Raw genomic sequence first — 72089 nt, forward strand, 5'->3', positions numbered from 1 at the left:
GTAGTTCTAAGTGATTTTTCCTGTAAAAACTCACCTTATGAGATAGTTATAGTATTAGTTTTACTTTATAAATGAGGAGCCAGATACAGAGAAGTTAAATAGTAAGAATTGCTAAATGATTTGCAATGAGGATGTCTCATGTTTCAGTACCACATACAAAATAGATTATTAACTAAAACTTAGAGAATACAATTGCAATCGTCGTCGGCAGCCGTCCGTCTCGAGAGACGATGGTGTAGCTTCTTAAGTGTCTATCTGCACCGCCGAGAATGGCTGTGCAGTCCGACTCGGGAGTGACACGGTATCTGTCTCCTCCCGTGTTGAATTGACATCTTGCGATGACGCTGGAGTGTCCTCTCCAGTGGAGCTGAAGCTACAGAGCCTGGGCAGGGTGATATGGAGGGTCTGCTGTTGCCCATGCAGCAGACCCCCCCTCTCTTCGCAGCTGAAGGGTCCAAGGGAAAGACGGAGTCGATACAGCTTGGCTTCAGGTGCGCCGCAGGAGTTGCCGGTGTTGACTACAACGTCAAACCGCCTTAGGGACTCCGGCTCCGGATTTTCTGTCGGGGTTTACTCCCTTAGCCTTTCCCCTGAAGAGGTATGCCGCAAGGCAGCGGAGGTTTTTTGGAGTCAGAGTTTTCCTTCTCTGATGTACCCTGACTGGAAGATCGAACCAGCGACACTTAGCTCGCAGGCCGACGCTCAATCCACTGAGCTAAACCAGCCAGGGCAAGCAATTGCAATAGAAGTCAGGATAACTCAGATATTTATATCTTTCTGTTTCTAGTCATTCGTCAGGTGTCCACCAAAGAAAATCTTTTAAAAAGCAAGAAAATCAATTAAATGTAATTGTGCCAACTTCTTTCTAATCAGTTCCCAAGACATTTTTCCCCTCTCACACTAAGAATTTTGAAAATAACCTCAGGCTTATTAAACAATTCAGTTTTGAAGCCTTACACCAGTTTCCAAACCTGCTTATGGGTTTCCCTTTGTGTCTTATGTCTGTCTCATACTTAATCTCATGTTAAAGGAGAGTCTATAGGCCTATTGACAAGACAAACTAAAAATCGAAGCGAGCATATAAAACCAGGATAGATAGGTAGAAAAGTAAGCTAAACAGTATTAAAAGGTCCCCGAACAAACCATGGAACCTGGGAGCCATTGAGGCCAACAACTAGGTTCAGCGGAGGTGGAAGGGAAATGGCTGAAGACGATGGGATCAAGAGAGGAGAGTCTTTTCTGATGCCATCGGAAAAAGAAGAGCAACTCAGTGTCGTGGTGTGAGCCTGGCCCTTGCAGCTCAGACACCTGTGACCCCCGCTTTCCATAGCATAGCACCCCTCCTTGCACTGAATTATAAGGGGAAATGACACACGCATACATATGTTTGCCGAAGAAAAAGTAAAAATTTTGGAAAAATAAGAATAAATTATAGTATAGTAAGTAAAGCTCACTCAGTGTCTGTAAACCCTTAACAATTTCAACAGAGTAACACCCGTCAGAGTCATGCTGGTTTCATGACAATTACACAGAGTATTTCAGTGTGAGCTGAAATCCTAAGAGGGGTTTTCTTTAAGAGGTTGACATTTTTTTTCCCCTTTTTACTTTCAATCATCATGAATAAGATTAAAAAGATTTTTCTTCTATGCGCGTAAGCTTCACCACTTCACGGGATCAAGAATCCTAACTATGTTGGAATGTTCACAAAAATAACGATGTAACTTTGAGTTAACCACCAATTTAAAAGGTCCCCTGAGCAGGTTTGTGATGATCGTTGAAAATCATATTTATTAGCTTTTAAATGTGAAGTTTCTTTGGTCATGCCACATTCCCAAACTGGCTCTCCAAATGGTCACATATGTTCCCGTGAGTTAATGGGAAGTATCAGCGAAGAGAAGAAAATGCCGGAACACGCTGAACTTCCGCCTGGGACAGCAAGTTGGGTCCCGAGAATCCAATCCCTTTGCAGAGGAGATCAAAGCCACGCAGCTCAACACATGTTTGCGATATCTAATTTATATCAGCACCAGATGAATCCAGATGTGCGTTGGGCCCAGCCTCTTGAACTCTTTGCCAAATGTTTGAGACTTAATAAAATCTAAACTCCACCTGGCACCTTTAGGTTAATTCTAAAGCAATTATTATTCCCCGGGAAATTGAAAACATGTGTTTCTGATTTGTTCACACTTAACTCACCAAAATATTATTTCACAAAGTGGTGTGATACCCAAGAAACCTTGGGGACCTTTTTCCTGAAGAGGGAAATTTGATTTTGTCTAAGGAATTGGGTTAATTTCTCTGTTAGGATCTGCTTTTGTCGTCAGAATGAGGCAGACAGACGCTTTCAGGTTCATCAGCCAAGAGCCTGGCTAGCGGTGGGTGGTGTATCCATCCCCCTGCCCTTCCTGCCCCGAACTCCTCAACTCGGCATCCGCCTCTCAGCTTTCCGGCATTTGGCGTCACCCACGAGGGCAGATTTCTAGGAGCCGGCGGAGAGAGGCCCACGCACATCGCTGTGGTCGCGCGTCTTCTACTCAGTGGCTCTGGGGCTTCGGAAAGGATGCTTCGCCGCTTTGAGCCTTGTCTGCGAAACTCCGGCGAGAAAGGTTATCCCTTAATGCAGGAGTTGCACTAAAGACTTTCTGCGCAACTTTTTCCTAGAAAGCATTTATTAAAAACATCGGAGCGCTTGGAAAGCACCATTCCAGGTGTAGTGAGAAGCAGCACAAGGGACAGGGGCTATGCCTGGTTTTAATTCAAATTAACACATCACAACAGAAAACCCCTTATAAATCAACCAGAACATCGACAGTATTTAAAACACAGGTTCCCAAGAACTCTGATTTCTAACGTATCCCTGGGCGATGGTCCCCATGAGCCTGCATCTGCCCGTGCCCTGATCCCTCTACAGTCTAGGCTCCAGGTAGCAGCGTGTGAGAAAGAAATCACATTATGTCTCTCCCATGCATTAACAATGGCTTCTCATTATACTCAGGGAAGGAGCCGGCTTGCTTACCTCAGCCTAGGACAGGAGCCTTCCCCACCTGGGTCCTGGCCACCTGTCCAGCCTCAATCCTGCCACTGTGCCCTGAACATGTGATACACAGGCTTCCTGTCCTTGCTGCTCCCTGTGCTTGCGGTGTTCTTCTTCCAAACGGCCCCGTGGCTCCACGGTACTGACCCATGGGACGCGCCGCAGCGCCGCAGGTCAGGGACAGTGCTAATGTCCTGTCGGTTCTCTGATTCTGTTATACTTTCCTTTAAGCATTTCTCACTCCTTGGCATTATATCTCTTTGGTATTTTGTGGACCGTTCCGTACAAACAATGCCTGATGAGCAATAGATGTCTGTTGAATAAATGAACAAAAAGGTATGCTTTTTAAATTCTATGTTAATAAGTTACTTCAGGTAAATTCTACCAATTTATATATCCTCTGGGGGCATATATACAAATCGCACTTACTTCACCCTCTGCAACATGGGGTTGTAGATATAATTTCATATGTATGTCTATAAAATGTTTGATAGAAAGCCAATGTTCGCGGTTGTCTAAACGGCTGTCCTTGGAACGTTAGCTGTTCTTCTTTTATTAGCAATATGTTCATGCTATTAGTTTATTTTTAGTAAGGCATACATCTTTTCATAAGGTATATATCTTTAAACATTAATTTATAACTACTTTTCTGCATCAAAAATATTAACTTGTCATCTATGTTACATTGTTTTTCAGTTTGTTTTGGTGGATACACTGGTACTTTTTTTTTTTAATTTGTATTTGATGCAATTTAGCAATCTTATTTATGATTTTTCCCTTGCTAGTAAATGAATGCTCACCTATATTTGCTTCTCTGTCTTTACAGTTACGAAGTCAAATGTTTTTAAGCAATGAATTGTTTTTATTTTTCTAGTTTGGCGGTTGAATGTTAACTGCTACTTTTGTGTACCAGGAGGAACTACGGCAAGCGGTCATGACGTGACTAAAGGACAAGTTACTCCTAATGTAAGGGGCTTACCCCAAAGGGTCTTTTAACTGAGAAAAGCGTATTTCTCAAACCTTACTAAATATTTCACTTCAGGGACTGCAACTGCTTCTCCTAGTCCAGCTCCATCATCTATCGGTTATAGGAGGGTATTTTGAGAACCTAAATTTTCCCAAATTTACTTTAATTTACTTTGTAATATTTCATAGTCTAAGATTTTCTACAGTTATGCTTTTACTCCTTTGCTATGCATAAAACATTTACAGAACATCTACCAGAGGCAAAGTGCTATCCTTCTGAAGCATCTCTAGAGGGTTCGAAAGAAATTGGATGCTGTTTCTATCCACACGGAATTTACAACAGCTATCATTTCATTCATCCTGACGGTGCTATGGGATAGCTACTATTCTCTCCATTTTACCAGTGTGGAAACTGAGGCACGGAAAGGCTAAGTAATTTGCCCAGGTTTACTCAACCAGTAAGCAGTAGAGCCAGAATTCAAACCCAGGAAAGCTGGCTTCAAAGGTCATGCCCTTTGTCATTATACCAAAAGGGCCTCCATGCAGGTGAATGACAAGAAGCAGAGAAAGCATCAAAAACAAAGAATTGTTGAATGATATTGACCAAACCTGGAGGATAAGAAATTTATTCAAAAGTAGAGTCTAGGAAAGTTGAGAGAAGGGGGACGATTAAGAACACGGAAGCCAGTCCCAAGGCCAGGAGCAGAGGGTGGAGGGGCTGGGGCAAGCGCCCGGAGGGCGGGCCAGAGAGCTGGGGGTGGGGGGGCAGCGCCAGGGCGGTGCCTGTGAGTGCCTCTGGAGAGAAGGAAGGGGACCCTTTCGTTTTAGCGTTATTTTTATTTCACTCAACAAACAGAATAGCAACCAATATCGAGAGTGAAAGTGACAGCCCATATTTAATTGGTAGGGTTTGAGTTTTAGTTCACACTCCACCACAACGGCTGTATAATGAATAAATGTGTGTGATGGGGGGCTGTATTTTGAAAATAACACAACAAAACATTTAAACCATAATACTAAGAGGTTGCTTATGAAAAGTAAAATCCTTTAATGGCCCTAATTTTATCTTAAAAAGTAATTTCTGATAATGATTTTATGTATTCTTTACAAATGTATGCAAATGTCAGTGATCCGTGTGCATATTTCTATATCTTGACTTTTTTTAACTGAAATGTTTTAGAGACTATTCCACATCACTACCTACTTTTCTGAATAGCTTCATAGTATTTTCTTGTATGTATGATGATCATACATTTAGTTAATCTCTTATTACTCAACATGTACTTTTTGATAACTATTTTCTTATTACAAACCATGACGATGAACTTTTAGTCTAATAGTATGTATTTTTGTGAGGAAAACTCCTAGACCTGTAATTATATTTTAAATTTATACAGACATTTGCAAGTTTCTATCCACAGAGGCTGTCCTGATTTCCATTTTCCATTCCTACTGTGAGACAGTCTGTTAACCCATCCCTGGCCAAATCAATGTGTTGCCAAACTTAATTTTTTTTATTTTGCTCATTTATTTTTTAAGTTAAATTTATTGGGGTGGGATTGGTTAATAAGATTACACGTATGTAGGTTTCAAGTGCACAGTTCCATGATGTGTCATCTGTATATTGCACTGTGTGCCCACCACCCAAAGTCAAGTCTTCTGAGAACTTGAATGTTTGATGCTCTGACATACATAAAATTGTATCATTTTTGTTTTCATTTATAAAATCATGAGAACAGTTGAACATTTTTCATGCATTTAGGAGAACTGTTGGATTTTATTTTTAACTGCAGTAACAAAGATATAAATTAACTGGCCAAAGAGAGACGGGGGAAGCTTTAATGAGTTAAAAGAGGCCTGGTATAAAGAATGACCAAAGGAATGACCTACGAGGGAAACGAACATGAACCTGTTGAGGTAAAAGCAGAGGAACTGGCGTGGGAGAGGAAACGTTTATTTTTCTGAGATGAGAGGAAAGGACGAGAAGACGCAGTGAAACAGAAGGCAGTTGTGAGGTGGCCAAGTGCACAAGTTGGAATTATTTTTAATGGTTCTTCACTTCCTTGGGAAGGGTTCTCCCAACTCTTATAAAGGCCTCCCAACTGGTGTCAAGTCAGATTCTTTATTCTCGTCCGTTCTTTGTCACTCCTTCACAGCTGGGCCGCACTCCTGAGTTCAATCTTTGTGCATATGTCTGAAAAATAGTAATTGCTTTTCTCTATTAATAAATATTCAGAGGTGTGAAAGCATGATGCCTAGGTGACACACACACACACACACACACACACACACACACACTCCTTGGCTGAAATTTAATAAACTCCTCTGTTTAAACATTAGCTCTTTTAATAATAATTTTATTTGTTCCCAAATATTGCAAAAGCCTCTGGGAAATGTAGTCACCAGGCTATTCTAGGGATAATTGCAGTCATGTATAATTTGTAACTTGATAATTGTAATTCCCATTCGAGTAATAATGTGCCCATTAACATATCATATCCTTAACCCAAGAGACATGGGTACAACATGATCTCGATTTATTGCACAATTATCACTTTCCAGCCCCTCTGCAGGTCATCGAGAATTCAACAGTGAATCAGTCCCAGCTCCATTGTGATCAGAACAAATAAATGTTTAATCAACACTAAATGAGAATTGTAAGGACAAACCTTATAGGTGTGTGACTCTCCCAGTATCAGGAAAACAAAGATTCCTGTAGATCTGAAGCTGAACTAGAACCAAAGGATAATAAATCATCTTTTTAGCACGAAAAGCCCAATTCTCTTCTCATATAAGTCAGAGTGTGTGGCAGCTGCAACAAACCTGCTCTTCTACAAGATATGAAGTCACAAGATCCTTGAATTTTTGAATTTTCTGAGTCTTTGAAATGCTAAAACCAAAAGAGGAGGCGTAGAATACATAGGAAATGAGTCAGGTGTAAATATTATATTCTTCCTCTCTATATTATGCCTCATTTGTAACTTATATTGATGTCATCAACTTCTAACAATTCTAAGAAGGTTGATTTCTAAAACTCTAAATTCAAATGTTTTGTTTATTACTGACATGTGCAGAATGATGTTATCACTGTCATTATGATGGGGTAAGCTCATTTATCTTGCCAAGTAGTAGTATGAGAAGATATTCTATATTCTGTATTCTCATCCAATCCACTCCCTAAACCTGACATTCTTGTGTTCACTTTGAACTACAGACATTTCCCTGATAAAGGAATACATATTATCACTCCCTGTTGGTAAGAACTTTCAGAGTGTGCATTTGATCAAAGCCATTTTTAAATACCAGGCCTCAAAGCCAAAGTCAAGTTAGAAAGGTAAAACCATAGTGATAAAAATAACCATAAAAAACTTGCAGAAACAACAAATCAAAAATCTAATTAATTAAGGTGCAATTGAAGCTAATTGCCTTTATTTTTAGTAACATTGGAAATGGTTAAAGGATGCGTTTTTGTGAAAAAGAAATACCAGAACAAGGGAGGGATAGGGAGTTGCAGCTTTTTCTCTAAAATATATATATCTCACTAAAACCACAGGTTTGGATCCTAGAGGAATGTTCCAGCTTTTGTCGCTAGCCACAGGTAACAAGAGCACGGAAGAGCCTTCCGGAGGAGTCATTTTTAAGGTCTGTACCCTGGCTTCTGTGAGCAGCTGCCGTCAACCACGGTACTGCTAGAACCACGTTTCATTTATAATTAATGATCTTGGCTGGAACCCACTTCGTTTCACCGAAACTGATGGGAGGTGTATTTATTCAGACGCTCTCTGCAGCCATGAATCCCTTCGTTTCAGGCTTTGGATTATGGGCTTCTTTGAATATATGTTGACATTACAACAAAGCCGTTCAGATCTTGGTTTTCCTTCTGAGGTCTTCTGACCGTCTCATCACAGCCCCCAATGACCTTTCCAGCCCCCTCCTCCTCACTACCCAACCCTGAGCCAAACTGGAGCACTCACTCCTTCCCAAATAAACCTCTACTTTCTTCTCTGTAGAAACCTCTTTCCCCTGTTCACACCTCAACTGCTCTCTCTGTGCCTTCTCTTAAGGCTCAGATTCGCCAGGGTCAGAACCTGAAACAAGGACCCAGTGGCAAAGGATTTATTGAGCAAATGTTCTGCTCCCAAGAGAAACCACTAAGGGACAAGGAGAGCTTAGGGAAGGGGATGGAGTTAGGAAAGCGTGTGACTTCAGACAAAGTCAGCCTCAGCCTGATCCCAAGGGGGAGCTACGGAATGTCGATGACACACCAGAGTTTGTCCTGATTTTAGAGCTTTTCTCCTCTGTCCGTCCTCGGCAAGGCACTGGGCAAGGTGGTGGCTGGGGACAAACGTAAATCCTGTGGGCTTGCCCAGTTCAAAGAAGCCAGAGAACACGGAAACCGAGGGGGAGGGGGAGCAGTGCGGCACAGACGGTCACTCATCTTTGGGGACCTGGGCGGAACACCAACAGTGTCAACCATAAGCACCACACACATGCCAGGTTTTCACGTGACCTCTGAAGGTGCCCTCAGACGAGACAGTCAGGATCCCTATAGGGTGTTGGGTTACTTTTATGGCGCATTTCTCATGCCCTCCTGCGTCTGCTGATCTGGGCACTTGTCATTCAACCCCCTGAAGGGCCATGTCTGTCTTATTCATCATTGCAGTCCCTTGAAGACTCGCCCTAGTGACTCACATGATTAGCTATGTGAGGAAAGGCCACGGATTTGAAAGGAGAAAACTAACACCTTTGAATGGGGACCCCAATGGACCCTCCTTGTTACCAAATTCTTCAATGTAACGAATATTCTTAGGATGAAGTTCTGTTGTTATTTTTATTTTTTAACATTATTCTCTTAATTACAGTCTACATTCAATATTATTTTGTGTTGGTGTCACGTGTACAGAGTAGTAAACTGTACATTTTACAAAGTGTCCCCTCAATATTCCAAGTCCCCACTTGGCCCCATGCATAATTATTACAATACTATTAATTACATTCTTACGCTGTACTTTACATCCCCATGATGATTTTGTAGCTACCAATTTGTGGAATTTAAAGAACAAGATAAACGAACAAACAAAGTAGAGAGAGACTCATAGATACAGTGTCAGAAGGGAGAAGTAGGGGAGCTGGGGGCAAAGGGGGAAAGGATGAAGACATACAAATTGGTGGCCTATTGTTATTTTTAGATAAAGGAATCAACTACAAACAAAAAATAAAGAAAAGGATCCTTTATTCCATCAAGGATGAAAATAAAAAGTTCAGAAGCGAAACCCTCAGAAAAAAGCAAGCTCTAAATTGTCAGAGCTCAAAGAAGCGGGGGCCGGCCTTTGGGGAGCTCTCTGTCTTGGCAGTCCTGCCCTCCGAAGTTTACGCAGGGCCGGCAGAGGGGGAGCTGAGCAGAAGGGATTGGGCCACAGAACCAAGGCCTGCAGGGCTTCCGCCCCATTCCCCGGGGGACCCACTGGCATGTCTTCGCTCTAATACCCTAATCACCGGTGCCTGGACTCCTGTTTATGACGGTTTTTTCCCTTGAGGAACGACCCTGTGTTTAATTGCTATGAGTAACAAATTTGCACGCTGATACTTCTGATCTACAGAAGGAAAAAAAAAAGGTTTAACATGAGATAACTCAAAAATGTCATGCAGCTAACACTGATCAAAGCGTGGGTTGAGTGCCCATATTATGCAAACTTTGGCTCCGAGCAGAGTGTGCTGATAGTGGTTTGGAAGAAGCCTCCCTTTGTTTTTCAGATCAGAGAACTCTAGGCTCACAGAAAAGGCCGACCACCTGTTTCACAGGCTATTTACCCTGGCACTCGCTTCATTTCTAAACCCTGCTCCCAAGGCGGGCAAAGCCAGCAAGCACAGATTGAAACCTCCCTTTCTCAGGATGTCTCCATGACCTCCTCTGCTAATGGGAGTGATGAACTTAACTTACGCTTCATAGAACCAATGGATTTATATACGATTAAAATCCACATACTGTTAGAATTCATGGAGCTATAGGTGACCTAGTTACCTAGTCTAATCTCACAATTTTCCACTTAAAGAAAATGGACGTCTCCACAATCGTAATCATACGTATGCTGACTCTCAGTACAATATTCTCTCTAGTAAGACAGACTATCTTCTAAGTCACTTTAAGAATTTAGGAATAGTTTGATTAAATTATATCTTCAACATACTCGTATAATTGCAAATAGTAAAGGTTCTCAGTAAAACAGTCCCCAGTGATAGGGGCAAACAGATAATGAATAATTAATGATTCTTATTTAGGCAGGGAACTAAATTTTACGATAAGATTATATCTCAGATTATACCTGTTTCTGACATGCTAATGCTGTATTTTATTGAGACAAGGATGTTATTATTGAAAAGATATACCATTAGTTCAGTCAATGCTGAGAAAAAACTGCTAATTAAACTATGCTTCACCATTTCAGTTGCAACAATGTTAAAAATAGTTTATCTTGGAATCAACTAAATATATATTATATATACATAAATTCATTAAACCATTCTGTATTTGAAATAGATCCATTTGCAAATAAATGTCCAATAAAAGTTTTTAAAGAGATAGTTTAGAATTGTGAGCATATTTATAATATGTACAGATTAATTTCATTGCTTTACTATTCAGGACCAAAAATAATTTAACGTTGGAGTCATAAAATTAGGCTTCAAATTCTACTTTAAAAAGTGTGCTGACAATGTATTCATACCAGAAAAAGCACATGGAGTATTTAAAGGGAATAGATTTGCAATAATCTGGTGATAGAAAAAAACAAGAGAAACCACAAATACACTGAGACAAAAGTATGACTGGGGAGGTAGCAGATTAAAAATTAGATACAATTGTAAGTTCAGCTGCAAAGGACAATTAAATTTAAAGTAAAAGTAAAGAAATTAATTAACATGAATAAAAATATACATTCAAAATTTAAAATTTACTCTATGCAAATGAATGATTTTCTATGAAAATGTAAGTGAAAGAAATAACAACAAATCAAACAAAACAATTAAAACAGAAGAAAGAGAAAATCACAAGTCGCTCTCACACCACAAAAATCAAGTCTTAGTTGGTATCACAGATCAGCTCAGTTCTTCCAAACCTACAAAGAACATGCAGGCTATTTTGAAACTTTAGATCAGACATAGAAGAGGAAATTTCCAGTGTTCCAAAGACAATGCCAAAAGCTAACAGAGTACGAGAAAGGAAAACTACAGAATATCAGTATTTATGGACAGTGTTGCTAGCATACTGATGATAATATTGGACATGCAAAAACAGTAAAATGTGGTTGAGTTGAGTCCACCCCAGGGATGGAAAGGTGGGCTGACCGCAGAAGTTCTGCAAGTCAGAGGAGAAGAGACATGATCACTCTAATAGGTGATCTTCTTCACTGGGGACTCTTCCATATATGCTTGGGTTCAGCCCTAAGGGACTGTCCAGGGCAGCCAGGAGAGGACAGGGTGTTTACCTTCCACTTCTGCAAATCCCTCAGCTTCTCTCTAGGTGTCCTCTCTACATTATTGTCCCTTTCAGTGTCATTAAACATTCCTCTGTGCAACTTCAAGTATAAGGGGTGCAGCCCAAGGTCTGTATGATGCTAGTCACCATGATCCACACTTTTGAAGCTAACCTTTTATTAAGCCTTCTTGACTTACCTTGAATTGTAAAACTCAATACTGTGAAGATATCAGTTCTCCCCAGATTGATCTATTAGATTCCAAGTCATCCCAATTTAAATCTCAGGAACTCTTTGTACTAATTGACAAAATACTTCTAAAATTCATATGGTAATACAAAGGACCCAAAATATGTGCACCACTTTGAAAAAGAATAGAAAGTGAAGAGCTAACACTACTCCTCACAAAGCTTATTATAAGACAGTGTGGTGTTGAGGAGAAGATAGAAAAAAGCAGTGAAACGGTATAAAAATAGATCCATGCAAAAAAAGGCAACTTATTTCTGATAATAGAGCAAAACTGCTTCTGTGGAGAGGGAGTAATCTTTTCAAAAATTGAGCTGGAATAACTGAACATCTATATATATAAAGCACAGACTTTGATCCATAGAAAAAAATTAACTCAAAATGAATCATAGACCTAAATATAAAACCTAAAACTAAAATTTCTCCAATAAAACGGTGCGGGAGGAGGGAATCTTTGTGGCCTTGGGTTAGGCAGATCTTTCTTAGCTAAAATACCAAAAGCATGATCCTTAAACAAATTGACACATTGGACCGTATCATAATTTTAGAAACAGATTGCAAGAAAATATTTCAAAGCCTCTATCTTGATAAAGACTTATATCCAGAATATATAGAGGACGCACAAAACTCTATGATAAGAAAATATTCTAATAGAAACTATGCAAAAAATGTAGACAGACATTTTACCGAAGTTAAACAGATGGCAAACGCACGGAAAACTGTTCACTATCATCCGTCATTAGGAAAATGCAACTTAACGCTGCGATGAGGTATTTTTATGCACCGATTAAAAAGGCGAACACACGGACATTGGCCCTGCTTGTCGGTGAGAGTGTGGACAATGGCCCCAGGAGTGTTGCTGGCGGGCACACACTCTAACAACCACTTCGACAGCTTCACTGAATGAGTTCCCATGTACCTACCACACTGAGCGGCCCACTCCTCGGGGTACAACCATGGGAAAGGAAGGCGTGTGTCCCTGCAAACATGCGCACAAAGCTCCGCCAGAGCTCTACTCGTTACGGCCAGGACCCTGAGAAAACGCACGTGGCCGTCACCAGGCAAGAGGACAAGCAAGTGGCCCTGCATTCACACAATGGACCACTGCTCAGCGGTACAGAGGAAGGAACTATGGATGGATGCCCGCAACCACGTGGATGGGATTCTCTTTCTGTAACACTGTAGGAAACGCAAGCCCAGCGAAAGCAACGAACAGTGACTGTCTGCGGGTGGTGAGGGCACAGGCAGGGCAGGAGGGAGAAATAAAAAGGAGACAGAGAAATTTCTTGCAAAGATGAATATGTCCACCATCTTGATTGTGGCAATAATTTGATGGGTGGCTACATATGTCAACTTATCAAATCGTACACTTTAAAATATGTGCAGCTTATTATGCCAGTTATACCCCGATAAACCTGTTAAAATTGGTTTCAAATTGATCGAATATTTAAGAAAAAAAAAAAATAGCATGAAAACACTAAATGGAATTATGGGAAATTTCATTATATCTCTGGAGTATGAAAGCAGCAAACAAATGAATAAATTTAATATATAAATTATTAAAATTTCCTATGTAGCAGAATATCCCACCAGGTAAAACCTTAAATTATAAATCAGCAAAGCATGTTCCCTATATATGAATATATTCTGAATCACTTCAACTCAACCAGAGGAGGGAGAATCAGTTCAGAAAGCGAGGCAAAGCTCTGAACCAGCTCTGCTGCCCCGTCGCAGACGCGAGACTGGGGCGCGGGCAAGTATCCTGCTCCTGCCACGCTTGCTGTGTAGGGTCAGAGGGCAGTTGGGATACAGGGTCGTCGGACCCCAAAGGCTCGGCTGTTCCTTCTGCCTCCAAAGCTTTCTGCTTACAGAGCATTTCACTTCTTGCTTCGTCTTTGGTCTTTGATTCTCTGGTGCTTCTTGCCCTGAACCCAGAATTTCAGGAAGGGCAGGACAGACCCTGGCTCAGGAGGGCTGGGGGCCCCAGGGGGCAGAAGCGGGGCTCAGGGGCCCCAGCCTCTCCCAGTGAGCCAGGAATGTGTGTGTGTGTCTGTGTGTGTGTGTGTGTGTGTGTGTGTGTGTGAGAGAGAGAGAGAGAGAGAGAAAGAGAGAGAGAGAGAGAGAGAGATACACCAAACATCCCCCTAGCCTTGCCCCAGAAGGGTACTCACTAATTATGTGTAGGTTGCATAATTGAAAATTAAATGAATGAAGCCCAAAAGACACATTAAAATGCTCCTTTTCATTTAAGTTTCTAATTCCTGCACCGATGGGGGGACCGCGCAGGTGTAGTGGGGCTGTCTCCTTTCCCCACTGTCTTTCAGGTCACTCACTTTAAAAACGAGGTGAAACATTATCCGTAATTATAACTGCAATCTGCCTCTCAAGGCCATGGAGTACCGCTCCTGAAAACACCAGACTGAGTCCCTCCAGTGACCGTATTCCTTTCTCCATCCCTCAGATTTTTTTCCAAGGCCATCAGATCCCTGGGTAATTGAGTGCATTTTTACATCCATCATCTCCACCATGTTTGCTTGCCTCTGACACGTGGACTCCATGCAAGTGTTTCTCCGTTCAGGTTTAAACTGCTCGTGCATTGGAACAAACCTCACCGGAGTGTCTGAATCTGCCCTGTACATACCGATTCTCAGCCTCACCGCGTGCCTTGCTCTTTGCCAGTGAGAAATACAGACCACGTAGGTACAGCTAGAGTCACACGTGGACTCTGGTCTAGGAGTACTTTGCGCCGTGACTCTCCATGGCTCTCCTCCATTCCACGCCAAGCAGGAAACGGCAGCAGACAACGACCACCAAATGCGCATCTGCCGTTGGCAAAGGGAACTCCCCATGCAGCGTGTTCTTGTTTCCGGCTCGAGGAACCATGACGCTCAGGCAGCGCCTCCTGGGCTTTTTTAGGATCACAGGAACCCAGGATGGAAATCCCGGCAGTGGGAACGGGCCTCGGTTTCCCAGCGGCTGACCGTGGGTGCTGTGCAGGGTTCTTCCCGTTGCTTCTTCCTGTTGCTAAAGAGGGACGGGCCTCGTTCCTTGGGAGCTGGCTGGGCGCTCTGTTTGAAGGCCGAGTTTCACACAGGGCACCCTGGAGGCGGTGCCCGTTTTGCCATTGTCTCTCTGATGCACAAAGACAAGGTGTAGCAATTGCCAAGATTTTCTTCTTCGTCATCTAAACATTTTACATTCGTATTGTCCTGTGTCATTGTGTACTTATTACGCGCAATACACGATCTCATTTGTACTCGTTATAACTCATCTGATCATCACAATCTGCCGAGGAAGGCAAGTCAGGGACGGCTGTTTCCTCTTTTGCTCCGAAGAAGTCACCAAATAGTCAGGTGACCAGCTGAAGGTTCCATGGCTCCTAACGGCATGAGGTACCAAAATTCAGATTATCTGACTTTTTATAACGTATGAATTCATTCATATTAATTAATAATCCAAGTAATTTTAAAGTATCTTGACAAATGTAAAATTTACTTTTATGGAATACTGGCTTTTAGGAGCCGACAGGTATCATTTGCTCTAAACAAGTTTTTGTAACATAAATGAGCTCATGTGATTATAAAAAGGAAAGGATGGTGGAATGTGGACTTTGTATTGGTTCATAAAGTATTGGCTTTATCTCTAAAATTAGGTGCTTTAAGCTTTATTTACATTTCCTTTTAAGTTACATTCCCTTCTTTAAGGTAAATAAATCTTACATTAACTCTAATCTTCCTTTATTAGGAAATTTAGCATGTCTGCTTAAGTGTGTTAGTATTTTTATAAGGATTGTTGCTGGTTGGTTAAACCGTAGTTACAAGTTTAATAGCACCTAAGTGACGGGTAGTAGTTTAACTGAAAGTGATGGAAGGGAAGGAGAGAATGGATCAGCAAGAATGGGTTCGTGACAGAGCACCCACGGGATGGGAGGATGGGTTATTTGGGGACCAGGAAGGTTGGAGCGTAGAGGAAATCAAAGGTGCTGCCCAGTTTCCAAAGACTGGGATATCCAAAATCCAGATTCAAATTTTGTGGCTGTTTTGATTGTAGTCTATAATTTAGAGGATCAACAAGGGAGTAGGCAGCTGAGAGAGGTCATCGGCGAGGAGGAAATTAAGGCAGGAAGGGATACTGAAGCCGAGGAGGATGAAGACAGATGTAGAGACTGAGAAGGGGACTGTGAGTCAGGAGCTAATAAGGTCTTCGGTTGTCAACTGTTAGAAGAGGAACCAAAGTTGCCCATAGCAGTGGAAAGCCTCCTGGTAGTCGGAAAGCCGGGGTTGGTCTTTAGGGAACACAAAGACCTTGTTCATCCATTTACATGGCACAGAGTAATATTACCAAAGATTTAAAACTGTCAGTGCACTACCCACATGTGAATGCTTGGAACCATTGCTGCAATCAAAAAGATTTGTTTCAGGCACTCACTAATTTGGGGGTCAGTGGAGCACCAACTGGGGACCACGTGCCTGACTCCAAATGACTCTAACCCAGCAACGTATTTCCTCAAAGAGATTTCACATTTATTTTTCATTGTTCCCAAGGCCGGACAGAAGATGTCTTGTCCTGTCAGCTACTGGCCCTGTCTGGAATATTCTAACCTCTACTGGAACCAGCCTCTCATCTCTGCGTTCTTGCAATCTACTCCGTCGCTTGAGTGTGCACAGCCTTGTGTGGTTCCCCAGGTGCTTTACAGAGAAGTTGCCAGGCTGATCTAGGCTGAGCAAGGTGACCTGTCCTTGAGTCTTCCACGGCACTTGTCCATGCTTTTGTCTGTCACTTGCCACATTGTATCCTACTCATCTTATCTTTCTACATGTAAACCTTGCTCTGGGCTGTTGGTTTGAAATAACAATGGTCTAGTTGTCAGGTGCCAGAGGGCCCGTCATATATTAGCTTCTCAATGAACGTCTGAGGAAGGGAAGCAGGGAGTGAAGGGACTCCGTCTGACGTTTCACTGTGTCCCTGAATACAGCACACACGATGCTGGTCGTTTCTTTGGAGCTGGACACTGGGCTAGGACGGGACGCAGAGACAGACCCAGCCTCTGCTCCCATCAAGCTTTTTGTCTCGTTCAAGGTTTATCATAAGTGCTTAATGAATACATTTAGTTCCTGTGAATGATTGGTAAACACAAATTGATTCGCTTAAATGCAATCGCATAAAGTTATTTGAAGAAGTCACCGTTCCTTCTTCATCGTTTAATGTCCTTCGATCTTGTTTGTGTATCAGAACCTCAGACCCTCTGGTTACTTTGCACGATCCTGCGGACCCTCATTCAGTACCATCTTCTGACAGTGACACAGATAATGAGGCACGTGCACATCCCCTCGGCCACGTACAGGGCGCTCGCCGGGTTGTCGCTGCCTGTCACAGTCACGGGGTTTCTGCCCGGTCACAGACGAGGGAGCCGAGGTGGGGAGAACAAGAAAGTGCTTTCTGTTCTGTATAACGCTCCCTCGCTCTGCAAGGCCCTGCCTGAGCCTACCCGGAGCCTCGGCGTTTCCCCACGGCTTCCGGTCCTGAGCAGTGGGCGCTTCTCTTCCCCAAACGCTGCTTCTCCGGGATCTCCACATACTAGGCGCCGGGGCCCACACTAGTCACTTTCCACACACCATCAGTTGCTCACATGCCCACTATAAGGAAAACATCTGCTCTGGATGAAAGAAAAACACAACAACCCTCTTCCCCAAATGACCAGATGGAGAGAATTGGGCCCTGAGGGTGAGCTTGCGTGTCATCCCACCTGCAGCGTGGACTTGCTGGCCCAGGCTCCCGTCCTCAGCGACGGGTGTGCCGCAAATAGGGGCCCTAAGTCTCTCCATAACACCCCCTGTTCTCCAGCGCAGAGGGCCCCGCAGGGCACGCGCTGTGCTGGAATTCACTGTCACCCGCAGATGCACGCAGCTGTGTACGAAACCTTTCAACCCTCCGCACCCTTTCCTTCCAAGAAATCTTATCCGGGGCCACCATGGGGAACCAGGCACGTTATCCCAAACTCGGAATCTCAGGGTGGCCAGTGTCTTATTGGGGTTCCTTTTTCCAGAAACCCCCAATAAACCCCACGCTCACCCTGCCATTCTACAAGCGAACGTGATAAGCAGTATCTCTAACTTACAGAAAACGGCAAAAATAAGATCTGTTTTCCTGCCTTTTCCAAAGGACAAGTGAAACTTACGTTAAACTTACATCGATGTCACAAAGCGGGTGACGGAAGTGGCTCTTCCTACAGCAGAAACGATCCCTCAGAGACTTTTCAGCTCTCACTGAAGAGTCCTTTTCAAATCATGGAAGGATTTAAAAACACAGTTATTATACTACAAACCCATCACTCTCTTACGCGTGAGAGCCACCGCTCTCCTCCAAGGGTCTGCCAGTCGCTCCAGTTGTCCGGGGGCTTCTATCCGGTTCCGCCCTTCACGTCTCCCCCGTCAACGGTTAAGAGCCTCGGCCCAAAGAGCTCTGGGAATATTGAGTTTGGCCAGATTAATGTCACTGAAATAACATGCCAATGCTGGCAGGGCATCTCATTTTTTACAACTACTCTGCGTTTTTGCTAAAGCAAGCCATAGATGTGTCCTTGATCTGCATGCGTGCACCCTTGATGTTTTGCAACGTGTGTGTGTATAATTTTATTTAATCCATCAAAAGGGTTTTGTGAAAGTCTAAGTGAACAGCTGCTTTCCGCTGAGACATATTTAACTTTCTGACAGGTACAAGGATTCCAGGCCCCAGGGACTGGTACTTTTCTTTTCAGAGCCGCCTCCCATCTTTATTACTCTTGGGAGGAAATTGGCAGTATCCATGCGTTTGTTGCCGATAACGTAACCCAGACATGTCTCCTCCTTTGCTTCCTAATAGGGCAGAGACAGGAATGAAAGAAATCTGCTTCTCTTTTCTGGAAGAGTAAAGAACCTTGGTAAGAGATCTGAGAAGTATTTGAGGGTGTCCCTTATAAACTAGAGAAAAAGGATTTGATAAGCAATTGTAGGAGGAAAATACATTTTTCACTTTTTTGTTTGCCATATAAGGGATGTTTTCCTTGAAAGGTGTTAAAACATCATTTGTAAGTAAGTGTGCTTATTTCTAATCCTGACTAGGAACTAAATAGCAAGTAATACAATAAGTATTACATGAATTGCATGTATATTAAGAACTGTAACTATTTAGTTCTTTGGTAGATGCTATAGCATAGTTTCCTGCGCTCCATCCATGCCTTTATCTAAAATCGACAATATTGCATAGAACAGCCACTGAGTAAGCAGGTCTTCTGCTAATTATGCTGCTTTTGCTGATAGAATTCTGCCTAAGATCAAACTACTTAGAATTTAACTTCTTCGGTGATTTTGCCATCACTAATAATAAAGGGAAACCACTTGGTCACTCCTAAAGTGTTTTGTTTTTTCTTTCTCCAGAGAGGTAATAAAGTTTTTACTTTAGAAAATATAGTTTGATATTTAATTCCTTTTTTATAATTCATAATTTTAAAAAATGATATAGTAATTTTTATATTTTATAATTTTTTCTTAATCCAGAAGGGAATATTGAATTAAATGCTAGCATATATCAGGATTAAATAGTATTCCTGACCCTCTATCTCAGGGCATGAGTTTTGAGGTTTTCCCCCTCAGTCCTTAGAAGCAGGTTGGCTGGTTGTTGGCATACCAACTTGCTCCTGCTCTCCAGACCTAAATCGATTAGATTATTTTAATTAGGAACAATAAATTCATCAAAAATTTTAACATCAGCATGCATGACAAAGAAGTCATATATTCAATACTGTTACTTAAAGGTAACAATGTAATTGAATGTCAAATTTTAATTTCTGGGACACTGTTACATAATTTCATAGTTAATAAACAAAAGTAGAATATTTTAAAAATTGAGTCATTTAGAGTATAAACCAAATCAATTCACAAAAAAGAATTAAGTATTACTAATATAATTTATTTTAGATATCCCTCTTTAAAATAAGCATCATACCATAAAGAGGTAGGCATAAATCTGTATTGTGCTCTAAAAAGATATAAATAATTTATAATTAATTGCTCCTAGATAATTTTTTATTGTTTTTATTTTTTTTCACATAAATTTTATTCTATCTGAGTATTTTGATAACTAGAATAAAGTCTAATTTATAATAACTTTTTAAATAGTAATAACATGTTATTTCTATATTTTTTCTCTGAAGGTATATAAAATAACTAGAAAAGTTGAATAAAGAAGAAAATTAACAAGTCTAATGGAGTATAAGCTTAATATCAACAAAATTTTTTAAAATGAGGAACCCTTACATCTTTGCCTTTCTCAATATCTATATGTTAATATTTCCAGCTGCCCATTTCTTGGCTAATGCATATTAGACTATACAACTTACTAGGCTTATAGTTTAATAGATTTAATCTTGTATAATGATCAGTAACAATATGATATCTGATACACACCATGGATATAGTAACTACTTTTGAATATAAGAACAATGAAGACTAAGAATACAGAAATGTATGAATTATCAACCACACAATCATTTTAAATAGCAATCATAATCTATAAGCTTATGAAAAGGCAGAAGATTGTTAAATATATTTTAAATTCTCTGTGTGAGAGAGACAGTGAGAGAGGGGGAGGGAAAGAAACAAGTGAGAAGGACAGATGGGGTAATGTCACTGTACCCATAAATGCATGTAAATTGTCTAAAAATTCTGTATCAGAAAAATGTGATGAACTTTCCCTACAGCTTTGTATACCACTAAAATTTCATTATTTTGATGAAATGCACTATGTTAATTCCAATGCAATGTAATCATGAGTAACACTCGAGTATATGAACACACTTGTCAAAGTAAATGAAAACAACATTATTTTGATGTAGGGCTCTTGAACTCCTTTATGGCATTAGTTCTGTTTACATTATAATTTTCAAGATTAAGTAATCTACGTGGTTCCCTCGTGTGAATTAACAAGCAGCTCTCGATCAATGCTTCACACTTTCTTCAGCAAGCCCACGAGGGAAAAGGACCCTGTTTTCTTTCTTGTGGTATAAAATTATTGTAGACGAACTTTTCATGCTTCATAATGAAGGACGTGTTTTTATAATTTGTTACAGTACCATTCCAGAAGTTGTTCTTTATGTATTCAACAAGAAAAAGCAAAACTATGTTCAGAATAGTTTCATAATCATGAACTGCAGATGAATATATTCTAATGTACAAATTCTCAAGTCTTTCCATTGAAGCTACTTCATACTGTCTTCAGTCAATTGCTTACTAATAGTCATGTGGAAAAACTGAAGCTGTTTCCATGGGCTGCCTGGAGTTCCCTTTTCACTCTCCTTTGAAAACAATCAAAGGCTCATTTTTCCACAAATCTTCACCTCTCACATTGGACAAACCTTTGAAGGTTCATTTCTTCATAATAGAAGTAAGACTTACCTAATAATTTCCATAACTAACAATAGAATTAAGAATAACACCGATCCATAACGGCAAACCCTCTACATAGGAAATAGAACATAAAAAACTTGAAAAGGAAGCAATAATTTCAGAGACAAGTGGATCATGCTTGGTTGGTATTAGTTATTGGAAAAGATAAATGTGTATCGATGTAGCAGTTCATTGGTTACTATGACTGGAGAGAATTTGAGGATAAACCCAAAGAGTAATCAGTCAAGTATGTAAGAGTGGGAAGAAGGACACCTGTTGCCATAGATTTAAAAAGCCATCTCTTCAAAGACGGCCTGCAAAGAACAAGCACAGAAATACTAATCTATTGCGCTCTTCTCAAAGCTACCAGAGAGAAGCTAGAACTAAGAGGGATGACGAACCTGAACTAATTGGATTTTAAATCAGGATCAAAATGCAGCATGCATTATCCAGAAATGGAAGAGTCTAATTTAGTCATTACGGGATTCACGGCAGTTGACTCTGTCGCATCTCTCTCTGTTTCAGGCATCAGGCCCGCCCCCATGTCCCTTGGGACGGCACAGCCTTCTCAGTTCTTGCTGTTAGGAAACTTCCATCAGTGCTTTGCTTCAATTTTTCATTCTCTCTTATCTCCTTTGTACAATTCCCTTTGCTGAGTACAGTTTTCAATCAATAGAACAAAATGGTATCTGTAGATAACAATTTGGAAATTATTACACATATTCTTGTTTCCAGTAAATTCTACTTTGAGTCTGGGAACTTTAACTCTTTATTCTTCTCCACAATGTAAATCACAGGAATAAAAAAAGTGAAAGGAAAATAACTTATCATTCTTCACAATCTGTGTGGAGAAATAAATAGATTAAGAGTAGACCACCACTGAATTTCCAATCTCGGATGGACCTCTGGAAATGACTTCATCTGACCGTAAGGTAGGGAAGTGAAATTGATTGTTGCTACATTTTGAATAACAGCATAGAAGATACTGTTTTCTTCTTTTCCAGACCTCGTGGTGTTGGTTGAATGTAACCTCAGGGGTACCGATGGCAGAGAATGTAAGATTAGAAAACAAAAGAAAATGAATATGTTGGCTCTATGTTTAGATTTGGATGCCATAGTGGAAGATGGTTGGCACAATGTAGAGAGCACGCCCTAACTTTGGAGGTAACTGGAGTCCAGGTCTCCTGACTAGCCCTGTGACTTCAGGCCAGGTGTAAAAGCTCACCCAGCCTCAATTTTCTCTTCTGTAGAATAAGACTAACAATAGGACCTTCATCATGAGGTTTCAATAAGATTAAAAAAAATGTACATCTCTTAGTCTGACTCATGGTAAATGCTCAGTAAATGTTAGTCTTATGGTTATAACTCTGAACATCAATCCAAATCTTCAAAATTGTGTGACTTTACTAGATACACAATATAATAGCCAAATAATCCTTTTTCTATATGGTGTCAACAGGGAAGAGTATAAGTTTTAATTGTAGTGCGCTGGTTAATTCAGTGTATCAACCCTAGAAGGTGTGGCATTTTCCCACAGCAGAATTTCTAAGTTGTGATTATGAACTAGAGATCCATTTTGCCATTTTACTGGAGTTCACTGCTTTGTATAGTAAAGGTTAAAAATAACTATATATTTGCAACCTTTAGGTATCTAAACTAGGATACCAGAAATTTAATCTCTATTGAGGTATATGCTTACATTCCCCTCTCCAGCATCTTCTGTCCACAGAGACAACATTGAAGATAAATTGTAATGAGAAAGGCGTTCAGTATCCATGGCCTTGCTGCAGTAGAAATACAGACTTTCATGTTTCACACTAGAGCCTGAGAAGGTCTGAGGCATGTACCTCCGCAATGGGCAGTGACACCTACCACTGAGAATAGCAGCTTGAATTTGGGACCAGGTCATCGTTTCTTCTACTCTTCATCCAAACTCTAGCTTCTCAGGGCTGTTATGGTGGACCAGCATCTTCCCTCTCCAATGTCTTGGCTTTTTCCTCGGGATATGTCAACACACCCAGAGTCTGTCAAGTATTGAGGATGATGTTCATACTTCTTCGTGTGACCCGTTTATTGTTAGTTTTAGACGTTATCTCTTGGAGGCACGTTCCACGCTTTCAGAGTTGGCAGGGCCCTCTGCGTTTGGTCCTGCGCAGAGACAGTCGGGAGAACCCTATGGTTAAAAAGGCGGGCACTGAAGCCAGACTGTTGGATTCTGCTACTAACTAACTGTGTCATCTTGCTCCAGTTACTTATCATTCTGTGTTATACGTAGCTATAGTTCACATATGATGTATGTAATCTAGCTGTGTTACCATGCTCAAGGTACTCATCATCTCTGTTTATCTCATCTGTACTTACCATCTCAGTTCCCAAAACTGCAAGATGGATAATGGTATCCACCTCATAGTGTTTTAGTAAAGGACCAGTGAGGTCCCCACAAAAAGTGCATAGAATAATGCTTGGTGCATAGAATACCCATGACAAATAATTTACTACTCATTATTGTTACATCCTTATTGCTTCATTCAATAACTACTATTATCTTCAGAATTATTGTAAGAAGCCTATCAGTCCATCTGTATGATGTTAAGACCAACCCTTCACAACCATGGACAGTTTCTCAGAACTCCGTACTTTAAGAAAGTAAAGAGTAACACTTCCCAAGGAAACAGCTTTACTATGTTACAAACTCATCTGTTCTTGTCATCTTTCATTTCTCTGGTCATTCAATTCATATCTATTAGGCAGCCTCTAATGTGGTAGAGGCAATCAGCTACCATAAACCACAGTTTATGTTTCAGCCTTTTCACAACAATTTCTCGGGCTATTGTCATGATTAGTACATGGAAATGCCTGACTTTCCATTGTAAGAACTCAAACCACTGGCTTGCCAAGAACTATAGTAAATTTAGTTTTATTTTTATAGATTTAAGTTCATTCTACTGCCTTGATAATTCTTATATTACTTTAATATAAATATTTATAAAACCTAGAACATTTTTACTGTTTCATAGTGCTTCAGGGATAAATTAGTTGGTTGCCATAGAAATTGGTCACTTTATTTACATACCTTGACAATCGACTAGGTCACTATATACTTTTCTTATTGGCTCCAAGAATTACATTTCAGGAAACTGGAGGTACAGTATTAGAGTTTATCATGTTTATAGCTTTCTATCCTCCCAGGAAAAAAATGAGAAATCCATTTTGTTGACCTTCAAGACCCAGTGCTCTACCATGCTGAAAAACAAAGTGTTTACAAAACGAGAGCTAAATTTAGACTTAGGAGACATGATTTTCCAGTCTTAAGGGAGAAATGGGGTTTTGAATTAACTTTCTGCTATAACAACTAGAAAACTGGACAGGATATGGGAAATAACTACTTTCATACTTTTAACAACACCATGATCACTGGAAGAAAGGAAACAAGAAATGAGACCTACCGTTGCCCAGCCTTTCCAACCAGAGAAAATTTCTCAGCTGTAGCATCACGTGGGGCAATCTGGACAGAAGCCTTCTGGAGTGAAGGGACAGTGAGAAGTTGCAGGGTTTTTGGAGGCGGGAGTCATGCAGCAAAGGCATCTAAAATATGCAGAAGGGTCCCCTTGACTCTTTGAGACCAGCCAATTTTGTTGCATAGAGAGAAACCCCAAGAGGCAAGGCAAGAATAACTTCTGAATAAAGAATAATTTCTGCAAAGCTGGGTAGTGAATAATTCCCAGAGTTCACACGGGACCAGGAATCATTGAAATTCCTACTAGCCTGAGTAAATAAGCCTCCTTGAATACTCAGAACACTCAGTAGAGGTGGCCTAGGTGTCATACCTTAGAAGAGGGGCTAAATTAACCCTAGGGAGAAATAAAGCCACTCTAAACCTTCCCTAAAAGAACTTGAAAATAAGCTGCAAATGGATAACAAATGGTAATTGTATTGCCTGCCAGAATGAAGCCCAGTGTTCTTTACTGGAATACAACAAAATCCACATAAAAGCCACCATCTGTTAATTTTGTTTAACCATGAAATTACCTCAGGAGGTAAATATGGAGTCGTTAGTGCTCTTACCAAATACTCGTACTCATCCCAAGTGCTTAATAAATATGTACTTCCTACTGCGTATTCAGAGGAGTCCACCTGGGGCTCTTTCCTGCTGCCACCGTGTTGGAGATGCTCTGGATGGGGACTGTCCCTGAGAGCACGGAGCAGAGGCTGCAGCCAGTCCTCATTGTGCGTGCTGCCTAGGTGAGAAATCACTTCTTGGTCTTAAGCCCTGGGACTTGCTGTGGCTCTTGCCCTCAGTATAACTTAGTCTACCTTTACTGACGGAATGGGACTTGATGAAAGAGAACAATCATACAACTTCCAAACTTTAGGAAACATTAGCATTTATGACATTTTAACTTCTCCTAAGCCTGTTCCAGCATGTTTAAGAAACTTTGAGTTAAACAAAGTTAAGTGGGTCCCTTATATGCAAATACGTCTTCAAATATTATAACCTGCTTCAGAGTCTCTGATTAAAGTCCATGTGATAAGTGTTATTTACAAATTTGTCCACTAAATTGCTTCTTTTTTTTTTTTCCCAGAAGCATCTCCAGCACTGAGTCTCTGAGGAATACCATTTTGGAAATGCTGAAGTAGTCCAGTGCCCTCTTTATCGAAATGAGGTTAAACCTCCAAACTGAGGTTAACAGATAATGTATAAATCACATGACTAGAACTCAGGTCTCTTAATTCTCTGTTTTATGCTTTCTGCAACACAATAGTGTTTCATAATAAAGGACTAAGGTTATATTTTTCTCATGAGATAATCTTTCATAGAGAAAGGGTCACTGTAAAGATTTAAGAAATATCTTAAGGTCTTCGATTGGCAGTCTTTCTTAGATGGAACGTATGACAAGGTGGAACAATTATATTTTGCGATATGTATTTCATGAGAGTGAATCAGCATTGGCAGAGAGACAAAGAATCAACTTAAATGAAATTCAGATAAGTTGCCTTGATAGTTGAGCTCATATGAGATCATTTAAAAGCACAGAGTTTCTTTCTAATGCCATACATAAATTTGCCCTGAGCTCTTTCAAATATGGAATATGAGGGGGACACCAATAAACGGAGTTGCCTTCTGGAGGGCAGGCCTCCTTGTACTACAGCTTCCCCTGCTAGGTCAGTGTCCTAGGAACCCAGCTGTATCCGTGGACCAGCAGGTGTTGTTGTGAGAGGCTGTGTTCAGCTTCGGTGAGTTTTTGTGAAGACTCTTACAACACACTTGCCCATGCCGTGATGGGTGATTCATGAGCGCACATGGCCACACCGTGCTGAGTATTCAGCAGTTTTTGACCAAAAGTGGCATGATCACCATCTGTAGTCAACTGCTCTTTCCCCAAGTGATTTCTTAAATTGTTTCTCTGGATGAAGAAATTCCTGAAAGGGAAACATTCTGCCGATGTGGAAGTGGTGAAACGAAAATGACAGAAGCACTAAAGGGAATCCAAGTGGAAAAAAAAGTGGGAAAAAAAGTCTTAAAAGGTGTATTACATCAGATGTGGAGGACTTTGAAGGCAACTGAAGTTTAAACATGAAAGAACAAATACACAATTTTTTATAAGCAAATTCTCTTTTGGGGGGTGTCCTCTCTTGAATGCCACCTTCACGGTGAGGCCTTCCTTGAACTTTGTAGATGAAATGACACATCCTCACCCCATCTCCCAGCTTGGGAACGCCATCCTTTCTCTCTCTTTTATTTCCCTCCATAAACTGATGCCCTGCTGACCTACTACGTGCTTTCCATATTTGTTTGCTCACTGAGAACATGAGTTCCGTGAGGTCAGGGGTATTTTGAATTGTTCTCTTAGGTATTCCCAGCACCTACAGGTGTACTTGGCATATTGCAGTCACTCAGTAAATATTAGTTGAATTTGTGAATAATTTTTTGTCTCATATAACTCATATGAATTTGGGTATAATCTTAGACTTTCAAAAGGACACAGCTTTATGATACTGTTCGTAAAACGTAAGGCCATAGGTAACTTCAGTTTGCTAACTTTAACCAAATTCCAGGTATTCAGAGAATATGCAATAAAAATAAAACTATCAAAGGTAGTTTTCTGGAGCATGACCTTGAAAGAGACCTGAAGTAGGTAAACTTGATCTCCAAGCTCTCATTTAGGTAAAATACTTCTCTTTCTCTCCTTTCTCTTTTCAGTTGTCCGTATCACTTGATTTCTGAAGACTACTCAATTTGCCTTCTCTGCAATACCCCATTTCCTAGCACATGCCAATATTGTAGGCTGATCTACATTTTGTCTAACTGTTCCTTGTCTTGGCCCCTTTTATTCTTCTTTTCTCATAAATCGAGCTGGAAAGTCTCTTCCACCGGGTCCCACAATCTGTGCATGTGGGTCGGGTATCATGCCCTCATTCTCTTCATAAACCAGGGGACACACTTACGAGCTGGAGTGACATCATTCTCCCTAGTGTCACTTCAGTGGGGAAGAACATATGCCCAAAGCAAGATTTTTCTTAAATTCTTAACTCAGTTCAATGTTTAGGGAGGGTCAGAATAGAAGAAAGGCGTAGAAGAAGGTGATTCCAGTAGAAGACTAGGGAATACACCTCACCTTCTTTCATCTTCTTTCATTTTCTTTCTATACATGAATTTTGTTCTAATCAAGTAGAAACTTTGATTATCTAAACGGAGCTGGACAGGAATTTTAAGTCAATTCAGAACATGGTTCTGCTTACCCTCCCCCATTCTAACACAAGCTCTGTAAACATTTCTTTGTGTCCGGAGAGCAATGCACACTCTGTTCTAAGCTGTGGCAATTCTGAGGGTGAGAGAAAGTCTGGACACGAGGTGTAGATCCCTCAGTCTGTGGTTTGCCAGTGCTGACCCCCGCCATGTGCATCCACTCTTGGATGTGTGAGAAATTCGCGATGCCCTTCTCTATGTCTTTCTGAGATTTCCTTCCCTCTAGAGAAGCCCTAGTCTTAAATTAGAGAAATTCTTTATTTGATATAAATTTGTCCCCACTATCAAAGCTGATGAGTCTGATTAATTCATTTGGCCAACTGCACTCTTTGAGAAGATCATTTCCTTTTTGTACACAAGCAGCAACCCCAAAGATGACACATTTTGTCTTCTTTCTACACCCAAATGTAAATAATTACAATAACCCCTTGCTATGTGGGAGGCGGCTGTCTAGTGTGATCATTAAATTACAGCTCCTGTATTGTGTTCTCTTTGGTTAATGTTCATCCTAATTCGATAGACTAAATTGTAGGTGATGCAGAACATTTCTATTTGCACTTCAAAATATAGTTCAGCAAATTGCTCTGTGACACCATTCATTTTACTTCATGAACATCTGTGATGGGAAATGACTACAGTTCTTTTTATTACTTGTACTGAGTTGTTCCATACAAAGGGACCCCGACAGTTTTATAAATATTAGTCTCCTAAAATAACACAACTAAGGGAAAGTGTTTCTTCACCAGCTTCACTATGAAGACATCGATACGTAAAAGTCGATGACCTTATTCAACATCGCACGTCACGTTAAGAACAGACTCAAAGGCAGCGATCGCCGCCCTCACTCACTTCCTTGGCCTCTGCTTCACCTGCGGTCATACCTGGATCCAGCTACAGCTCTCCTAAATGGGGGCTCTTTGAGCCAGACAGGCTCTGAGACGTGGTGAGTTTCTTTGATGTCATTTCCCATCTCTTCCTTCAGTGTCTGCTGGGTCAGTGGTAAGGACATACGCCCACTCCCCAGAGAACAGGACACTTGTAAGCATCTTACACGGTGACATGTACCTTCTGAAGATGCTGCTGATCCTGGGAACTGTGATTCATATTTTACTGCCACCTTGCTGGGCTCCTTTTATGGCTGGTTTTATTACCCCCATCCATTTATTCAGAAGGTGTCATTTTGAAAATATAAGTCTAAAAATGAGAAGTCAGTTCAGGAGAAAAATTGGATGTGTGTTGCTTTGGAACAAGTTCAACACACTGTGATTTCAGAACATTTCCTCTCTTCCAAATTTATTTCTCTGAATGCCCTCCCTCCCCAAGAAATAAAGATGTTGTAAATAGAAGCAGAAACTGGTCAGAGCTCAAAGGAATCTGAGAATTCGCCTGTGGAACACTCACTGTACAGATGAGCAAACTGAGGTCGAGAGCAGGTGAGAATGTGATTTATACAAATTCAACGGCCCATTCAGTTATACAGAAAAGCCAGCCCTCTCTCCTCTCACGCCTCGGCCCAGAGCTTCTCTGCAAATTTCTGTGTCTCTCAGAGCGGGTGCTCAGTAAGCCCTCAGCGGCTGGTAGGGGACCCATCGAGCGTTCACACTCCTTTGAGCAGGGTGCCATGGGGAGAGAGGGGGTGTTCTGAGGAAGACCAAGATATTTTTATCTGAAGTGAGATTTGCTGATCTCATCATCGTCGGGCTTGATGCCTGGAAAGCTGGAAAAAGTCCAAGGAGCTTGTAAAAAATAAGAGGCGTCCGGTCTGTATTCGTAGAGGTTGTGTAAATACCTCACAGGACAAGAATCTTGGCTAATAATAATCGATCTATGGCTCTATCATGAAGTGCTTATTAAATATAATACATGTGTAGCACTATATTCCAGAAGAGTGAGGCAAGCCAAGGAAAACAGAGATGGAAGCGAATGATTTTGTTTGGGTATTTCCACTCACTGCCACGCGCGCAGGCTTTCTGTTGGCCAAGTCGGGTAATAACCTCAGAAAATGCTAGAACCAACCAAAGCTTAAGTTGCGATTATGTAAATTAAGGAATTGTCATGCTCTATTGGTTTTATAATCAGTTTTTATTATTTAAAAAAATCTTTTAACCAGAAAAGAAATGTATACTTGTGAGTGCAAAGACAGTGTCTAAGGCAAAAGGGATACAGAAACTTGACTATCATCTCGTGTGCAGTTAAATTGTCGGGCCCCCTACGCGTGCCTGGGCGCCCTTGGAAGCGACGTGCCCAGGTAACTTTGAAGAGAGGTCTCAAAATACTGCCCACAACTAATTTTCCTCTTGGACCGTCATCTCTGTTATTTTCACTCGATCCATATCCCATCTCTCATTTCCTACAGAGCCTACTACATGGGGGTCTGTATTTTGCTTGTTAAATATGCCCATTTTTGTGCACCGACTTCGAGTTCTTTATTCCAAGGTGCTTACTGCCAGAATTAGTAACATTGACCTTTCAGTGCCTTGTGGGTCTCTACCCCAGTCAGCTGGTAATCCTTTCCCAACCTATCAGCTAGAACATAAGCATTGAGAAAATATTGTGGAATTTTACATAAAACACGTATTTTTAAATCACTTAGTTAAAAGTCAGTAACATTAAAATAAAGACAGGCCCTGGCCCAGGAGCTCAGCTGGTCAGAGCATCAACCCGATACACCAAGGTTGCGGGTTCTATCCCTGGTCAGGGCACATGCAGGAGTCGACCAATGATGCATCAGTAAGTGGGGCAACAAGGGATCTCTCTCTCTCTCTCTCTCTCTCCTCTCTCTCTCTCTCTCTCTCTCTCTCTCTCTCTCTCTCTCTCTCTCTCTCTCTCTCTCTCTTTCTCTCATCAATAAATAAAAAAAGGAAAACAAGCTCTTTTATTTTCTACTAGAAAAATGCTTTTAAAATTACTTGATATTGAGAAGCAGTCTTAGGAGTGATTTTCTGTCCATTTTAATCGATTTAAGCATTTCGATCTAGATGAAAATCAATTTTTTTATTTTGAGTTTTTATAAGGAATTATTTATTAAATTATTTTTTTCAATTTAATATGAAATCTTTTATATTGTAAAATTTCTCTTCAGACTTTTTTCATTCTCCAGTAGGTTCTACTTACCAGATCATAAACAGCATAAAAAGGCATATGTATGTGTATATGTAGTGTATATATTCAATGTTTCTGTTATATTTTTAAAATAAGTTATTTTATATGTTACTTATATATAGACATAATACATATCTATGCAGAGGAAGAGAGATTTTGTGTGTGTGTGTGTGTGTGTGAGAGAGAGACAGGGAGAGAGAGAGAGAGAGAGAGGAGACTCTCACAGGACTACTAGAGAGGCTACAGAAACGAATCACAGAACACAGCCTCCAACGTTCTCAGATAAAATGTAAGTGAAACCAGTTTCCAAGCTGTAATTGCTATACGATCGTATTTCGTTTCTGCCAAAAATCATTAAAAACGAATGCACGTTCTGTACAAAATATTTCCACTTTTTGTTTGGTCAATATTTGAATTTTTGTAACAAAGGACTTTATTTGCTTATTCCATTTCATTTCATTGAACAACAGATATCTGGTCTCTGCTCCATAAGACAAGCCCCTCTATATCTTACACCGAACAAACTCATGACGATCATAAAAGAACAAAAACAAGGTCTGCTTTGATCATACCTGTCCTACACACAGGCTCACACTCACGCACTCACACACATTCACATGCAGAGACACGCACACTTTGTTCAGCCTATTTCCCCCTTGTGTTTGGCCGCCCTGTCTCTTAGGTCGCCTGTAGCTCTGCTGGGTTTGGTCACTCGCCCTCTGGGTCCCCTGTGTTCGGGTCCTGAGCCTCTGCACCTGCTGGCTGCGCTCTTCCCTCTCAGTGCAGGACAGGGGGAAGGGCGGGAGGCACCTGCAGCCCCGCGCTCAGAGGGGAAGCCCCGCCAAGCAGCCACCCGCCTGCTGGCCCCTCTGCCGTCTGCTCTCACACTCCCCACCAGTAACACCAGCAGGAACGTGCGCTCTGGAGCTGGGACTGGGCTGCCCTGTGTGCTCCCATCTGCTCTGCTGGTGCCGGGTGAACCCCACAGAACGTAAATCTGAGATAAAAGCGAGAAGACTAGAAAAATCAAACCAAGCTCTATCATCCCGCATGGATGGGCCTCTAAAAACCAGGAGCAATTATTCCGTGAACAATTTCACAGAGGGTAAGCTTCCTGGAGGTTCTGGTTGTAAGGTTGGAATGGCTGCAGCTGCGTGAGGCTCAGTGGTTTCAACTTTGAGGTCCCTCTCTGAACACAGTCTTTTTATCTCAGTCAGTATCTCCCGAGCTTCGGTAGGAATTAACGCTGAGACTCACAGCGAAGCTCAGCGCACTGGGAGCTCCCGACGGTTCATCTGAAGCCAGAAATCGCCCACAGGGTGCGCTGAGAGGACCCAGGTCCGTGGGGAAACACTGGGACCTCTAGGAGCCACTTAATGAAACTGAGCTGCATACTGAGTGGTGTTTTGTTTTGTTTTGTTTTTTTTCAACAAAAAGCGGTGAGTTTTGTCTGGTTTGAGATTTAACTACCATGGTTGTGCACCGATGTAAGTTGACTTTGGATTTTATTAAGGGAATATGCTTACTTTTCACCAATTTTGATCATATCCACCTTAGACTCAAACTTAAGGGAATCAAAAGCCGTCATGCCAAAAATCTTGGGAGGAAGGTCAGTGTGCATGTTTAGAAGAAAAAGCAGTCTAGTGGCCTTTGCAGCAAATAAATTTCCTGGTGAACACATGCACAGAAGTTAAAAAGGAGTCCCACAGCCGGGGTCTGTACTTCCGCACAGAAACTATTAGACATCACAAGCAGAAGTCAAGCCCCAGGTCTCCTTGCACTTCGAGTTCCTTGTTACTTAGAAGCATAAAGGACTGAGAAGAGGGAAGGTCAAGTATGAGCTTATCATTGGGAACCTCCCGATAGCACTGTAGAATTAAATGTGAAGGACCACAGAGGGAGTTTCACTACTGGCATATATCTCCCGGGGCTTCATGCTGTGGTGGCTTTACTGACGCTGGTTTCTTAAGTCCCTATGCGGGGTCTGGACATGTAACACCCGAGTCTTTCAGAAGTCGGTGATTATCCGAGGACTTTATAAAAGCGGATGTTATACATTTTACTTTGTTCTACATGTCAAAACATTCTAAGTTCTTCTGGTTCTATCAGCTAAAAGACAGTACAGCAGGTAACTACTATAGCCGGTCTAGCTATATTAATAGGGCAATTATTAAAATATGAAATAAATATTAATGTTCCTTAAAATTTGAAATATTTTTACAAGAAAAATTATTTTATCCACCATAAGTCTTTTCAAAACCCATTTGTTCTTGAAAGTTGAAATCCACACTTTGGTTTCAAGTATAGCAGCAAGGCATTAAATAAAGAATATGGTATCACTAAATTAAAAATGATCGCTACTGCTTGAGCACTCTGGGAAGTTGTGACTGAGGGGGAAATGTGAGTATTTTAGTGGATATTTACTGTCAATCTTATAGAGCCCTATATCCACTGAAAGAATTCTATGAAATGAAACATTTTATCTTTGGACATAAACACATTGTGAACATTTTAAGTGTTGTCTACGGAGGACCAACAAATTGATTTGGGTTTGTGTAAGGATTATGCTTGCAGCCAGACTAAAGAGCGCCTGGAAGGATGAAGGTGATTCATAAAGGGACACTTTAGCATATAAATACTTTACCCAGTTTTAAAACATGCATAATGCACTCCACTTGTGATTCCTCGGTAATCGTGTTCGCTTGCAGCTCTGATTCATTCTGCACCTCCCAGTCACCTAATCACAGTGCCATGGAAGGAGAGGGGCAGAGCCTAACCCCTTTACTCTACAGACAAGAAAATGGTGCTCCACTAAATTTAAAACACAATAGGACAATCCAGTGGGACGATTCTCGAGGCAGTTAAGAATAATATGCCTAACATGGAGACCTCAATTTCTGTCGTTCTCCTTTGTGAGGAAAGTAACTCTGTTGAGCTGGAGAAAAATCAGAAATCACAAAGACGAGGGAATAAATACGGAAACGTGAATCTAAAGGCCATACAAAGCACGTGCAAATTATAGTTTTGTTTGCATTACTTTTGATTGCCCCAGACTTAAAGAGCAACAATCTGGGTGTCCGAAAACTGAAACTCTACCCTCAGTTCTGTGTATGATACCCTGGGTGGGGTGAAAGTAGGCTTACAGTTGTGAATACTCGAAACACAAGAGTTTATTCTTGTATTACTACTTATTAATTAATGTGCTACTACTCATTAAGTGGAGTATTATTTTCCATACAAACAACTGAAAGCCGACTTTTGCCCCCCCCACCCCCCGTTTTTGTTGATTGACTATCCATGCTCTCTGGGTCTCTGCTTCCTTCCCTCTAAAGCGGGCAAGTCAGTCCCTAACCGGCCCGTGTCACGGGGCCTTTGGGAAGATCACATGAGAGGAAGGAGTTGGAAGGCTTCGTGAATTCCAAGGCGCTACAAAGTGATTGTGCTGTTAGCGCTGGAGCGGCTTCCAGTCGGTGTTGTGTTAGGTCCGACTTGTCGCCCAAGGACCTGGAGGACAGCCCACTGATGAGCAGTAAAACTAAGCTGCGCTTTCGGGTCACCCCGGTGGCCATGTCTCACTGCTCCGCTGCTGACCACGGGGCCAACTTCCCTCCTTCCAGGCCCTCCGGGCACATGCAGGGCTCCTCGGCACTGAGAGCCGGCCTCTGCCTGCCTCTCCGCTTTCCTGAAGCCCTGCGCTCTCACTGATGTGTCCTTTCTACACTGCGTCTTAGCCGGGCGGCCTTGCCCTGCCTTGCTCTGGGCTTTGCAAACAGAACAGAAGAGGGAAGACTGGGCAGGGCCCGCCCAAAGAGCCCCTCTGAGTCACAGCCAGGCCTGCAGAGGCAGACGACCCGTGGCTGTGGGAGGGGCAGGGAGGAGACGCACACGCGGCCGGACCCCCGGCTGGCCAAGGAGTCCAGAGGAAGCAGCGCCAGCTCGGAATCAATGTGAAATTCTAGAGGCAGCCTTTCCGCAGACACCAAGGCCAGCATAATATGATCTCGGCGGCTCCCTCTCGGGAAGAGGCGATCGCTCTGGAGGGCAGCTCGAGCTGAACGCAACAGCCGAAGCCCCCTGCCAGCCCCCCTAAAACGGGACGGCTGCGGTCAGGTGCTGCGCCCAGGGAGCCGTGGGGGAGACGCAGGAGCTTAGCCAGGGCTCTGGGGGGCGAGCCCGGGGAAAACCGCTGGGCAGAAGAGGAAAACGCGCTCACGCAGCAGCAGACATGAGCAGGCGCTTCTGCAGACTGGAACCAGACCTCCACGTACCCATGGTTTCCCCAGGCGCAGCCCCTGCTGAATGAGACCGGGAACAGGGTTCCTCCCGTCCCTCGGCTTCTGTTTCCAGAAGGACGTCGCTCACAAGCAGCCCCTGCGCTCCGACCCCAGCCCACTAGGTAGACTCTCAGGGCTCCATCGGGCAGGGAAAGGAAATAGAGGCGTCACCTACCTGCCTGCACATGCGTTGAAGACGCCTCAAGGTCAAGCAGAGACAGGAGAAGTTCAGGCGTTGACTCTGTATGACCTTTTATCAAAGCGCACTGCTTGTGGACAGGTTTGAATGGGGGAGGCGGCTCCCTTAGCCCAAGGCTTTCAAGCACAGACTCCTAACAATAGAAACCACTGGGGCGTGCACCCCTCCTGGGGAAACAGAGGCTCACCACACTGTGTCTGACTTCAAACAGTTAGCACGAGAGTCCCGTGTTAACCGGGCGTCCGTGGTCCCCAAAGTTTTCCTCCTCTCCTGCCCAGAGTTACCACAGCTCCACATTGGCCAAAGCAACAAACTATGAGCAAAAGGTTTTAAGTAATTGATCCATCTCTAGGTCATGTTTATGGAAATGATTGATCAGAACCCAATTTCCCATAAGTAATACTTATGAAACAACAGTAAATATTGGGTTTAAGGGAGGGAGGGATACAAATTTTCTCGCGTTAAAGTTTCCCTGCCAATAGAAATAATTTTTTAATTTGTTTTAGAGGCAGCCCAAGTTTTATTTCAGTTTTTGAAAATGTACGCTCTTTTCAAATTTTCAAGTGTTCAGACATGTTTCTTTGAGGATGATTTTGGGAGATGAAGGCTAAACTGCCAGGTGTGCCCATCTTCATCTCTGTCAGCGGAGACATCTGTCAGGGGGACATAGGCCCGTGGCTTCAGCGGCTCCCTGGGCTAAGAACGCAGCTTCTTTCTTTACTGGTAGTTACTCAAGGGAGATGGCACCCCAGGGGACATGCTGAGAGCCAGATGCCCCTGCTGCCTTGACAATCTAGTGAGGATCAGGATTCCTGGGACCCCTTTACATCTGGGAACTGTGGTAGCAGAAGTCTTGCCCCAAAACTAGATGGGGAAGACTATTGTCAAGAAGTAGCAGCATACCGTGGACATGAGAGCCTGCGGAAGCTCATCATCTGATCCCAGCCTTGCTGAATCCAATCTTCCCCCCAGTAGACATTGGGGATTCGTGTAGAGAGGGTTTCTCACCCCCTCTCCGGCTTCCTTTCGTTTTCCTGGCTCTCAGACGTCATTTCCACTCTACCACAGTTTTGGGGGATGGCATCTCTATTTTGGAAGTGACATAATACATGAGTGGAGTAAAACAAAAAATGAAATTAACTTAAATTGAAAAGCAAACATTATCCATCGTTACACATTTTCTAGAGCTGAGGAATACATTTATCTTAAGTCTTTATTCTAAAGGCTGTTTATATCGCACTGAGAAATATTTGTGATATATGACTCAGGAGGGAGGAGCATGTTTTTTTTAATTGCAGCTTCATTTTTTTCCTGTAAAGATAATTTTGATAAGTGATCTTCTTTGAAAGTTGGAAACCTAGGGGAAGATTAATCTAGCCCAGCAGAGGAACTAAAGTGGCAAAAATTGATTAAGGCATTAAAATATCTACAGTATGTCTAGAAAATATGAGCTGTCTCTAAATGGTCCTAGTAAATCACAAACCAAGCACTAAGGAAGCAGTTAAGAAGAGCCTGCCCAAGTAATAGAAAAGTTTTCAGGGCGAAGTATTTTGAAAGTGTCATTTTATTTTTATACATCGTGCCATAAGAGAAAAATATTTATACTGCTACAGATGAATCTCTTCTCTCTAGCATTTCAGGAAAGAAAAAATATCCCTCATGCACAGGTAACACTTCTAATATGGATAATCAGGGAGTTATTGTATCTACACATATAAAAATACACAAGTATGTTTTATATTGCCTGTGGCCAATTACATGATGTGACCTAAGGAATCATTCAAAACCCACTGTTCACATATGTTGCCTCACAAGCCCCCGATTCTGCCTGAAACTCCCCAAACTCTGTACTTCTCTTCTAGGATTTAGAAATATTTTCTGAATTACCCAATTGAAAAACAACGTTCCTTGGAAAGGAATGCCAATTAAAAAAGACAGGCAAAGCGATTAGGGTCCCCTTTCACATTTGCCCATGAATATGCTAGCATTCATTTGATATGATGTAAGCAATAAGTGAACTTTGTTTTTGGAAGGTGGAAAGATTTGAAACACTCTTTTGTTTTTGTTTGTTTGTTTTTTCACAAAGCACACAGGCCACCTCACAATGGTGGTCCAGGGAGAAAGCAGGGAAGTTGTGAGCGTTTGGGAAATTTCAAAGTAGGTCAAAGCAATCTAAAAATAGACTCAAAATCAGACTTTTCTCACTCAAACTGGGCTCGCTGTGGCGGTCCCAAATCTCTTAACTCTTGCTTGCTCTCATATGATTCTTCTCACGTTTCTCCCAGAGACGAGTCTGAATATCTCAGCCCTCCTTAGTCTCCAGTGTTCCCCACTTCTCTTTCACTCGGCCCAGATTAGCTCATCATTTTCTTTCCACGGGAGAAAGAAAACGTGGCCGTGCCTCCCTCCCGCCCCCTGTCCCTGATGTTGGCCTGCCCTGACCCCACCCCTCAGAGAGGCTGCCTGCTAAGTGTCCCCTCACTCTTCCTCAAGGTGAACTTCTCCCCCTCTCGCTCCTGCCCTCGACACCATATCTCAGAAAAGACCTTTTTCTTTTGCTCGGTTCTGATGTTTTCTGTTCTCTATCATTTCCTTCTTCTCCCTTCCTGCCCAGCTTTTAGAATAGTCGTCTCTGCTGCCTCTACCTCTATCCAATGTACTCATCATGACTCTGAAATGTACTTCTCCACTCGTCCAAGAAAGCGAAATGATATCTCTGGTCTGAGTCGGTTTAATGAAATATTTAATAACTAGCCTCTGCAGGTATGAACTTCATAAAGTGACTATGCTAGGATTTCCTCCATTAGCTTTCACACGGACCCTCCCATGTCTGAGCCTTTCCCTGGAATGGGGAGCTCGGAGGTTTCATGGGGCCCAGGCGGAATGAAGTTTTTCTCTAACACAATAAGTACCCCGCTACTAGAGTGCAAAGAATTCAAAGCACTCGCTCCGACTGTCTCCCGAGAGCAGCTTCCCAGCAGGCACCCCTCAACACATCCGGGCGGGTCCCGACAGATCCCGAACCTACTGTTTCTATGGGTGACATAGAAGACTGGCCAGCCAGCTCTTGACGTTGGCTGCCAAGAAGTGAGCAAAACCGTGGTCAAGTCCGCAGACTACAGCTTCAATCCGACTCAGCGGAAAATGCATGAAATGTTGTTTGAAGTAATGTCCTTTTAGTGGATCATAGAAAACCTCGGGGAGAAGTCCTGGGGTTCAAAATTATTTGCCGCAACAATGGAGTGTGGAGCATAATAATTTCTTAAGAGGACTTATGGAAGTGCTTTTTTTTTTTCTGGATGACTGAGCGACTTATTTCTGCTAGATCCATAGCCACACGACAGATGACAGAATTATCCCTGGCTGAAATCAGGGAGCCACGTGATATATGGTTTTCTGTGTGCCAAGAAAGAAGTCTTCTGCTTCCTGAAATAATTAAATTCTCTTCTGAGGGATGGACACCTGTCCCTGCCATCCCGTTTGCTCTGTCTCCCCAGGAAGTAGAAGTGATGGATAAACTAGTCAGTGAACAAAAGGGGACTTCTTTAGCCCCCAACTTCACACAGAGGGGCTCGCTGCATTGAGCACCCGGGCTCTCTCCCAGCCTCCTCCTCGCCAGCCGGCAAGCCTGGGCTCTCGGTCTAGCCCGCTAGAACCGGAGGCATGAGGCTCCGGGCACACCTGACCGACTCATGACATGAGCAGCTTTAACATCACTGAGAAGCCACTCAAGGACAATTTAGGATATTTATTTCTCCATCATCAGTCTTTGTTTCTCTTTCTAAATCTATGGATGAGCCAAAATATTGATAAAACTTCCATTTTATTAATTTTTCTGAAACACTTTCATTATGTCAACATTGTAATTAAACTATCTAGAAACTCTTTATAGATAATAGGCCAAATTCTCTCAAATTATCTAATTAGAATGTTCTTAACAACACATTTTTGGATAATTAGGAGCAAACGTTGCTATCATAATAAATATAAAAAGAAGTGTTCTTCTCTGCTCTGATAATAGCATAAAGAAATATATTTTATGGTCTAACTCTCATAATTTAGATTTTTCCTTAAGAAGGTAGCTCACTTATTGGTTATTTATCGTCAAAAAGACATTTCCAATATCAATAAGGCCAAAATCACACTCTTTCTTCTTCCTTTTTATCTCTTTCATCAGCCCCATCCTCATTGTTATCCTCTTACTTTTACTCATTTTTCATGATGGCTTATTTGTCAGGGACATGCTGCTATTTCGGCTCTGTCAACCACTGCAGTTTGACTCATTTTACCAAACTGATCTACTACTAATACAGTTAAAATAGCCAAAGCAGATGTTTTTTGAAAACCAATTAAGAGCACACATCTTATTTAGATAGTGCAAATTTTAAAATCCATTATGCAATACATTATTTCATTTTATTGTATTTCTTAATTACCTTCATGCTGAACAACAGGCCATCTAAACTGCTAATAGAATAGTCTATGAAAAGAGAAGAGTGCTTTATGAGTCATCCTTCCCAAACCACCTCAAATGGTCCTCGTTTTTTATAAGAGAACACACAGTGATCTTCCTTTGTTATGTGAGATAACTCCAGGAGGATGTAGGAGTAGCAAAAGCTTCTTGATTGGCCATATTCTGAATCAACTGTCTTTATAAAATAACCTCATTATTGTATTACATTTAATGTTTTAGTCATTGTTTCCTGATATGGGTTCCAATTTACATATCTTGACTTCTTAAGAAGTGTTTTCCATATTTCACCTCAAAGAGCTTTTAGATGAAGCGATATATAACTAAATCACATATAAACAATCTCTCTAGCATCTAAAATATGTTTCAAGCCAATTCTGAAAAGTTTGTAGAGTTCCTTGAAAATAACGAAATACCTGATTTAGTAGCAGACCTTTCTAGAGCAAATGTGAAGACAAATACATTTGTTTTCAGAGATAAAGCCCTTGTCTGCAGAATATGTAGAAGCTGTTCATTACCGAGCACTGAAAATGACCACGATAAGTTCCGATTTGCTTGATGAAAATATAAATTCATTATTCTCTTGAGCATGCATATTCCAATAACATGAATATTAACTAATTTGATATTGTCATTAGTTTCTTTTTGTACTTTTTGAACGCTGTTGAAAAAAATAAGGCTTTCTGAGGATGATACAATTGAAGGAAGCACATTCTGAAAGCGATGCATTCCAGACATCTTGGAGGCATGACAAACGGACCAGCCCGCTCATGGCTCCCACGAATAACCTCCTCTTTCTTTCAAGCATGTTTTGTGTATTTTCAGAGCAGATCTTTTACTATCATTGGGGGTCTTGATTCAGCCTCATCCCAGACAAACAAATCAGTGATCAAGTCCTGGAAAGAGGTAACTATTTCCCGCTCCTCTCTCGAGAAGACCCTCTGGTAACTGAAAGAAAATGTTTAAGTGGAGGCTTTCTACTTTCCTCCCAGTGAGTGCGGCCTGGAGACAGACAGAGGCTGCCGCCTCGCAGGAAGGAAGTGCCCCTGTCCGATGGGTGTCTCTCTCCCTTTGTCTCTGGGAGGGCTCCAGAAGGGCGCGGTCACATGTCACCATATGCAGGGCATATCGTATGTCATCAAAACAACTGTTCATGCTGGCTGCTGAGAGAAAGACACTTGATTGGGCTGGTGAGGCCTTTGCATCTGTTTGTTTTTCCGTTTGAACTGGCCAGCATTTTATTATCCAGGCAGAGGGACGTGCAAGTCAGATTGGCTTCCATCCCCACAAGCCTCATCTCCTCAAACCCACCCCAGCCACGCACACCTCTGTGGCACGAGACCTCCACTGTCTGTCTGCAAGAAATCACTGGGGTTCGGCCCCTTTCACAGTCAAAGGCTCTCATTGCTTGGAATCTCTGCAAACAACTATTTTTATTAAAAACACATTAGGACAAAATCCATGAAAAAATTAAGGAAGTCACCGATAAGTGTTTTTATTATAAGATGAAGGGCATCTCTGTAACTCCCATGTTTACACTCAAAGAGTCAGCTTGGTTCAGAATGCGTAGTCTTTATTTAGTTTAATAATGAAGAAGACTGATATTGAGAGGCGTTTGTGTTTTTGATAGCTTTTTTTTTTTTTTTTTTTGGTTAGTTGAGTTTTTCTGCTTTATTAGTTTTTTTGTTTTTTATTTGTTTGCTTGTCTTTTGCTTCTGCCACTGAGCTGCCTACCCTGTAAACTATCTTAGCACAGAGGTTGGAAAAAATACAATAAAGCTTTGAGAGGGAAAATTGCCCAAATGCCTCACGAGGGGTTCAGGTTGGTAACGACAAGAAGACACAAACCAATTGTTTATTTTTTCCTGCCTCCAGCAATGTTTTTTGCTGCCCACATAGCTTTTTCACGTGGATGTGATGTTTCCCCAATGAAAAATATATGCTAAGAAGAAGAATGTCAGCAATTAGCAAAAATAAAAGAGCAAACTCCAGCCTGTGCTCCGGGGGGCAATCCAGGCAAAGGGGTTCTTTGTGAAGAGACTTGGCTCCAGGAAAATTCCTTTCACTAACTGTGATGCATTTGCTTCTAGTCTGCATCGTGAACCTCCCCGAAAATAGAAACTGTATGTTTAATTGATTTATTTGTAATGAACCTGGCTCGGGGTAAAGACTCTTTGAAGCTGATTGATTACTGCAACAAGCTTAAGATTTCATACCACAACAAACCTTTTTGTACTAATAAACAGTGGGGCAATAAAGCTCTGGGCCATGGTGTTTCCCTTCCCATTAAAGTGAGGATTTGCAACTTAAGTATGTGAGGGACATAGTTTATGTGCTCCCAAGCAGCAGACATAATGAACTATTTCTTTTAATGGCAGATTATCCCTGTTTCTATTTCCTGGAGTGAAGACCTCGCAAATTGATGTATCTGTCCTCTGAGGTTTTCAGAGAGGCATTATGGCATTTTAAAATATTAATATGAGAGTACATTTAGCTGAAAGTAGCTAGTCTAGGAGTCTCATGTGGCTGCAATGCAGGTCACTAGAGACCTCCTGTCTCTCAAGGCAAATGATTTACTCTAAGTGTATCATTAAGATACACTTTTTGGGAATTTATGATGGCGCTTTTTCACCAAGTTGTACCTTTTCCATAAAAATTTAAGTATTTTATGCTATTTTCCCCTCACTCTTATTCCTTAAGAACGTGGTCAGTGTCACGGGCAAATCATAAGTGCCACCTCCTTTCCTGCCGTTGTGGGTTTGGGCTGAACACTGATTCACTAGGACTGCATGTCACATCTCGTTACAACATTGCAGAGCAGAAGGCTATCCTAGGAGGTGTGAAAGGGACAGCAATTCTTCCTCCAATGGAGAAGGAGGGAGAGGTGGAGGTACATCCGGATTCAAGGCATCGGTTGAATCATAAAAACAAAAACAAAACACTCATTAAAAAATATAGATGCCAAGGAAACTATTTGGGAAGCGTCCTGTGACTCTTCATCTTTAAATAATTTCCATGTTCTCTTAAAGTTCTCTTTTAAATTAGCAGGTGCGTTGGCTCGGGGCCTGGCTTTTCCGCGGTTGAGAACTCAGGAGCCATCTCAGCGTCGCTGAGGAGGAAAGAGAAGGCATCGCCACGCTGGGTCCCCTGGATTGTGCGTGACTCCCAGCGCTCATCGGCTATGAAGGCCTTGGAACCTAACCTGGTGTTTTCAGAAAGCAGCCGGCTTGGGGCGACGGTCTCCGTGACTTGGTCTCCCCTTAAGTAGTTGTTTGTAGCTCCCTGAACGACTCCTGCAGAGACGTTGGCCTTTACCGTGCGCTTCTGGGAGGTGCGCACAAATGGTGCCCCGCCCCTGCCCTCAATTTGACTCTGAACTTCCTTCGGCATAAAGACGCCCTGTGCTCTCCTGTTGTCCCCCCAGGCACTGGGGTGTTAGAATGACAGACGAACACAAGCGTCTGCAGTGTGTCTGCCTCTGCGTGATCATGGCGGGTAATTTTAAAACTCCTCTGTCAAAGATCCCATTTGATTTAAAGACCAGCTCCTGAAGGAGAAATCTTTTCTGACAGTCATGAGGACTCCAACATACAAATTCCTGAATTTTTTTTTTTTCTGGTAGGAAATAAACCTTTTAATTAATTCATTTAGGTTAGAAATCCTCCGTCGATTGGAATTAAGCTAATGTAACATCACAGACGTAAATATTAAATTCCTTAAAAAGGACGCGTCAAGGCGCCCTGGGAGGAGATGGTTGTTTCACTAGCAACAACCATCAACATCAGAAGAACTCACCAAAGCTGAGTGTTTCTTCAAGCGCTCTGCCGGATTCTGAGCGGCGTCTCTAAATGCTGTTTTCAAGAGTACTACGGACTTCCTTGAGTCGGGAGATGGTGACTAACTACTGTACAGTGCTCCCTCACTTGCCGCGGGTATTACGTTCTAGACGCCCCCCCACCCTGCGGTAGGTGAAAATCCGCGAAGTAGGAACCTTACATTTACTTTAGTAATTTATATATATTTTAAGGCTTTATAAACCCTCCCCACACACTTATAAACCGTTCCCAGTCCCTTATTAACCTTTCCCACACTTTTATAAACACTACTGATGTTCTTAAACATATTCTACACTCTTAAACCTACGTAACTTTAACAGCATACATATACAGTACCGCAAAATCCCACAATACAGCGAAAAATCCGCGATAAATAATTAAATATAATTTTTTTAAAATCCCGTGATCCAGTGAGGCCACGATCAGTGAGCCGCGATATAGAGAGGGACGGCTGTATATGCATTCTGAAACCGTATTTTAGCTTACCTATAAATTGATGCAAGATCTCAAGAGCGGATGGATGGGGAAAAATCTTATAAGTGGCAAAATCCTATCTGTTCTCTGCAAACTTAATGACCTCAGTAAACTCTTTGTATTATATATACACATCGAATCAAGAAACACACACACACACACACACACACACAAAATGACTGAGGGCTTCATTTGTATAAAACGGCACTAACCTTTATACAGAATTTGGCTTTTTCTTATAACATAGGTATCACATGAAGTTGTGTTTTTAAAAACAAGATTATTAAATACAAACTTACTCTGGATAGGATAGTCAAAGGATTCATATGTAAAATTTTAACGAAGGCTAATAAGACAATAGGAACACAAGGATTTATGTTGCAAAATCTAGGCCAGTGGCGCCCCACCATTAGCATTGCTCGCAAAGAGCTGTCAGCACCTACTTCACTAACCGAATTTTATTGCTTTCTGTCTAGACCAGATCCACCTAATACTTTATTGATAAAAGCGTTCTGTATTTATGCCTTAATCCTCATGTAGAGAATCTGAAAGGCTTCGCAGACATTACCTCATTCAAATGTTCACAATTCGTCTATGAGGTAGAGGTGACAAGCATTATAAATGTAAATGATGATAATAATACCAATATTTATTTAGTGGCCCTGTTTCATGAAGTTCAGAGAATTTCTGTCATATCTGCTGCTTACACCTCACAAAACCAAAATGACATAGATTAAAAGCAAGAGTCATTGACCCTAAAGTAGATGTGATTTTCCTCATATATGTTATTTCCTAAAAATGATAGGAAAGTAGGAGGCACACCGAGCCTGTGGAATTGACAATGTCAGGATTTAGTTGGATTTATTTTGATAATATTTGTAAATATCCTTACAAATAGATCCTTAATATTGCACCTGTAGCAATGGCCACGTCCTTAACAACATCTCCGTGGCTGAGTTAGTCTGCGTCCTGAGTGCATGTTTTTCTCTTAACTCAGCCCTTTGATTACCGAAGTCCGAAGACTCAGAGTCAGTACCTCTGAGGCGTCCTCTTAGTTTGTGCCTTGGTGAGCTCTGTGAGTTCTTCTTAGCCTCAGTTTCCTCATGCAAAAGTAGGCAAACCATGTGCCTTCGTTTCTAGCAAGATTGTTTTGGGGACCAAACAAGATATTTGGGAAAGCCAGCTGTGATGTGTGAATCACCTTTCAAATGAATACTGTGTGTGTATGTGTTATATTATCCAGCACAAAAGAGTCATGCTTCTCCAGGTAATACATTTGTAATAAACCTCACTTTCATCATTCACGTATCCCAGTAGATATAATATGATAAACTTAACTAACTAGATTAAAATAAACAATAACTATGCCTTTAAAATAGTGTTATATTTAAGATGAGAGTAAAAGTAACCTATTAAAGGACCTCAGTAGGTAATTGCAAGAATCAGCTGATACAATGCACAAAGAAATAAATCTGTATGTTGTATTTCCGGTTGTTATTTCAGTATTAACTGTATTCATTTATTTGATTTATATTTTCCCTAAAACACTGTAAACATGTCTTCCTAAAGAAAAAAGTCATATCAAAGCTTGTCTAATTTTGTATTTCATAGCCAACTTTAACTTAGTCAAAGTTAAGGGGGTCAAAAAGGTAATGGAGAAGAAATAATAAATAAATTTTTAAAAAACTATATTAACATATTAAGTCCTTTAGAAGTCCAATAGGAAATAAAACTAATTAACTTGAAATAAAGAAAAAAAAAAAGAACAAAGTTCAGGGAATTTGGAAAGGATTTGGTTGAGTATTGCTCATTAGTCCTCATTATGATAAAAATATAAAGAAAGATCAGCAAAAAATGATTTGTTAAAATTAGTGTTCTTTTAGTTACTTAGGCAACTAAATGAGAACCTAATATAAGTCAATTGTAAATTTAAAAAAAGAAATCTAAGTAAAAGTAACTTTCACAATTTATTTGGTCCAAATTTTTTTTAAATGTAAATAAAGGGCATATTTTGAAGTCGGATGAAATATTCTTTTCCTTATATTCTTCCATGTTTTTCTAATAGAATATACAAAACATATGGAAATCTGTGACTGTGATTCTGTTTCACATAAGAAATAGACTCTGAGAAACATTGTTATAGCATAGTTTACTCTCTTATTTATTTTTGTTGTGAGTGCAACAAGCCTTAAACTTTTTAAAAATAAACTACATCAGAGCACTGAGTTGATGAGTCATATAATCTCTGTCCCACAGTTTTCTTTTGCAAAAGAAATAATCTCTTAAAGGGTAGTTTTACTGGTGTCTTATGCCCTTCAGTGATATAGAGAGAATCCTTCTTTGTAAAAAGCAAAGAAAATGTCTAAATATAAGCACTACGTGGTCATAAGGAACTATAAAATAGTTTAAAATGATAAAGCTTTAGAACAAATGCAGATTCCATGTTTCCTGATTTACCTTCAGTCACTTAGATACCACTGGTTGATTAATCATATATATATTTTTTTATGTTTCAATGAACAGTTGCTCCATCAATCATTGTAAAAATTATCAAATTGTATATTTTCCCCCAATGTTAGCAGATACTCTATTATTAATTAACCTGTGCTCTAGGAGTGTTTTAGAAGAAAAGTAGAAGAATCTCAAAAGTGAATCAAAATGATAAAGTTTTACAGCTGCAAAATGGATGAAAATATCTGATCTTGACTTTTATATTAGAATAGTAATTTTTTTCAATGATACCATTTGTGGAAATTAATCATAAATAGAATTCCAGTGTTTTTTATAATAAGTATATACTACCAAACCAAACTTTGCCTGCACAACCTTTACTGAGGGATATAGAAATCACTTTGTTTACATCTGAAACCTAAATCTATTGCCTGTTCTCTTGACCAAGAATCTACATGATTCATGTCCCTTTTAGAGAACCACCTAAAAGTAAAACAAAAGAAAGCAATTATAGTCATTATTGGTAAATGGGTTCTCATGAAATATACCTGAACTTCCTGGAATTAAATTGTTAAACAAGAATGATTTAAGATAATTCCCAATCAAATGAGACAAATGGCAGGTTTAACCGATGAATTTCTTGCCAGACTACCGCACCTAATAGCTGCTCTGGGTGCAGATCAGAGAAGGCACACTTGATTCATTTTTCTCACACTGAACAGAGAACTCAGGTCAAAAGAGTTAGTAGTTTTCTCTTTAGTTCTGAGCCAGTTAAATTAATGCTATCCCAAAGAGAATCTTAGCCAAGACGATCTGTCATCTCAGTTTTAAAAAGAACACCAAAGACAAATGTGCAAGTGGACAAAAATACCTTCTTCATTCATAAGAAAGGGTGGGGGCGGGGCAAAGCATCCACAGATCAAAGCGGAGCTGACATCTAGAGTTTATTAATAAATCTAATAACTTTGTACAGGGAAATATTTCTTCACAAGGGCTCCAGACACTAATTCAAGAATCATTACATGATAGATAAGGACCCTTGGAAGTCCCAAGTGGCCGAAGAATAAATAGAGAAGGAAGAGCGACAATTCCTAAGTAATGTATTCATGAGCTACTCTGAGATACCACTGGAAAAAGAAATCTTATGTTACTGCTTTTCCAGTATCTACCCTTAGGCAAGTTGACTCGAGAGCATTGTAACTAGGTCACTTTTTACTATGTATTTTAACAAATGGATGGGACTGCATTAGCATAGGACAAAGTATAAATATTGAAATATTGATTTGAGAACCTAGAGCATACAATAAAACAGCAACCTTTCTGACCCTTTTAAAGAAATCCAGTCATAAATAAAATTCATATCCACTATATGTTTTCAGGAAAACAATTGATCCATAATTCATTCACCAAGTATGTTCATCATTGTCTTTACCGATCGCTACCCAAACGTCCTAGTTATACTAACATGACAGCATATAGATGGCACTTGTCTACCCTTCAAAAGGGTGTCCTGTACCATACACTGCAACCCTGTTTTATTTTTGGCACAATCTATAAGGGCAACTCTTAATAGTTCCACATGAGCTGAGTGCTAAAAGACAGAGATGACAAATGTTAGTATTATTCTAACCATGATAAAAATAAAATCAATAAATATGCTTCTGGAATTGGGAAAAATAACACTGAACTATGCCAAGTCAAGTCTTGTTCATTTATCTCTTATTTTTCCGTACAAAAAAATAATCCTGTTGAGAATATTTCTATTCTATAGCTACAAATAATTATGAAATATTTTGATTCACCTTTAATTAAGTGAATAAAATATATCACACTATTTTTGGTGACAATACTGTGAAAACATAGGTATATTAAAATGTCCAGGGTAGTTTCTTCGAGGGCCTACTATGTACTAGAAATCAAGCAAGCTGCAGAAGCCTTAAGATAAATACGATTGCTATTTTGGAGGCCTGTAAGTTTTGTTGCTGCACAAGCTACTTGAATAAACATTCACACTAATAACTGTGGGATAGAAACCTTGTTGTCTGCTTGACTCGTCTTTCTCTTACAAGACACACCCAGTGAACCAGCAAATCCTCTTAGCTCCGCCTTCAAAATGTATTTGGTCACTTCTTGCCTCTCTTCTTTCTACTGTCTTGGTTCAAGTCACTACCAAGTCTTCCCTGGGTTACTGTAATGGTTTCTGTCTTAGGTGAGGACACATGCAATGCCACGCTATAGGACTCCAACGGTGAGGCCACTTAAATGTTGCCTGAGTCCTTTGCTTTTCTGAGTCCCACTCAAACCTGGCAGCTTTTTCTCTTGCCCGGGAAATGGATTGGAGCAATATTGCTAAGAATAAAATATGCTGCCTGAAAAAACTGGCAAAGGCCTTCCCAGTTTATGCTTTCTTCTTAGTGGTGGGAGACGTAAGATGTGCCTCTGTTAATTTAGAGGGGACATTCTGATATGTACCAGACTACTTGCCTCCCCCAAAACTTGACTGATGTTTAGAATGTCCATTGGCACACTGTGGAGCTCATAGATCTTACCAAGGCCTCCAATGTACTTCCTACTTCCTGTTCTTCTGGTCCGATTAACATAGTGTTATTAATATAGTGGATCAATATGATGTTCTGTAGAATGTCAAAAAAGTTGAGACCCCTTGGCACTATATTAGGATAGGGGGCAGCAGAAATAACATACCCATGGGGCAGGACCTTCTCTAGACTGTTGTCTGCCACAAATGGATGCAAACCATTTCTCATCTCTCATCAAACTATTTCCTTCCGCATATGAATTTTTTTAAAAACCCACATACCATGTGCTTGAGGTTGTGTGAATATATTTAAGCAAATCTGCCACATCAGTCACAGCATTTCTAATTAGAACTACTAGCTGGTTGAATTTATGGTGAGCCACGGTCACCGAGCAGAATCCATTTGGTTTTTGTCGGAAATATTCGGGTACATTAAATGGTCTGTGATAAGGAACACCTCTGTGCCCTTCATGTCCGCATGGTGTCACTCATCTCTGCCATTCTCCCTGGGAAGGAACCTGATTTTTTATTACCTTCAATGGCAGGAGAGAAGGTGATTTTAGAGCCTCTACCTGGCTTTCTCTACAATGATAGCAAAAATGTATTCTACAATGTATGCTTATGTCTGTATCATATGTACCAGGGGGACCGCCCAAAGACAGAATTTGTTTATTAAAAATTGTGTACCTATTCTTACACGTTCCAACTCCAGTCACCTTCAAAGTGCTCTCTACCTGATGCAATTCACCTGTTGAGACATTTATTTCCATTGCTCAAAACTGGTTTTGAACTCATAGATTTGGATGACCTTTAGTGTTTCTCTTCCACATTAGCAAAATGTTTCACTTTGAGAACTTTTTTTCATCCAGAGAAACAAACAAAAAGTTGTTCAGGGTGAGAGCTGGAGAATAGAAAGGGTGGGGCACACAGGTCATGTTGCTTTTGGTCAAAAACTGCTGAACACTCAGCACAGCATGGGTAGGTGTGGTCGTAAATAACCTGTCATGAAATGGAACAGCAGGTTGAAAGAGTCTTCAGAAACACTCACTGAAGCCAAATGCAGCCTCTCACAACAACGCCAGCTGGCACACTGATTCAGACATGCTCCCAGAATACTCACCCAGTGGAGAAGCCTGTCCCACAAGGGGCCCACCCCTCAGAAGATAATTTCAGTTTTTTGGGGGGTGGGTCTCCTCTTGTGTATGGGCTAATATAGTATTATATATGCTTACATATAAATGAAGTGAATAACAGGCACAGGAGGGAGGTATTAGAATTACTTTGTTGTTGTTATAAGATCCTCACATTACCCATGAAGTGGAATAGTATTATTTGAACATGGATTTGGGTAGCTGTAGATGTATATTTCAAAGTCTAGGGCAGACATTAAAAAAAAAAAAGTTTTTAAAAGGTATCACTAATATGCTAAGAAAATAGATTAAATGGAATCATTTAAACTGTTTGATTAAAAACACAAAAGGCACCTGGCTGCTGTGGCTCAGTGGATTGAGCGTTGGCCTGCGAGCCAAGGGTCGCTGGTTCGATTCCCAGTCAGGGCACATGACTCAGTTGCACGTCAGGTCCCCAGTTGGGGGCACGAGTGAGAGGCAACCACACAGTGATCTTTCTTTCCTTCTCTCTTTTTCCCTCTCTCTAAAAATAAATATATAAACAAACAAATAAATAAATTATTTTTAAAAAACACAAAAGGTAGAAAAGAGTAAAAGACAAAAATAGAAAGAAAGAACAAGGACAACAAATGGAAAACAGTACTGAATACAGTCAATATTAATTCAACCATATCAATAATCACTTGGAATATCAGTGGTCTAAATTCACCAAGTAAAGAAACAGAGATAGTCAGAGTGGATCAAAAAATATGACCCAACTATACATTGTCTGCAAGAAACTCACTTTAAAAATAAAGACACAGATTGATTAAAAGAAAATGGGTGAAGAAAAATATTCCATGTTAACACTAATCAAAAGAAAACAGGAATAGCTATACTAATTTCAGTTGTAGCAGACTTCAAGGTAAGGAAAATTATCAGGGATAAAGGGCATTACATAATGATAAAGGGGTCAATTCTCCAAGGAGACATAATGTTTATGTGCCTAAAAACAGAGTGCCAAACTACATGAGATAAAAATTAATAGCACTGCAAGCAGAAGGAGATGAATCCTCAATCATAGTTGAAGATTTCAACACCGCTGTTTCAGAATTGGACAGACTCAGCAGGCAGAAAATCAGTAAGGATGTTGTTAAACTCACTTAGACCATCTGTCAACTGGATATACTCTATGTAGACTATTTCATCCGACAACAGCTGGATACACATTCTTCACACGCTCACATGGAAGAGTCAACAAGATGGACAACATTCTCGGCCATGAAACACACCTCAACAAATTTTTAAAACTGGAAACCATAAATGTCTTATTTCCCGGTTGCAAAGAAAGATACTGACTGACAGTGTATCTAGGTGTCCCTCTTCCGTAATGCCCTTGGCTAATGCAGCTGCTTACTCCCAAAGTATGCTGTTTCCCTGAGATCAGCTCTCATCAATGACGGGTTGATGTGGGGATGCCAAGACCTGGCCTCAAATGGGGACATCCCTGAAGGGCCACACCAGCTCTTGAGCTGGCTTTGTGATAGTATGAGACCTTGGTTGTAACCCCATTGCAGTTCAACTCTTCCTGTGACCAGTACTTCTTCCTTCACTCTCTCATAGTTGTTCACATGAACACTCCCTGTAATCCTCTTGCACAAATTTCTGTCTAGACTCGGTTTACCGGGAAACCTAACCTAAGACATTTGGTCAATAAAAGACTATTCAATCAAGGAAAGTGATTCTGTATGTATGACCAATGAAGACAGTCACGACCTACTGTTCCTCAAGAAAAAAAAAAAAACCTGTGGACAGTAAGTTAGAGTTTATCTCTTTCTATAAAATAGACATGTGTGTGCTTCTATATTTAAAATACTAGCACACATGCACATAGACCCACGTTCACAAGGAAATATCTGGAAAGATTAGCCCAAATATTACATAGTATTTTTCTCAAGATAGCAGATACTGTGCTAATTTTGCTCACTGTTTTATCCTTAGAGTCAGCCATATCCCCATATTGGGCATAGAAGGTGTTCAATAGATATTTATTGAATCAAAAATGTAATTAATTAAATAATTAACATCAAGAAGATAGAATTTCAGGTGATTACTTTTGTCTTCATATTTTTCAGAATTCTTTCAAGCTGTTATAATGATCATGTAGCAAAAACAGCCATTAACTTTTAAAATACATATGCATATAATGTATACATATACGTTATGTGTATATATGACAATCATATATATACATGTATGCATATACATATGACAATTTTGTCTTCCTATCAAAAAGAAACTGTCTTGAGGAAGAGGAGAATTACAAAGGAAAATTTATTGATGTCTTTTAACATTAAATGCCCAATAAATGCTATCTGAAAAGCTACATACAGTCATCCTCAATATTCTTCCAATGATGCCAGAAGAGAGTCAAAGTATATGTGACAGATCAGATGTTTTGGAGAACGTATTATATTTTCTAATGGGAAATGACATCAGGTATCTGTCTGTGCACTTGGGACTTTCTCTCCTCTGTATTAGTACTTCATAACACTCCACTGCTCCATGCCCACCTCCCACGGTAACAGGCAGTGGTTGATGTGTGGTCAGCTTAGGGCCAACATTTTATTACTGGGGACATTTTAATCATCGTCCGGTTGCATGCTGTTGTTGCTCACAATGGGCCTCAGTGTTCCCTATAAAGCAATGCACTTTAATAAGATCGGATTTCTTGGGAATGCTGGCCCTTCGCATAGCTATGGGGGCTTGCATGGAGAATTTTATGATACATTTATTTACATAATAGAAAATCTAAAATGAGGAACAACAGTCAAGCCAGTATGAAGAGGGTGTCAGCAATTTGCCATTTAGAAGGAGTTCTTTTATAATGATAGAAAAAGAGCTGGGGGGGGGGAGCAGTTATAAGATTATAAATAATCTTAGTACTCTGAACAGAAATAGAAACTGAATCATCATGAAATAACTTCAAAAACATTTTTAAAAGATTTCCAACCTTCCAGTCTCCATATAAAGAGATCATTGGGAAGTTATCTCATAAGAAAATGACTTGAATTTCAGCCTAAGCCACATTCTACATTATTTAAGCAGTTTTATTTTTCATTACACATGCCCTTCCCTGGCTTCCCTTGGACTGACCTTGACCCGGGCTACGGCTCCTGTGAAAGGTCAGGTTATCTAACAAGCAATCACTATGCTCCACACAATGAGAACATTTTTGCAAAAACTGGGTCTTAGTCGTCCTGTTCTGGTAAAGATAAGAACCATCCCTTAATCATTAGCTTGACTCTTTCGTCCATTGCTTTAGTCTAATTCTCCTTGGAGAGAAAATAGTCCAAATTAACCCACATGAAGTGAAGCACAATAATACTTATGAAAAGTTGGCTCTAAGCTGTCACTCTGCAGATCAAGAAGGACAGCTGGCCCCCTTGTTTAGCCTCAGAAATTGTCAAGTCCAGAAGCTCACACATACTCTCCTCTCTCCCTCTTCTGAAAACAGGGGGGTTCTTCTCCTTTCTGATGTTAATTCCTCTTCCTCGTCCTAAGTCTTCATGGTTCCTTTGGGAACTCCATCTGTCAGTTATGCGTCTATTCCCTATACCCTCTAATTCTTCCTCTCTGTTACCTCCTTAGCCTAAGCCTCGCCACGCTTAAGTCTCTTCCATCCTGTGTGGAAAAAAAATTCATGAAATATTCTCACTTTACCTGCCCCTCTTCCCAGGACACCAATTATACTCGCTCTTTCCAATTTCTCAATTCCCATTTTACTTCCATCATGACATTAAATCTGTACTCCACTGATAATCCAATCATCTAAGCCAAAGAATACTGGTGCATTTGAACACTTTTTTCATATTAAACATCTCTTTTCCCTCGACATCGTTGACATCATCCCAACAGAGGGATTACATGAACTCATATATGTGATCATGTCATTTCATGGATCGATCAGAAGCATCCACGAGCCACGCTGTAAAATTTCCCTTCCTTAATGTGTTACTTCTCTAAGTTCTTTATCAACAACAGTGGCCCCTCCACCCAGCTGGTGCAATGGCTGGCCACTTTGTGACTACTTCCTACTTCAGAGACGGTACTGGGCCCTTGAATCTTCCTGTAGGCCCTAGTGTGACACCCATGGGGAAGGATTCATGGCCTTGGTAGCTAGACATAGCTACCAAGTCCTTTCATCTCACGAGGGATTCAGTCAATCCCCTGGAGCAGAACTGGGCTTAAGGATCTAATAATAAAAATATATTCACCTGGAGTTGTAGCTCTCTCTCTCCTAGCAGCCCCCCCTTTTTTTCTGTTTACAGGTATAGTAGAGGGAACCAGTCTATTTGCTCAAAGAGATACAATATGGAACATTACAATTTCATCTTGTCTTGCTTTTTAAAGTTATTAACTCAAATATACTTTATTAATTATTCTGTATTGATACTATCAAGGATCCAAATAAGTTACCACAAAAAGTCCTGGATTTGCCATTTTGGGTACATTATTTCAGTCAATATGAATGCTCCAATTGCCTAGTCTACGCTTAAATACTAGAAATACAAGAAAGAATAAGACATTGCCCTACCCTCAAGAAGCGCAAAATCCAGTAGTAGAAATCAAGGCATGAAGGAATAATTATAATGCGCCATGTCAATACATGGAGAGAATAATACTGAACAGGAGAGGAAAACTAAGAGACGTGCTCATCCAAGCCTAGGAAGGCAGGGAGAGGGTCGCGCACGAAGGGTTCCTGAAGGATGTGACCCTGGGACCAAGGGTTGTAGGATGAACGAGAAGTGGGGATGTGCAGGGGCAGACCAGCAAACCAAGTGCACTAGAGACTTCCGGTAATTTAGAGACAAAGATGGACATAGAAAGATGATAGCCCAACTTAGGAAGAGCTGATCCGGGAGCGTGAAGGGGAAGCAAAACTACAACTCTGAGAGCTAAATTGGGAACAAGTGAAGACACGAAGGGAAACTGCCCGAAAGCCAGAGATGGGAAAAATTTGTTTTTTTTTAGTATACACCATCTAGGGCCGAACTGTATCAGAGAGATGACCAAATCAATCGCGTATGTGGAGAACGACCCTTCCAATGACAAGAAATCTCTACTCACCCTAAGTTAGTGACATAGTCACACCAACCCCGACTTATTCACAGGTGGCAATGTCACCTTCAAAATACTTTGAAAGGCGACTCAAACGGACGTTTTCTTTTTTTCCTTAACAGTGCGGCCTTTTACAGGGAGGCCGTGCTGACTGAGGTGAAACAGAAAGAGAGAAGATTGAGCAGAATATTCAAGTGTTTCCTCAGAGGTGATCAGAGACCAAGGAGAGGGTGAGACGGAGCGTGGTCTAAGTAGCCTGAGTGATGGACGTCACTTAAAAACGTGGTGGCTAAAACCCTCAGCGGTGTGCAAATGGGACTGGTCTTGGACTGGGAATGGATTTGATAACCCGGCAGGTCCTTCCATTTAGCAGCTGGCAGAGTTGCCGTGGCCCCTGTGGTCGAGGTGAGGTGTGCCCTGCTGACCGGGTGGAGAAGCTGGTGACATCATCAGACACCATGACAACCAGGTGGTCATTTCCGGTCATTGTGAGTGTCGCCTGACAGCGGAGTCATCTCAGGAAGAGAAGCGAAGGAGAAGGTGGAATGACCCGTGCCGTGTGCTCTTTGTGTGGCTGCAGAGCCGTGTTTAATATGTAGTTTTGGTTTTTATTCCCAGAATTTAAAAATAATGTCTGTGGTCCAGAAATAAAATTTCGTGAGTAATAAGTCAATAATAGAGCTGGGAGGCCCGACACACAAATAGGCCCAAGGGCCTTTCTTCAGACATCACAGAAGACGCTTTCCTACACTTTTAACATTTGACTATTGTGGGAAAGAGAAGCAATGACTGCTTTTGAGTGGAATTACATATAATAAAGGTACTGTTTTTGTTTTTCCTAAAATGGTTTTATTCCAATCAAATAAAATGGAAGCAAACTATTTGCCTCTCTTTTCCTTCATCCTCTGGCTCCCCACGCAGCTAGCAGGCGGCCGCAGATCCAGGCTGATACCATGCTGACATCAGGCCTTTCTAACCTCCAGGAATGGTGTTTGTTTCCTGCCTCGGAGGAGCTTCTCCTAGCAGACTTCATCTCCAGCCCACCCAGAGCTGGCTTCAGCATTACAGTTGGTGACTTTCCCTCCCAGACCTCTGTCACTGGCATGACCTTTTGCTTTACTCTGCTCTGGAAACCTGCATGTAGGAAGTCACAGGGCACGCCCCACCATCACCTGAATAGTTACGTGTTTTTGTTTGTTTGTTTGTTGTTTACCACCGGGCTCAGAGGTGCTGACCCCCACCACTCAAGTCTAAGAGCAATGCCCCATCCCCTGGCCATTTCTCCTCCTCGTGCCTACGTGGTTGGCCTTCGTCCCCCCTCACTCCCCTTCCCTGTGCCCGGGCAGCCTCTGTCTGCAGTTCGTTCCTTTGTTTACCTCGGTAGCCTGGATGCCGGGGTCCCCCGTTTCCCCTTCTTTCTCCTCTCTCACCAGGACGCGCTGACCGCGCTGACTTCCTCCGCGGCTGTCCTGAGAACGCCCCGCGCTGGACGGATCTGACTAGGTGTTTCCCTCCTCTTGGTATCTCCCTTCCCAGGGACTCTGGGCCAAGTCAGGAAACTCCCGTTGGCTTCACTACAAACCGATGATAACTAATCTCAGCCGGCCGCTCGGGGCTGCGTGGAAGTCCCTGCCTCGCAAGTGAGTTCTCCAAATTCTTTCAAACTTCCTCCGTTTTCCCCAAACCCTTAAGGCAACCCCTTTGACTCCCTCACCTCCTCCCCTTAGGAGATTGATCCAGTGCACACGTTTTTAGCTGTTCTCGCAGATTACTTCTCTCTGGGCACTTTCCCTAAGGCAGAGCAGCAAACCAGAGACACATCAAGCTACAATGATGTCACACCAGGGAGAGGAGAGGGAGTGGAAGTCGTTCTCACGTGGGGTTATGGGAAGACAGACACAAAAACCAGTAGGGGAGGGCACGCTCACACTGAGTCTCAGTACAGGATTCAAGGTGCCGAGAATACCCGGAAAGAGGGGAGCCTCGACAGTGGGAGGGGTGCAGGTGAGTCCTGTCGATGTCATAGCAAAGGCCTGAGGCCAGTTTTTAGTATCACGTGCGTGTGACTGCTCTGAGACCCCAGTCTGTCCTGCAGCGCCTCAATCCCTGATCTTCCGTAGCATTGACGTAAGAAACCTCGAAATCCGCGGAGAATTTTTATAAAGGTGCACTTGAGCCAAACGGATGACATATGCTGAGAAGTAAGACCTCAGATGCTCTGGAGAAGAACAGCTTTGCGGTTTCTTTCATGCATTTGAAATTAAGGAGGGATCTTAAGGAAGATTACCTGGCCGATGGGGAGGGCAAGGGGAGGTCAGCTTACAAGGTAGGTATGATTATGCGCTGTCTTGAGGGCGGCCATGCTTCTGAAGGAGGGATCTGAAAGCGGGCATTCCTAAGGCGTGCTCACCTAGATGCACAGAGGCAAGGCACAGGTGTGCGTGTTTCTCTCGTTGACACAGCTTCCCCTCCACACCTGCACAGCATGACCCAACCACTGATCGCTAGCTTCTCTTTATACACTTACCTGAGACTGTCTTCTCAAAAGATATGAATTCGTCCTTAAATGTCAAGTCTCGTGGCCTTTCATCAGTCAGCCATCTTGGCCTCAGCGCTGGTGCACATCTTTTCCTTGTTAACAGTGTCTGCGCTCCTGAGTTCTCCCACATGCGCTCCCCTTCCTCTGCCCGCCTCCCCTATCCCACCTGCGTCTTGCCCTGACCCACACACCACCTCCAGAAGCTGATGAGAACAATTTGTAAGGTTCTGTCTTCAGTTCTCTGCCTTCGCTGTTCTATTCGTAGGGGACAAAGTTTCTGTGGAAAGTAATCTCTCAGGGTGAACTGATCACACACTCCTAAGCGGGCAGGTCACAGTGGGTAGTCATGCCCCAGACATATAACTTTTTAGTAAAAGGTTCATCTTTGCCTGGAGCAAGCCCTATCCACTGTTTCTGTGCATGTAGGTTAACCTTGGAAATAACCACCCTCGAGAGAGCACATGATCTTAACTGCCCTGTACTCGGATGTCTGCCCTGCTCTCTCCCACCTCCAGGTACCACGCCTTCCCTTCCCTCCTTAATTCCCAGGGCATTAAAGGAGCCATGAAACTGTCCTTCTCGGGAGCCTTGGAGAGCTTGCTCCCCAGCACAGGTCGCCAGCTGGGCTCAAACAAACTCTTACATCCATTCTCTGCAGTTTGGGACACTTCTTACATCTCCACGTCACTGACTCATTTTCCCATCGCCGTGTCACTCCCGAGTCGGACTGCACAGCCATTCTCGGCGGTGCAGATAGACTCTTAAGAAGCTACACCATCGTCTCTCGAGACGGATGGCTGCCAACGACCTTTGCCCTCTTCCCTCCGTACACGGTTTCAGCTGTCCACCCAAAGCTCCACGTGTCCAAAGCGAAAGACAAGGGTAGACTATCTAAAGGCAAGGGTGCCTCTTCTTGAATGCTGTTGCCTGAATTCACATCCTGCCTCAACTTCTTAGGGGCCGTGAGGCCCTGGACAAGTTGCTGAAGCTCTCTTTGCCTTAATTTCTTCATCGGTGACACAGACGTAACGAGAGGACCTATTTCATCCATCTGTTGAGGGGGCTAGAGCGCTAATGCACACCACGGACTAGAATCAGCCCGGTACGTAATGCTCAGGAAATACGGGCCGTTACGACGATCACTTTCCTTTCGTTGCATAAACCCTGTTCACAGGCTGTGTCTTCTTTCTCAGTTACTGGCGGTGGCAGCTCAGTCGTCCACGCTGACATCCCCACAGCCACCTTCTGACTTGCCACACTCAGCTGCGCTTTCCACCAGCCGCGTAAAAGTGCTGTCTTACACGTCCCTTCCCTGTGCTGCTGCCCGGGGCCAGGGCCTCATTATCTCTCATCCGAGCCGTGGCAACGGCTCTCCCCTACTGAGCAGCCTGCCTTCCGTCCTTACCCACACCTGCCCCGCCGGCTCCGAGCCACGAGCCACGTTGCTTTTCTAAACGCAGGCACATTTTAAACCCCTTTCTGCTTTATTATCACCTTCAGAACAGACTGAAACGTTGAGCACAATGGCGCTAATTTTCTTCTCACCTCTGATCAGGGGTGTCTGCGGCCTTCCCGACTGCTCAGAGCCTCTGCAATCACACTAGGGAATGCCCCGCGTGCTTTCAAAAGCTCTGTGCTGGGCCTCAAGAGCCTTCTCCCTCCTCTCATTTATCAAATTTATATTTATCTTTTAAACACCAGCTTAAATTCATGTCAACACTCATCACTTTCATGTGTCCATTCCCTGGGAAAGATGATAGAGGATGATGATATAGCTCATAGATAGGTGATAATAAATATAGATATGGATACCTTAATTACTTGGTGTGTTTATAGCTCTACATTTGATTAGATTGTGAAGTTTTCCGTTTTGGACTATGATGTCCAGTTTTTATATTTCTACCCCACAGCCGAGTTCCTGACACATATAAAGTACCCTACGAAATTGTATTGAATAACTCAAGGCCCCTCCGAGGTGCCCGGTGCCTCCACCCTGCCTCCTGCTAGTGTTCAGAGGCCGTGGGGCAGCGCGGTTCCTGCCACCCTGGCCCGGCTTCCCCGCTCGCCTCGCGCAGAGCTCAGCGGCATCGGACCAGGTCGTGGCGAACAGGTTTTCCTTTCAGAGCCGTCCCTGGCACGTTGCTGGCGGAGGGGTGTCTGGTGCGGGGCATTGCTCAGGGCAATTCAAAGCCTCCCCTTGATGAGGGTGAGAGGCAGACCTTCCAGCCCTGCTCCCTCTAACTCCCAGCCTTAGCGCAGGTATCCCCTCCGCACCCACCACCACGCACAGGCTACACTGCCGCATCCTGCCCCGCTGACAGGCTTTTAGCCTAGAAGGCAACGCTCTCTAGTATGTTTTTGTATATCGTCCATCTGTCAAAAGCCTGCCAGAATGGCCCCCGCTCTGCAAAGCCTCTCACAACCCCCCTGGTCAGAAGTAGTCTCTTCTCATCTTGTTTTCCCAAAGTTTATGGAGAGGCATCTGTTTGCCATGCCACACCCTGCCTTCTCTAACAGTGTGTGGTCTTCACACTCCCCCTTCTCCATCAGTGTGCGGTCTTCACATTGTCCCTTCTCCATCAGTGTGTGGTCTTCATACTCTTTCTTCTATATCAATCTGTTATCTTCACACTATAGACTTCTGGGTAGTACTCTCTGTCTCCTTCAATAAACCATAAGTGGTAAGTCCCTTCTGGGCATAGATTTTGCCTGTTATCACTGAATTTCTCACAATGCCTCATCCTTGAGACAGGGTGCTGGTTGAGTGAACATGTGCCAAAGACAGTGGAGTTGGACTGCGCAGAGGGGAGAAAGGAGGAGCCACTAAACATCAGCAGAGACGTGGGGTCATAGGTAAAACAAGAGGCACAGGAGTCTTTGTGAAGAAGACTTAGACTTGGTATACTAAGAATCCGTGACAGTGCAAAGTCCTGTGGTTGTTACTATTAGTAGTATCATTAACCCGGAATGTGTGATGGACAGGAAGTCAGATGTGTGATAGACATTAGAAAAGCAGCTATAGAAGGATGTAAGAGGAAACAGTCCCTGATCCTGAAAAGGACCGCTCGAGACAAACCCTGAAACTGTAGCCATGATAATTCTGACTTACCTGGAAGAAAATGGTCAGCAAGGGCCTGGGAAGCCCATGGAGCAAGAAAAGGAGCCCTTCTGCAGGGACAGCTGGTAGAAGGGGCTGCAGAAGGGCAGGATGAACAGACCCCACCATGGCACTGGCAGGAATTTATAGGGAAGAATAAAATTAGGCTATGGAAATGTCTTTAAAAGACTTTTTAGATTTGTGCTGACTTAAGAAAAAAGCAATGTCTTGTTTCTTCACCGATTCGCTGAGCAAGCACTAAGCCAGGCCTTAGCTAGGCCTCGTGGCACTGAGCCTGGGCACCGCTGGCCTGCGTTTCTGCCCAGGACGGAGTCCTCAGCCTAGAGGGCAGAGGGAAACCTTGGTGAGAGGCACAGACCAACGCAGCAGAGGAGGCGGTCATGAGAGAACCCTGTCTGAGACAGACGACTTCAAGTCTCTCAGCTTCAGCCCCTCCACCCCGACACATCCCAGGGAGGAGCTGGCAGACGTGAATGGCAGAGCCCATTTACTCGGTGTCAGATTTGAAGATGGCAGGAGAGATGCTCGCAATAGTATCAAGGTGCGCACGACTTCAGAGCTTTCCTTTCCTCGCTGTGCGCTAGGACGAGCCAATGGCGCGGCGTGATTAACCCCAAAGCCAAGACAAGCCTGCATCGTCTCAACCAGGGGGCTCACCCCGCCCCACCTGTGCAGGCCACCCACTATCCCAGCGCATTGCAATCAGATCGGCCTGTCTGAAATAGCCGATAGACAGAGGGAAAGCAAACGTGGCTGCAGCCGGAGACTGAACCATGGCGAGCAGTGCGCTGGTACGAGAAGAACAAGAGGAAAAACTGCAGGAAAAGGGTCATGAAACAGAAGGAGACGAGGAGAACTTTATACCCTTCGGGGAATAAACGTAGATAAGTTTTTAGGAGTGTGTCGTCAAAGCTGTGGGGTGTCAGTTTCTCAACGATGCCCCCTCTGGGCACACAGATTGGTAAAGGGCTGGCTCCACCCCAGGAACGTGCTGCCTGAGAGGAGAAAATGGCACCCCTTCTTCTGGGGGGGGGTGCATGGCTACTGGAAACCCCTGGGGATCCGGAGCTCAGCTTCCCATGGTTTCCTCGGCCTGGTGTCTTTGGCAAGGGAGCAAGGGGCACCTCTGCATGCGGCGCACATGCAGTCAACACTTAGAGGGGTGACGGGCACCGAGTGCTGGGGTGACACATATTCCCATCCATTGGCTTGTCCAATTGCTACCATTTGCAAATCACTCGAGGCCCCCTCTGGCCCCTCATTTACACACCGAGGGGTGGGGGGAGGGTAGAGTCTTCGCATTGGTGAGTTTGTTACAGAACCCCTGGGCTGCTCCAGTTGAAAACAAACCCACGGGCTCTTTAGTTAGGGGCCCGATTGCCCGCCGCCAAAATTATAACTCTCAATACCAGAGTTTGGTGAAAAGAAAAAGAATTGTTTATTTAACAGTTATATAGATTTAGTTATTTGCGGATTTCTGTTGTTAAGTCTTATGCTCTTTAAAATACCCACAAACACATATCCTTGCCTCCCCCCCTTCCAAACCAGGCTAGTTTTCGGAAAGTCAGAGAAACTGTTTCCCTACTTTCCAAACACAGTTCAGCTTTACCAGCAGCTGCCAATCATTCAATCCTGATTGGGGAGGTCCTTTCTGTGCTGTGGTGCCCTCCAGCTCTCAATGCAGGACCGCCTGGATTCTCAGCCTCCTTGCAAACTGCCTTCTTCCTGCAAACCGCGCAGATCTCCTCTCCTTCTCAAAACCGCATGGCGAGAGCCTCTTAAAGCAGCCCGGAGACCCCTTCTCCAAGCCACATGGAGAAGGCCCCTTCACCAAGCCACGTGGAGGGAGCACACGGGAGAGCGAGAGAGCGAGAGCCCGAGAGCGCGAGCGCGAGTGAGAGCCCGAGTCAGAGCGCCAGAGCGAGAGCCACAGTGCCAGTGAGAGCCAGAGCCCGAACGAGAGCTTGAGAGAGTCCCAGAGTGAGAGCACAAGCGAGAGTCAGAGCGCCAGAGCCAGAGCCAGAGTGCCAGTGAGAGCCAGAGCCGGAACGAGAGCTTGAGAGACCCCGCTAAAATGTCTGCAGCTGCTTATATATCCCTGACTGCGTCATCTGACGCAGTGGGCGTTGCAAACAGTTCTGACCATTCACAGAACCTTACGTAGGCTCTGTGTGCTTTTCATACCGTCCCCTGGTTCAAGACTCCTCCCATCTGCCTGAGGCTTTGGATGCATTAAAGCCATTTGCATAAGAAAGACAGTAGCCACCAGCCTCAGGCATGTGGAAGCATTTGAAAAGCTGCTTACTTCTCCCCATCCCCCAGCAGCAAACTCTGGGGATTTTTGGACTCCCCTGTTTCTGTAACAAGTTCAGAAGAAACATGCCCAGCTCAGCTACTTAAAGACCACATCTTGTCATCCGTTTGCCTGCAGACCGTGTAACAGCCAGGCCATCGGCAATATGGGACAGGCACGGTCACCTTCCCCTCAACACACACGCTCCAAGTCTGAACTTTGGGGGCGGGAGTTCAGTTCAGAATTGTTATCAAGCTCAGGGACGTGTATGCGTTCCCATGTAGTCCAATCTTGCTTTTATTGAAAAATAAAAGTGCTGTTTCGATCTCTTTCACCCTGACCCCTATTTCTGTCCCTCAGTGGCACCAGATTCCAGGAAGAGAAGAGGGGGAAAGCAGTGCTCTCACTCCGCTCAGTTGTACGGCATTGCTAACGCACGCACCGGGCTGCGCAGTGGCTCTCCAGGGCGCGCTCGTCTTTCACAGCGGAGACTTTTACTAAATCCGCCTCATTTCCCTCTTCCCCAGCCCTCGGCAATCACCACTGTACCCTTTGCTTCTGAGTTTGACCATTAGGTTCCTTATATAATTGGGGTCAGGTAGGGTTTCTTCTTCCGTGTCTGGCTTCTTTCACTTAAATGGCAGCATTGCCTTCTTTTTCCTTTTTAGTGCTGAGTAATAATCCATCGCATGTAAATGCCACATTTCCTTTATCCGTTCATTAATAGGCATTAGGTTGTTTCTCGTTCTTGGCTATTACAAACTTTTAATTTTTGTAACCCTGTGTTGGCTTTTCATAATTTTTTTTTCATATTCAGTATCTTCAGTCCCAGGTCTCTTCAATGACATTGAAGAGGTCATGTTTACATACAGAAACAGAGGAAAGCTCTTGGAAATTTGTTCTCAGAACTCCTACCCCACAACACAGTCAGGCACCTATGTTATACCTGTAGGGACTGACTCCGTGTGTCTCCTCTGGGGCAGCGTGGCCTTTCCTTGGGGTCATGTTGTAACCTTACAGTGAGGTAGAAATGGACAGTGACAGAAGAGATGCTCAGAAAACTGGGAGCAAGTGCCTCTGGGTTTCCTCCTTGCATGCAGCTATGATGCTAAAACCTACATTTCTAGAAACACCGCTGCCTTTAAATATGACACTCACAATAGTCATGTGTCTTGGATTTTTCTGGGACAATCTTAATTTCAAATATCTTATTATGGTTTGGAATCTGAAGTTCAAAGAGATACAGAAGTAAATTAGATATAGATTAAATATAGGTTAGATATGGATACAGAAATGGCATCATATGCAGAAGCAAGGGTAGTAAGAGAAAGAAGAAAAGATTCCTCTCCTTTCTACAGTTTCAGGGGTATCTGGAGGCATGTTCTGGAGCCAGAGAGAAAAAAGAAGACATTAATATGTCCATTTCCTCTTCCAGCTCATGGCCTTCAAGGTGGAATTTCTCAGTGAACCTGGAGGAACTGGGAGCAGGAAAAATCTCTTATTTATACATGTATGAGCTCAAATGGCTTGGCAGTATATACATAGTTTCACTCTGATAGCAGAATAACCTTTTAAGAATTCTGAAGTATAAATAAAAAATCAAATAAAAGTGACATAGTTCCCATTAAATGAAAGCCAAGTGCGCAGCAACACAGCACAAAGCATTGCTTCTAACGGCCTGGGGACGAAACGCCGAGCCCCGCACCGCAGTCCGACCTGAGACGGTGCGTGTATGTATCAGTTGGGACAGTGCAGGCTGGAGCTCCGTGACACAGCTGTCCTCCTGATGCCTTTATATTCTAACGCGTCTCCAGGACACAGCCCACGGGCCAGCTCACATCTCGCATTGGCCGGACAGCGTCATAACTTAGTTAACCGCCCCCTCCTGCGCGTTTCTTCTCTGCAGTTGATGTGCATGTCAAAGAACCTCTGTCACAGCTCTTTCCCGTGACATAAATTCCAGATGGTTTTGGCTTCCCAAAAGGAAGATGTAATAGATTTGCTTTCACTAATACACTTAGATAATGAAAATAGAAGCACGGCTATAAAGTTCTTTTATACGCTCTTCATGTTGAAGTATGTAAGCCGTGATACGGGTTCCTGCTCTTCCCAGATGAGGTCTATAAGCAGGAAAAAAAGAAAAGATTTAACATGGGGGAGGAAATGGCTCTGACTGGTGTGGCTCAGTGGGTTGAACATTGTCCTACAAACCAAAAGATCATCAGTTCAGTTCCCGGTCAGGGCACATGTCTGGGTTGCAGGCCAGGTCCCCTGTTTGGGACCTGAGAGAGGCAACCAACTGATATTTCTTTCCCTCTCTTTCTCCCTCCTTCCCTCTCCCTCTAAAAACAAGCAAATAAAATATTTTTTTCAATGTGGGAATAAAATAGAGTTGATATTAGAACCAGCCAAAACATAGCTACTTCTGATGAAAAATCCAAAGGGTAAAATAGACTGTAGCTTGACACTTCACATTATCTTCATTCATTCTGCAATCGGGGTCATTTATTAGGACTCTGTTGTGTACTCAACACTATGGGATAACTGAACAGCAGAGAAATATCCTATAGAAGCCAAGGCTCTTACATGAAAAAATTAGCGAACCGGTCAAAGGCGGCATAGAAACAAATGTAAGACAGACGTCACTAACCAAACACCTGAGAAAAAAAAAAAAAAACTTTGCGTGGGTTACTCTGGGGAAACACCAAGGCAGGTGGACTATGGCCTGGACCTCAGACTGTACCCAAGACATCAGCGTCACATGGGAACTTGGTAGAAATGAAGGTTCAGACGCCACCCCAGATCTAACGAGCCAGGACTTCTGGGGCTGCAGCCCAGCCATCTGTACTTTGACAGACTGAACCGGTAATCCCAGAAGCCCCCTGAATTTGGAGAGCTGCTCCAGAGAAAAGCCCCCTGTGAGGGACCCTCACTCACTGCGAGCAGGAACCCTCGCGTCTGGGTGGCGGGACATGTCTTGTGTGTCTATGAAATAGGACCTTCACCACAATTGTCCCCAGAACAGCCCTCAGAACCAAAGTCCTGTCATTTAAATCCCCTGTCCTTGGGCAGAGCCCCGAGGAAAAGCTGACCTGAGGCTGCATCAGCACAGAATACTTGGTGTTTCCTCCTCAGAAAGTCCTGAAGCCACGTTGCTTCCTGCTGCTTTGGGGCTCTAATCAGTGACTGATGTGAAGATAAACTGACCCAACCAAGGCTTTTAGTTCCCCTGGGAAAGTTTGCAAGTCAGCCCCATGATGTGTTTACTAAATGCATATGGGCGGTTCCAGAATGTGTCACAATCAAATCATGTGGACTTTGGCCTAAAAGGGGATTCATTGCCTCTCTCTCCCCCTCCCTCTCTCTCTCCCCCTCCCTCCCTCTCCCCCTCTCTCTCCCCCTCCCTCTCTCTCTCCCCCTCCCTCCCTCTCTCTGTCTCTCTCCCTCCCTCTCTCTCTCCCCCCCTCCCTCTCTCTCTCTCTCCCCCGCCCCACCCTGCCCCACTCCTCTCTCCCTCTCTCTTAAACTCACTGGCCCTATGCTCGGATTTCTTCTTACAGCCTCAGAATATTATTTAAAGCTCCATGTACTTCCTCTGTGGCATTCAGAAGCTCTGTGCATGCTAAGTATTTCTTTTCTAATGAGGTTAGGCTATTACAGATTTAAGTTTTGACCTGGAGATTTATTTTTCCAACGTCCCGGACCCCTTTGCCAATGCATGCTATGACATACAGAGTTTGCCGTGTCCTTTATCTTGGCTCTGTGGATGTGCGGGCAGTCTGTTCCACCTTTGTTTAGGCCACTGGTTCTCAATCGGGTGTGGCTTTTGCTCCCTAGGGACGTCTTGCCGTATCTGGAAACATTTTTTGGTTGTGACCAATCGGGTGGGGGGGCACGGGTGCCACTGGCATCTGGTGGGTGGAGAGTGGGACGCTGCTGACCATCGTCCAGCGCTCAGGGCTGTCCTGCGGAGGGAGCGTGGCCCTGGCTCCCTCGGCTTCCGCTCTGAGTGAGGGGGGCACCGTGAGCAAAGAGAGCGCACGGTGGCACCGAGCGACGGGACGGCTGCGCTTCCAGGAATTACCGCTGGACACTGGGCAGAGTGGGCCGTAGAGCTTCTTGTTCACAGAGCCACGGGGTCACCAGTTGTCTGAATCATAGCCTCCTGAGAGGTCCTCTACTCCATTCCCGCCGCCAGCACCGTCGCCTTGTGCCTGAGAACGGAGGGGGACTGCCCAGCGCTCCTCACCTGTGCGCTCCTCACCTGTGCGCTCCTCACCTGTGCGCCCCGTGAGGGTCCTGCGGTCCGTCCTCCGCCTCGGTGTTCTCCTCCCCGCCCTCCCCCACTTCTCTTGTCTCGCTAGTCTGGCCCTATGGTTTCTCCTCTGCTTTGCCTCGCTTACCCCCTCTCCCACGTCATCGCTGGCTCCCGTCTCTCCGCTTTGCCTACTTTGTGACGCGCTCTCAACCTCGTCCCCGCCTTCTGCACGCATCTCACTCTTGAATACCACGCACCTTTCTGCACGTGCAGATCCCTTTTTTGGGGCAACGTACAAGAATCTATCCTCTGTGCGAAGTAACACACCTGTGATGCTCAGAAATTTAAGATTACTTTCATCGGGTTATGGTTTTGAAAACCGTGACTCTTCTCTTGCCATAATCCTGGACCTCTTATACAAGGGTAAAGAAAAAAAAAAGAGCTTAATGTTAAAATAACCTTGTATTCCTGTTCAGGAAAAAATCAGGAAATAAGCGAGTGCTTCCCACTGGACTCCACTCGTTCTGATTCCCATGTCAAGAAAACATCTTTTAGATCAATAAGAAATTAGCTGTCTGTTTGTTATTTGTCGGTACCAGGGAAGAGGAAGTTTGTGTGTTCTGGGCATCTAGTGATTACTATCAGTTGAGTACTCAACAAAGTAATTGATTTTCATTTAGTTGGTTGTCTCATTTCTTCTTTATCATTAGTCTCAACTAAATTTCAATCCAAGTTTTTACCCTTTTGTGCATTATGCCGCATGCATATGTAGGGTTCTGCACAGCCAAACACTGACAAAGATCAATAATTATTTAATCACAATTATGCCGCCCTATATGGCATGTTATGTTTGCACTGAGATCCGTATTTGGATGCTCTGCATTTTATACTTCTTATTGCTGCACACCATGCTCTTCACGATGACAAAGGATCGTCTCATCTGCCATGTTCTGAATATCAATATTGACTGTACTGGCTTGTATTTGCTTGAATCATGAAGATTTAATAATTTCACAATAGGTCATTGGAGTTCTGTTGTGCCACCCAACAATTATAGAATTTATGTTTTATCAGTGGCAAAACCACCACTGTATTCTAAATTCCACTTACTGTCCTTCAGCTTAATGCTTACTGTTCCCTTTCTCGACATGTTTGCCCATCAGGAAAATTAACCCACTCTGTATCTTTCTGGAAAGAAAATAAACTGCTCCCTTGCCAAGCCATTCATTATGCTGCTTCTTTCCTTCATGAATTATGATCGAACGGGAGCCCAGCAAAAAGCCTGAGCCTTTGAAGTGTTGTGCTAATTTGATTAATACGTAGTTACATCCCGTTATGATGCACTTTGCCTTATGCATTTTAAATGGAAAGTGCAGAATGGGTTGCATTTGTGTTAAAAACTCAGCATAGGAAATGAACAGGACTGAAAGCAGTTCGTAATAAGCTGTGCAACCATTTTAAACATGCAGAAGGTTATTGTTTGTAAGCTAATGATAATGATAGTTACGTGAAAATACACACTTTTACAATGATTAAGATGTCAATGAAAATACAAATGAGGTGAATACAGCTGCACTTAAAAATATTTATTCTACCAGTAATTTTCATATAATTCTGTAAATATCCTAATATAATTGTCTAAATCATGTGTTTGTGTATCTATAGATCTCCATAAATTCTTTGGAAAAAATTACCTAAGTCAATCCTAATATGCCTATGGAGTCAAAGGGTGAGAGACGACTTTCTTAGAAAGAGGTCCATGTTTTCACGCTTATTACTGTAAGAAAATTAGCATATTACCAAGTTTGCTAGAAATAATAGTTACCTTCTGTGGCTCTTACTAACATTCAGGGGCTCAGGGTGAGTGGATGGAGAGAATGAATCCAGATTTGTTCAAAGTTCTTCATTTTGTCTCTGCCTGGCTTTCATCCCTACAGATGTTGTCCAGCGTGATACACGGCATTTTCTGTGATACTGTATTGTTAATGCGCACCTAAAGTGGGTTCTAATGACCTTAAGGGAGCATTCAAATGTGTCCTCGTGATGCGGGAGAAGTTGATGAATACTCTCAGTGTTCAGGTTTGGAGACACATGCTCAACTGTTTTGTCCATTTGGAACTTACATTTTCATGGTTACAAAATGCTTCCCCTCCCACGTAACTTCTTACAATGACTAATGGTGGTTTACAATAGTTTACAATGGCTTAAAATGGCTTAATCTCTTTAAGTACTTTCATTGAGACTTTCTTCAGCTTCCATGCCAACCACAATGAATCCTTCACCCGCATCTATTGTATAAACCTTTTGGCAGTTGGTTAAAATTCATGACCTTGCTCTCTACCACGTCAGATAATCCTAAAGAGCTGAAGGCAAGCAGCAAACACTTTCAGCAAATCTGCTCTCTGCGAATCACTGTCTGCCCACTTGTGTGTATCATCTGGAATCAGTTCAGAAGAGAGGCTACCTACAGCAAAACAGCAACCTTCTCCTTAAGTATAAAAGTACTTGCTGTTACTTAAACGTAAAACGCAACTGGAAGAAAACTTTTTATCCGTGTACTGTCCTTTTCTCTGTAGTCTGTAAAGTCACGCACAAAAGAATCTGTGCGGTAATAAGTTCCTCAGCTAATTTTTAAGTTGAAGCAGACTCTTTCCTCCCTACCCAATTGTAGAATATTTGAGATTGAAATAAAGTAGCAGCCCAGTATGGCAAGGTTTATGGGGAGTCATTAAGTTGCTGGGTCTACATCTCTTAATCAGTCATGTGGCACTGGGGAAAGATATAAATAATTTCCCTAGACTTTTCAGACTCATCGTGTTAATAGCTACCCATTACAATATATTTTATAATGTTCTTTAAATATTTTAGACTACTGTCCACAACAAGAAATATATTTTACATGCTGGCCCAGAACAAACACACACGCATCCCCCATATGCAACTAAAGCAAGATTTTCACGAAGCAGTACCTGCTCTTACAAATTTCAATGAATATTGATATTTTCAAGCGTTTTTGTTTTTGTTTTTAATTCTGGTTACAACCCATTAGGTTTTGCTCTTGGCACCTGAAAACCATTGGCCTAATGTATCTACGGCACGTCCCCGTCCACTGTCCTCTCAGTGCATTCTGGGAACGCATGTTTCTCACGGGCCCTGGAAACGCACAGTAAGCCCTCACTTACGTTCTAGGTAGGTTCTTGGCAACTGCGACCTGACACGAAATGGCGCATAATGAAACCAGTTTTACCACAGACAGGCTAATTGATGTAAACGAGAGTTAAATTTCTATAGCATATTTCTGGCCACAGAAACACCACCAAACTTCTAAATAAAGACCCAAACACTTCTAATGTGAAATGCTAAAATAAGGGTGAGCTATGTACATTTAAGAAAGATCCATAACAATAAGTAAAAGGATGATTTTCCAACCCACTTAGTCCAGGTTAGCATCACCAGTGGCTGGAGCCTCACCTGTACCTCAGGGTGCCAGGTGGGAAGTCACCCTGGACAGGATGTCATTCCATTGAGCACACTCAGACTGGGGCAATTAGACACGCAGGGTCCCCTGACCAGCACACCTCCGGGATGCGAGAAGAAACTAGGGTGCCTGGAGAAAACTCCCACAGACATGGGGAGAACACGGCAACTCCACACAGACAGGGACCCCGGTGGATCAGCTTTTCATTCCCACTGATGTTACAGTGAAGGGCATTGAACCAAACAACATTAGTTAAGGACCTGCTATATTTGCTCCCTTTTGCCATGAATGACTCTGCACTATAGCAACTCTCTTTTGGTGGAGGATGGGCTTTCTACTTTTTTTTTTTTATTTAGAATTTATGTTTTAGCGTTATAACTTCTTAGTCAAACCTTCCACTCATGGGTCTCTATTTACATTGCATCATTTTTTTTTTATATAGCTTTGGTAGGCTGTATTGTATTTTTAAAATACTCCTTGTAAAATGTCAAAAGAAAGTTATTGAGAGTTGTTGATGTCATGGAAAAATTGTATGTCCACTTAATAATCCAAGATAAATAAATGGCCTACCTGGGATACCCTAAGAATTTAGTATTTGGCAACCACAGATCAATACGTGTCTAATTTCATCATCACATTCTCCCCCAAGAAAGATCAAATATAACACATTTGTTCCAACTATTGACAATTCATCATTCCAGCTCGTGAGACCTGACTCAAGGTTAGCCTGATACCTGGCCCACTTAAACTCCAGAAGAAACATAGCTGATATACTCAGTAAAACAGAAGAAAAGAAAAGGAAATAACTTTGGGGGCTGATCTGAAAGTGCAGAGACGGTAACAACAAACGAATGCAGGCCTGGACTCTGTCGTGTTATATGCGTGACATCGTCCCAGCTGTTTTGTTCAGATAGACTGGGTCAAAGAGACCGGCTATCTTTA

The sequence above is a fragment of the Furipterus horrens genome, unplaced genomic scaffold (genome assembly GCF_987537825.1).
Source record: "Furipterus horrens unplaced genomic scaffold, mFurHor1.1.pri manual_scaffold_5, whole genome shotgun sequence".
In the NCBI taxonomy this organism is placed as follows: Eukaryota; Metazoa; Chordata; class Mammalia; order Chiroptera; family Furipteridae; genus Furipterus; species Furipterus horrens.